Source organism: Dermacentor variabilis, chromosome 5, assembly GCF_050947875.1.
Source record: "Dermacentor variabilis isolate Ectoservices chromosome 5, ASM5094787v1, whole genome shotgun sequence".
Classification (NCBI taxonomy): domain Eukaryota; kingdom Metazoa; phylum Arthropoda; class Arachnida; order Ixodida; family Ixodidae; genus Dermacentor; species Dermacentor variabilis.
The window spans coordinates 127392184-127454133 of NC_134572.1; the positions used below are offsets into that span (position 1 = coordinate 127392184).

Here is a 61950-nt window from a genome sequence, read left to right on the forward strand (position 1 = left end):
TAAGCTAGAATACTGTGCAGTAACCACAGATATTGGAAACTTTATTCTTGAGGGTAGGAGGCACAGTAATTTGCCGCATGCTAAAATTTATCTTCAAGCAATGTCTTACGCACTGATGTCGGGTCTGCTTGCGTCCAGCCAGAGTGAACATAGTCCTAGCGTATTGAATAAGTTGACGAGCGACTAGGCACTAGATGCGTTTTAATATAGGCAAGCCGTTAGTGTAAAGGAATAAAAATCTAAAGCAGCATACTCGTGAACAGGGCGAAATAGGGCGTAATATGCCTGCAAGTTCGTATTTGAGGCAAGCTGCTTGACTTTTGTGCTCGCGATACATTGCTGCTGTGGTATACACGTCAGCATGTGCGTGTCCCTCAAAAATGTGTTTAAGACCGTGCCTTATTTTATTTCCATTGAATAAAGTTTTACTCTCTCTCTCTCACGAACAGAAGGGAATTTCTGCAAAGTGTGGTTCCCGAGCAAAGTAAATATAACGACGAGGGTTATTTTCGTTTCTACAGTAATTTAAACTTTATTGGCTAATTGATTTCCATCCTTCCGTTTTTACAATAGCATTGGGGCTTAGGAAAATGTTCGTTCAGCACTAATGAGGAAAGCACTCTTGATAAAACAACAATCTCGTCTAAAAATAGTTTTCCTAACATCATTATTTTCGACGAAACCTACTTATCTCTAAAATTAAGCTTTTTCAACACGTCGCTTTGAAATACTAAAGTTTTATGATTTTGGCAATTTTTAATGTTCTTAAAGGCTGTGAGCAAGGTACAGGCCCACTACGCTTGTATAAGGCTTGTACTATGCTTGTACTTTGAGGGCTGGTTTAAATAAAGAAAAACGTAATTTTAAATATTTATGAATTTCTCTGTTAGGTTTGTGTAGCTAGGCGAAGTTTAGTAGAAGTTTAAAAAGAATGGGTGGGTAAATTGAAGATATGAACGACCTTCTAGGGTATCTCTTCGTTCGCTTAAAATTGACCCCGCATAAAAAAAAAAAACACCGGCGACGATTTTCTATAGGAGACGACAAGCAAAAGAACTTTTATTTATGTTTATCTTTTCATAAAAATTAGACTTTGGACATTTTCAGCCAAATTTGTATAGCGTAGATCTGTATGCTTTTCAGTAGTTCGCCTCAAAAGTTACCGGCCTTTTATTAATTTTTTGCGCTTATGCGTATGTTTTGTGTCTTACTGTTTCCACATGCAAAGGGCCACATTGCTTGTAATGTGTAACCATTACGAATACCGCTCACAAGGACCGCTTAATTCCCGTCATTTTGACACCAGTACGCACCTCTGTGCCGAACACAGAGAAGGAGCTGGTGATGCTTGTCTGCTGCACGCTGTCCTTGCTGAAGGCTCCCACGATGATAAAGTCTTCGTACCACACGGGGCAGCTGGGTTCCGCCAACTCGTTCCGCTCGGCGGTTGGGCTATACAGCACGAAGGACACGTCGCACTCCTGGACAGTGCCGAGGGGGCAGTTAAAAGTTAATAAATTCGGCATCTTGGTGAACTAAAATTAAAGATGTGTGCTATAGTTGGTAAGGTATAATCTTTAATTCCCATTGACATAATGCAAGGGCAACGAAAGACGGAGAAGCATAACTAACACATATGCTAAGTTGGAAGTCAAGTTCATATGATGCCTTTTTCTTTGTTTTTATGGTTTGCGTGCAAATAGGAGAGAGATATTGAAATATCGGGGGGAGGGGGCTTAATGAGTGAGGATGAGGAGGACGTATAAAAGTAATACGGATCGATGTAAAAAAATAATTATGATCCATTCCACTCTGTGAAGGTGGATGACGAGCCAAGCTGTTTAGCACACGACTCAGAGGTGACACAGAATTTTGAGCAAACATACGAACTCATTTACCGTGATTTATACATGCATTCGCGTGGACGACAGCACCGCCGCCCCAAGGAGCCGGAGGAAACTAGACATACATGCCATTTCGACGGGACCGCCACCACCAGAAAGCGGAAGGAAGAGAAAGTAGACACGCAAGCGCTTAGAACACCGACAAAGAGAGGGCAGTGCGAACGTAGACATGACCTCCGCGCGTCAATGTGTAGTATCCGTTCTGATCAGCTTAATACCTGATTCGATTCTATTTTGACCCAAGCATTAAAGGTTTTTTTTTTGCAAGTTGGTGGAGTGCTAGAAGCCTCCTTCATCTCCGCCTCCACATGCATCGAAGCAGCCAGCAGGATCCTGGAGACACCGATGTCACCCAGGTACGCCCAGTTTTCAGTCATTTCGAGCAAGTTTTCCCATCACCACGTAGCCACCGAGCTAGGCCTAACGACTCGGGCTCCCCCGCCCCTGACTGCGAAGACGCCCGCCGGCCAACCTCTCAACATGGTGCTGCCTGAACAACGCGGCTACGACCCCAAGACTCTGTCGTGGTCATGTATCCCTGCAAGCCAGCTAGAGGACGGCCCACTCACCATTTCGGCAGAGCGAGCCCCCATTTTTCAAGTCGTCGAGAGCCGGCGTCGCCGTAGGCACAACGCACGAGGAGCGGCCACTACCAAGACTCCTCTTAACAATTCAGCCACGGGAGACGCTCGCGCTCCGTCTTCTAAAGCTCCACGGAGGACTTCTTCACCAGTCTCCAAGTGGACGCCAAAGCCAACGGTCAGTATGAATCCTGACTACGTGATCGTGCTCAGGCCGCGCACTAATGTTGCCCTCAAGACAGCCTTTCAGCGAAATGAACTCGGCGTTGCCATTTCCCAATTCATCGATGGGCAGTACATGAATGCCATCGCCATTTCTCCCAATTGGGAACAAAACATCAACGTCTGTGGCACGCAGAACCTTCAGATAGTTAAAACGCTGCTAACGAATTTTCAACTTAACACCAGCAAAGGACCACTCCCGCTACACGGACACGTTAAGCTCACCGGTGACGTGTGTCGCGGTGTGATTTCTCTGCATAACCTTAAAACAAGTGAATCCCTGAAACATACAGTGCCGTGATGCGTTGGTGAATAAGTCCACGTGCGCAAGCAGGGAAACTCAAACGTGGCTGTGCTGACTTTCGCGGGACGTAACGTTCCGCGTTACGTCCACTACAACGCAGAACCCACTCCCGTCAAGGAGTGCAAGAAGACAGTGCCAGCGTGCTACCGTCGCGGCACACTGGGACACCGGCGGACAACTGCGACAACCCGATTAACGCAAGAAGCGGCCTTTGTGGCCAAAACGTCGCCGGCGGCGTTGGGTGCGCTTTGACTTGGCTGGCTTAGGAAAAGGACCTGTTCTATCTTACACAGGAGCCGCTTGACCAAGTTAATCGCGTGCTGGCTTAGCTGGCTGGCGTTATGCTAACACACAGTTCAGGTCGAGTTTGCGTGTTCGCCCAAGGATTAATTTACCTACACAAATTGATAGAATTGCCTACTAAAGTGCAAGCATTGTTTGGCTCCGCTGTGGCTTCGTTTTTGTTTACTGGTGCTTACTTGCCTTCTCTAGCTTATGCACGTCTACCCGTGGCCTTCCCGGTGGGAAAGAATGCAGGCTTTATTAGGCAACTCTCACATTTTCTCGCCGCATCAGACTCCTTCAATGCAATTGTACCAATTAGGCGGGAACGCCGGTCACAAGCGGGCGCCTAGGCGGAATGGAGCGGTCGAACGGAAACACCCGCTGCCGCAGTCGTGCGTCAGGTGTTGCGTGAGTGGAGACCCAAATAGGTGGCTTTGGGAGAGCGCATCGCAGCGATGCCATGTCACCCTCGCTGTCGCTCTTGCAAGCATGTGTTATGCATGCGTTCCTAATCCACGCAAGTTCTCGCTTGCATTCTGACTGCGCCTGGATAAGGCCCAACGGAAACGCGCCAAGCGGCTCAAAGCGCTTGCTTGCCCATAACTTGGAGGACACTCAGCAGCGGTTAATTGGACATTAGGCCACACCCAAACTTCACTTGATCCACCCCAAATTTTAATTTGGCTCACCCCCTAAGTTAACTATGCCCACCCACCAACTTCAAGTTGACCTACCAGAAAATTTCAGTCGGCCTACCCCCAGATTAACTTAGCCCATTCCCGAGTTTAAGTTGGCCCACCCAGAAATTTAAGTTGGCCCACCCCAAAATTTTCTTTCCACTGCTCGCGTGTTCGTCGTCGTCTTGTTCCACAGCTGGCTGGCTCTATCTCGAAAGCGATCGTCTTACGCGAAGGACGAAAAGACGGACAGTTTTCTCGTTGGGTAGCCATAGAATTGCTTATACATTTAAAATATTCAGATCCAATGCACATTTCAGAATCTTTGTGATGCGAAGCTTCAGTGAAGCGGTTGATGGTAAGCTATAAATTTTTCCATTAGGCTCCTGGGTTTTAACGTTAAGAAAACTGGCTAGGGCGCATGAGATCTCGCGTACACGTGCTACGCATTCGGATAACTCATATTGCCTGCGTTTCTTCAAATGTACCACTCACTTCTTGGTCAATCTCCCGTTGTCAGTATGTACCATATTACGGAAATTACGAAGAACTCGGAGATTTTGCACGGTAGAAGTATATACGCGCGATGATGGTTTAATCCTCTGATGCTGGTGCCAAAGGAGGCAAGGATCAGCTGCCAATACATTTTATTTTTCAGACTTCCACAGCTTTATACTGTGTAAACATTGTGTATGCGTTCCCGTATTGTGTTAACAAGTGAGTCCTGTTTCGTTATCTGTCGTTCAATAAAGACAAGTGATTGTGGTCTAACGGTGGCAGCATCGGGCTGCTGTGCTTTTAACCGATGTTCGAACTTGGCATAGGGCACGTAATTTCTTTAAGGCGGAGATACAGTCCTCCGTTTCCAGCGTTCCAGGCAGCGGCAGGCAAAGTCAGGTACGCCACGTCGTTGGCACGAGGATTGACGTAAATGCGCTCCCTGTACAGGCCCTTATAGTGATTGCAGAGTTCCCAGAAGAGTTCTGGTCAAGCCCTATGAAGGAACACAAGTTACAATAGCCTGTAGATTTATAGAACTCTCATGCTGGCACCAGTCATGCTGCACAGTTGGAGTGTTTCTACAAGTCAACTTTATTGTGAATTCTACAAAAGAAATCCATAACATGAACTTGACGAGTGGCGCACATTTATCTGAACATATGAACAACACGTGCCCACAGTATACTATGCAACGAAATACCTTTTTCTTTGCTAACAAAATGCAGGACAGGAAATTGTCTGGGGTCTTCAACACACTGCTGTCACACAGTGGAGGGAATGGTATATAGTTCGGCACGCTGAACGTGATTTGCAGCAGAGTGGAGAGCAGCTGTTGCCGCAGTGCATGCACAAAAGTGCGTGGCCAACGGGAGCTTTTTGATTAGTGAAGGCACAAACTGTCAACGCTGCTTTTATTGCACACGAACTGTAGACCAGCATGATTCGGGCCATCCAGCCTAAAAGTCGCGAGTCCAAGCCCCGGCTAGTCAGCCACTGTTACGGTTGGCGTCTAGCAACCCGTGCAAAAAGGACTCTCGTCCACCATGCCTCATAGAAACGAAGTTTGACTTCCTAATTCGCCATGGTTATCTCTAGTGTATGTCGGTCTGGCGGAAGCCCCGCAGTGTTTACAGGCCCCTTTTGTGTGTGTGCGAATTTAGAGGGACAATTTCTTCCAACTATCAAGCTCTACAGGAGAACTTACACGAACCAGCAACGCGCAAAAGAGAAGGGTAAGCGTCTACGTCTAGCTCGTCGCATATCGCAGAAGCGGTTGATGGTCAGGGCTCTCGTGGATTTGTTGTATCAGAATCACGCAAAAAGTAAGTAATGACCAGACAAGGTGGCGTCCAGCCCACTCGCTACCGACCGGATGGGTAACTATTTCTGATCCATTCGTCCTGTTTCACGGTAAGCTAATGCTGCAGTAGAATTTCGCTTCTCTTCATCTCACTTCGGGAGCAATGTGAGGGCGTTATTTTTGTGTTATTTTCGTGATTGGTTCTCCAAATCCAGGGGTGTAGCTGTGACGGCTAACATGGTATAGTAATGTTTTGCTTATATCTCGCGGCTCGTACTCATAGTTCGAATGGACCTAAAATCCGGTAAGCAGAGCGAACAGACGCTAAAAGTGAACTTCACTACCACGTTTCTGCAGTTCTTCGAACGCTATTGCATCAGTTCTGGACATGTACCAAGTAAGCCAAACCTGAGTACTAGTGCTGAAACTTACTACAATATACACAAAAATCATGGCGAATTCTGTCCATTTGAATTCTCTTTTGGTCTTACAAGCTTAACCTAATACGACTGAAAAGCTCGTCGAATTTAGTTAACGAACGATTCCGTCAAAGCACTTCCATGAATATTGCTCAACGCTAAACATGCCTTTGGTCATCTCGGCCATGACCACGATGGCGAAGGGGGTTGGGGTAGACCCGGTAGAGAAATTTTAAAAAGCCTAAGCTCCCATGCCTAATTTCGAAGCAGCTGGAAGCGGTGTTAGCGGAAACGCTACAAGCACCGGTTGCAGAAAAACGCTCCATCGAAGTCAGATAACTCAAGTGACAGAGTTCGATAGCACCACCGCAGGAAGTGACAGGCGGGGGGCTTTCAAAATGAGTAAGGAATGCTACGCCCACGTTAGGTGTTCATATTGACGCCATCACTGACCACGTGCTAGTTTCACCCCTCTTTGGGTATAAATTCCTATTTCCTACAGAACTCACCAACCGGTTGCCTTGTTTGGTTCGGGAATCAAGTATCTCTAGTTTTTTAGCCTTAGCGTAGTCAATAGAAAGGGGTACTTACGTTTCTGTGAAGTTCTCCGAGAAAGCCTGTCCAGGAACCATTTGGCAGCCTGACTCCCCACATGTTCATAGGGCGGACGCTTGTCTTGTAGCTGCGCCACGAATCACGCAGTTGCGAAAGTGTAATAGTTTATTAACGTACATCAAAGGCACTAAATCAAAACACTGTCTTAGGAAGGTTACAGAGACACGAACTTCGTGTTAATGCGTTGTAACCGTAACGAAATAGGGACAAAATAAAATCGCTAAGAATGTGATGGGTAGGTGCAAAATGCAAGACGCTGAAAGTATTGTCGTTAAACAAACAAAAAGAATAAAGCAATGTTAATTACGACATGGTAACATGTTATGCAGGGGAGAAAAACAGAACGCCTGAAAGAAAAGAAAATCTGCAGAACAAACCGTGACACCACGCCAGCGCTCGTCAAGAGATCGTATAGTATGGTACAATGAAAAAATTCGGAGCTACCACTAGGGGTTAGATGAGTCCTTCAGCCCCCATAATTAGCACAAGAAGGCGAAACGAACGGATAAAGTGCAGGGCAGCGGAAGACGAGATAGATATATCTACTTTCCAAAGTTTGTGGTTAATTTGTAGCGAATCGGCGCCTTAGTCCCCATTTCTGGCGGCCTTACCTCGGCGACACTCTTCAGAGCCAAATGAATTCAGGTGCCCGAGTGGCTGGCTACAAGTGGTTGAGCTCTGCCAGCGTAGATGGAGCTTGCGAAGAAGCTGAGGGCTGAAGAGGATGTTGTTGGTGGCACGCTTAAAGCGAAAGCTGCGTAGCGGAGCCGTTCAGCGATGACGGAGGAGGAGAAGGTAATGGTGCAAGCGATATCTCTGATATCTGTCGTGCAGCTGTTATTTCATAGAAGTCCAAAAGACGATGGATTCTCCCATGAAATGCTTATAGGTATTATAAAAGGTGCCACTTTCTTCTTCGATTCCGTAACGAACCAACCATTGCGTATTTAACGGCATATTATCGTGGGATATATTCTAGCCGACACGAAATCTGCAGAGAGTACCCCTAACGCAAACGCTGCTGTAAATGAGGAACTCGCCGAATATTTAATAGCCTTGACTTCCCGTTTGTAGATTGAGTTACAACTTACAAAGAACCTTGCTTCTCTGAGGCTACTTGTCTTATATTTTGGCCCGACGGGAACAAGTGCAACAGTAAACATAGATCGTTGTAGCTTAAAATACTTAAAGCTACCGCATCTAAGAATGTTTCTGTAAGTTTCTGCAGTAGCGATACTGCCGACAACTAACATGTTCTTGCAGCGGAAACAGCACAACTCCCAATATGTATTCATGAGCAAATTTCCAGCATGCTGTTTCAAAAATCCTGACCTCAATGGTCGGAAATACGGCGCTGTAAACGCAAAAAAAAAGTCTATTTTTAAACAGTTGTTCTATAGGTCTCGCTTGACTACAAGGAGCAAAGATAAGAAAATCTCACCTCATATTGTACTTCCGAGCCGTGTCCCAAAGGACATCGATGAGCGACGTCAGGAACAAGTACGTTCGCACAGTTCCATTTGGGAAATAGTCTGCATGCGGTAGATGCTGTTCCCGCCCGTAATAACGAAGAAAGTAAATATTGCATCACTGAATGCCGCCAAGCAAACACTCGGACAGACATGACCGATTGGTATGATACCTGAGAGTACTACGTTATGTGACACTATGTACTTCTGTAATATAATCTTAGTCACGGTGATATATTTACGTGCGCTTGAAGTTCTCTCTAGCCATTTCTGTTCGTCAAGCATGTCTTTCGAGAATGAACTTAGGTTCCACAGAGACGCGCTCACTCCTATTCTGCCTCTCTGTAATTCAATAAAGTGTGTGTGTGTGTTTGTCGGAGGGGGGGGGGGGGTGGAAGTACTGACCATAGAAACCCCAATCTAAGACTAATATGATTAGCATGGTAACAAAGTAATTACGAGTCCAATGTGATTCTGTTTCGTAGATCTTAAGTAAATATAGAAACATTTTCTTGCTACGGAGTTTTCCGCATATACGGCCAACCTGAAACAACAAGAAACATTAAAGACAGTTTGCGCACCACACTTCCTTGCTTTTAAAAGGCGAATAATTCGCTACAATATAATATAACTGCATAGAACACCTACTGCGTTTTCGCACAAGGAAGGACAGAAACTAAACCAGATAAATGTTCCGTATGCGGAATGTAGCATAGAGCGAGCGATCATCTTTATGAAGCCGCTGTCTTCCTGGAATCACCCGAACTCTACAGTGACATGGAGGCAGTCACGTCGATTTCAGTCATTTCCTCGGCGGGGCATGGCTACTTTTTGGTATCTAACTTTATTTTTCAAGTTGGCTGGAATTTACCACAACACTCAAATTAGCAGCATCACTTTTCGCACATATTGAAGTAGTCATGACTTAAAAGGATAGTGTTTTGGGCTAGTGATGTCATGATTATTGGAGAGAGCGGTAGCGGGACTACGATTTCGCACTAGTTATCTAGATCACTTTTTTTTTCATATTTGCCACATGAAACCTCAATTAGTAGTAGCTCTTGTACTTGTTTTTCTTACTGTCGAGTTGTTCTACTGCTTCGCGCTAGAGCTGTCCACAGTATTCATAAATTCTTGGCATGACAGGCTTCATGTACTGCATTAGGATAGATCTTGTACCTATTTATGCTGAAAAAATCTGTTAGAATAATTTTTAGTGACTTTTATAATAACTTTAGTTACGTTGTACAGTTCTTTTAGGTATGCGGTACTTTTGCATTTTAAGCAAGCAATATAGCAAGAGAAATACCCCGTATCATTTCGGAGAAAGGTGCATCTCAAGTTTTCCGTACACATTTCCATATTTATAAGTTTACTAGCCTAAACTAAAAGATGTACATGTCACTGCTTTCTTTCTTATGAAATCAAAAGGTGAATCTGAATACGAGGAACTCACCTGCATGGTTGTTATGCGCAAAAGTGGCAGGCTGTAATTCGACATACCTGTGCACGCTGTGACGTAGCAATGCACACTAACTCGACTACTAAATCGAGGCTAATACCTCCCGCAATTAAATGACACTCCGAGCTGCGGCGTCGTACGTCAACGTGTCTGTAGCGCCTGCCCCTCCACCTGCCCTTCGTCTTATTGGCCCTTCAACTGCACGCGGTATAACAGGGGTCTTTATTGGTAGCTCTTGCATTGTCGTCATGACACTGGTTCCAATCAGAAGCTGGGCACTGCCCTCTTGAGGGCCATGTCCCTCCATCCATGACTGCGCAAGTACGGCTGTCGAGGAATAATGTCGGCAAACATTTGCGGTGTATGTATACGCCATTATTTGATTATTAACAAATCTATCGGCTGTATGAGCTGTCGAAGACAAAGCGCCGCTGCGCAAACGGATAATTCATAACAGGCACCACATCATTTGCGCTGCTGTCAGTAGAACCTGTCATGCGGTTTTCCTTTTTCTCTCACAGATCTCACCCGCCGTGGTTGCTCAGTGGCTATGGTGTTGGGCTGCTGAGCACGACGTCGCGGGGTCGAATCCCGGCCACGGCGGCCGCATTTCGATGGGGACGAAATGCGAAAACGCCCGTGTACTTAGATTTAGGTGCACGTTAAAGAACACCAGGTGGTCGAAAATTCCGGAGTCCTCCACTACAGCCTGCCGCATAATCAGAAAGTGGTTTTGGCACGTAAAACCCCACAATTTGTTTTTTCTCACACATCTAGATTCGTAAGCTGCCGTAACAATCTACTAAAGAAAATGCGCGAGGTATGCAGCAATAAAAGAAATTCTACGTATACGAAGGAATTTTTAATTTTTAGACAAACAAGTGTAGCAGAACTACACGCCCTTCCCTTCGCACACAGAATTGTAGGCTTCAATTATTTTAAAGTGAAATTTATTAGAAATGTGGGCAACAAATACTGCTTCTCGATCTCAATGTCGATCTGGAAGACGCGGTGTCTGACCGCGTCTTCACGTTTTGAGCGAAACACAAATCCGGTACAATATTCAGAAAGAGTGAACAGAGTAAATATCTGGTCCTAACACTGCGTCTACGCCACATGCCCATAAAGCAAAACGCACGAGGAAACGAAAAAGTGAAGCCATATTTGTCCTTGAGCATTAAATAGCATCAATCTCTGGGCCTCTCCCTCATGTGGAACAGCACCCAGCTCTTGAGGCTCGAGAGAAAGGTTGTAGTTCAGTGTTCTTTTGCTAAGTGTTTTCTAGATTTTCTGGATTCTGCATAATGCCCGCAATTGAACGCATGTTTAAAAAACAGCTGGCGTTGGTTTTCAGAATTATATCATCTAGCCGCTTAACAATCTGCGAAAAAGTTTTCATCTTGCGATGAGAAATAGTGGCCATCGTCGGCCCTCTGTAAAGGAGTGGCATTCTAAGTTTATAACAGGATAGCGTTCTGATAAGAGTGTTTCCGGTGTATCTACAGACAGATTTGTCTCTCCATCGAATGTTATATGCAGAGGTGTGTTCACTGAAACAGAGAAAAAGTTCTTTAGGCGGTATTCGATACACATAAGGAACCAAGAAGGTTTTAGGAATCTACGAACAGCACCCCGCCATGTCACTACGCTATATTTACGTAATCTCAGTCTTTGCGTGTATAATTAGCTGTGTGTACGCGGAGGGGAAGAGGCTTTGTTGCATTTTGTTGTTACATTCTGACAACGATAAAGTAGTTTACCGGCTTTTGCCATGTCGGTATGGGATCAGTGAATATTGATGGTAACAAATATTTTTCGTGTATGTTAAGACGTGCGTGTTATGCATGTTGTGAATGAATCAGCAGCTAAAACCTCTGTAATTCTCGGTTGCGTTCTGAGTACCATAAATCGTTTGTCACTGTTATTAAAGGCCGCTGCTAAAATAAACCGTCATCATTCCGCATAGCGGACACAATATCCAAATTTTGATGTAGTGCTTCTCTGAATTCCAGGCTATCTTTCATTATCAGATACAGATTGAATAAGTAAATACGTATATTCATAATGACTTGCAATAATGTGTGTCGTGGCAGCGAGGAAACAGGTAATCTACTCTTGCATACAATTCTTTTCAGCCACACAAAGGGATCAATCTTGATTGCTTCATCGGTGGCAGAAACCATTAGATTTCTACCTTTCAAACCTATATATTGCCGGCACTTTCTTCAAACGACTTCCCATAATTTGGTGCTATGGGCTATTTGCACAGCAGGTCATTTCTTAGCGTGTCAACATCAAAAATAAGTAATCGGTCATCGATAATTAGGATAAGAAAAACAGGTTTCTGAAGCTGCTTGCAGCGCGTGGCCGCCATTGACGTAACGATCCACTAAGAATACATGTTGAGGGAAACATCATGTCGCATGACAAAGCTGCAATTATCGGTCCCCCGAGGAGAAAGTACTAGTACGGGTTTCATTTTTTCAGTATTTTTGCTGTTCTTATAATAACAAGAAACACAGCGGATGCAATCGATCACTGTGAAGGAGCATAGTTTGTTGCTCCGTGTGCTTTTTTATTGAATCTTATCTCGGGGCGAAAAAGAACTTCACAAAGCAATGCGTAATCCTCCCAGTGCCTACAGCGATAGCAAGAAAGAAAGAAAGAATGGAAGAAAGGGGTGGCGCCAGATACTGCAGAATTCAGAGAATGTGTTGTAACACAATTTTTTAATGCTATTGCGTTCCGCTCTTAACGGCGAAGCTTAAGCGTCCTCTAAATTTTCGAGCCGCGTTCGCCGGCTCCCCGTGGCACGCGTGCACTCGCACCAACAGCATATGGCATGCTGCGATAATTTTATCACCCTTGGACTTTACAAGGAACGTCACGGCGACGCCGACGCCGACGGCAGAAATGCGCCTGGAGTGCCCATATAATTGCCATCGCAATTAAAGAAACAACAGGCAAAAAAATAGAGCACGATTGCTCGCGGCTCAGAGCCAGTAGGCTCCGACGGCGACGGTTCATCACGCGTCTTCCCCTCTAGTGCGCCAATCGCTGTGCATGGCCCCCGCACAGCTGAGCGCTCCATGCCACCAACGCCTCCCATCTTGGAGGCAATGTGCGGTGTGTGCAAAGATAAATTGTGAGCCGAGATGGCTGGTGACTTCGTGCGTGCTGTGTTTCCGCACACCTTGCATTTTATGTCAGGTAACCTCAAGGTTTCGAGAGAAAGGAAGCGTTTGCTCTCCGCTTCCGGTGCACTTCACCAGACACGCTTTCTGAAACAGCGAGACATCGAGTGTTCGTAGTCTTCAAGTGATATCCGTTCATGTTCGCCTGTGCGTGCAAGGCACAGTGCCTGTTTATTTATTTTTTAGGTGAATGATTACATTAAGTTATACGACCCTATAAAACTGTCATCCATACTTCGTGTAGTGGTCTAACACCTTTGTATTGTTATCAATGGCTCGTCTTCTCGTCGAGACGGCGACGTTTCAAGTCCGTCCGCTGAGACCCTGAATACGATAAATAGGTTCTGCAAAAGCGCTCAATTCTCCCTTTCATGAACGTTCGTCATGGCTTTCGCAGAAGTGATTTGTCGTATTATTCAACGCTTTTCATCATTTAGCTGCGTAAAGATAAACTTGCGACTGAGGTTGTGGTTGCAACCTGAGTCGCAACCGCTGAGGTTTCGATTCGCTGGGGTCGCAACCGCTGGGGTTTCGATTCGCTGCAAGCTGAATCGAAACCCCAGCAGTCATCGAGACATTACGGAATCAGGGTGCAGACGAGCCGTATGTAAAAATACTAAAAGATATCTATAGCGGCTACACAGCCACCGTTGTCCTCCATAAAGAAAGCAACAAGATCCCAATAAAGAAAGGCGTCAGGCAGGGAGATACGATCTCTCCAATTCTATTCACAACGTGTTTACAGGAGGTATTCGGAGACCTGGATTGGGAAGAATTGGGGATAAGAGTTAATGGAGAATACCTTAGCAACTTGCGATTCGCTGATGATATTTCCTTGCTTAGTAACTCAGGGGGCCAATTGCAATGCATGCTCACTGACCTGGAGAGGCAAAGCAGAAGGGTGGGTCTCAAAATTAATCTGCAGAAAACTAAACTAAGGTTTAATAGTCTCGGAAGAGAACAGCAGTTTACGATATGTAGCGAGGCACTGGAAGTAGTAAGGGAATACATCTACTTAGGGAAGGTAGTGACCGTGGATCCGGATCATGAGACTGAAATAATCAGAATAATGAGAATGGGCTGGGGTGCGTTTGGCAGGCATTCTCAGATCATGAACAGCAGGTTGCCATTATCCCTCATGATTAAAGTGTATAACAGCTGTGTCCCACCAGTACTCACGTACAGGGCAGAAACCTGGAGGCTTACGAAAAGGGATCCACTTAAATTGAGGGCGACGCAACGAGCTTTGGAAAGAAGAATAATGGGTGTACCGTTAAGGGATAACAAAAGAGCAGATTGGGTAAGGGAACAAACGCGAGTTAATGACATCTTAGTTGAAATCGAGAAAAATAAATGGGCGTGGGCAGGACATGTAATGAGGAGGGAAGATAACCGATGGTCATTAAGGGTTGCGGACTGGATTCCAAGCGAAGGGAAGCGTAGCAGAGGGCGGCAGAAAGTTAGGTGGGCGGATGAGGATAAGAAGTTTGCAAGGACAACATGGCCACAAGCAGTACATGACCGGGGTAGTTGAAAAAGTATGGGAGAAACCTTTGCCCTGCAGTGGGCATAACCAGGTTGATGATGATCACACGTTGCAAAGGTAAGCACGATGACGCCCATCTATTTCATATATTCGTCTCTCAAATCATTTACTTCATATTCAACCCAACGTGCACGTTTGACTTGCGTAACTTTATGCAGTTCAAACAAGAAATCGACCTCCCTATTATAGAATTCTTTTAGTGGCATTAAGAGGCGCACTTAGAAAAATGCATTCCTTCTAAATTTATAAAGTACGTACATTTATAAGTACGTACATAAAGTGCGTACATTCGAGAAATATTTTTGCAACAACTGCGTGTGTACCTTGTGCTACCGTTAGGGTTCTTAACGTTGCTAGGAAAACATTCGTACACCGACCCACGAAAAGTGATGAATTGTGAATTCCGAATACAAAAAATATCCCTGCCGAACGATACGTCTGTCGCGTAAGATGAATCGCCGTGACAAAACTATTGTATAAAAAAATATGCGGAACCCACGCACTATGGGAATCAATGAAACGCGAAACTTTATATGCTGTTTGCTTTAATTGACAATAAGGAGCGGTGATGTTGGTGCCGAATGTGTAACTTCTTCGGCGTGTATCCCTCTGCAAGAGTGTTGAGTTGATGTTAAAGGGACTGACAATCAATTTTTATAGTACCCACTTTTCTTAGTGCAATGGAAAGCTTACCGGCCAGAGCGTCCAATCTTGAAGTAGTAACGCGGAAAACACCGTGGAACATTTTTTTATCTGAATTTTGCAATCTGCAGTGAGGATGAAGTCGTTCACTGCAAGCATGCTGAAAACTGTGACAGGTCAGCGCGATAGCGATTATAGGCCGGCAATTGTGGGAGGCAGACGACAAATGCGGCCGTAGCTGTGAGAAAATATCTTTTTGTTTAACAAGTCGATGTCCCTGCTATTCATGTTCTCCAAAGTGTTAAAGTATTTCTGCGATAATAGCTACGTGTTTTTGTGGTTGCCTGTAAGCGTGTTTTGCGGTTGCCTTTGGTATTTGACTAGTCAAACCGAAACCAAGGGCATCGAAAACGAAACGACGCTTTTACACGTGATACTTGCTTCGTGTTGCTGTAGCCAAGCGTGCGCTTCTGATTTCCGATGTCTCTCGAAGACCTGAGTGAGCTGGAACAAAGGGTTTTAGCTTGCATGCGCGCTCCGAATTTAGATCCTTACGAAGTAGCACCCGAACGTTATGCTTCGATGGACGAAAGCGGCAGCGAAAGCGACAAATCCGACTTGCGCGTTAGACATCCGTCCACGACCCTGGCCGCGCCTGGAGAAGTCCGATTCGTAAATGGTCACTGACACTAAGCCTACCCGACACCGATTTGGGTCTGCCGACCATCTCCGACAGCATTTTTTCCTTCGTGTCGCTGCCTCTGTTGCACTGTATCGACGCCGGCAATCTGCCGACGGTCAGCGGAGAGCTCGGCGTTGGTACAGTGGGACAAAGGCGCCGGTACGAAGGTAAAAAACGCGCCCATTTACGGCACAACTCGTCGTTGGCAACTTGTATCACAGGGAGATCATAGAACTCTGGGTACTTGCGAACTTGTGCAAAACTCGCATACGTACAGCATGTGCGCCGCCGTGCATGTGGGACGACGCGAGCGCTGCTCGTTAGCGTGGACTTTCTTTACTTCATAATACGCATAGAATAAAGCGCAAGTGCCTAATATTATACTAACTGCAATTTTAAGTAATAATTGTACTGTACTTAATGACCTCGACTTACGCACTGTAATCGCTTGACTACATTTTCAAGTACAAAGATTTCACCGCCAGTCCTCGCCACTTACTGGCTTTTCTGACTTTCTGTGCCAGTTTAAAATTATATTTCCTACTTAAATCCCGAATAGCGTGCTGGATTCTATCACTATGAATCATGGTCATTTCATATCCATCAACGTCTCACAACACATTCTGGCCACTTGTCAGTCCCTTAATTGCGCCGCCGTGCGGAAGCCGTATCTCGAAAGCGGTTTGCGATGTTTGCACTATGTTAAGAACGTCCTGCTGAGGTGCCCACGTGCAAAGTTTTGCCAGCCAGGTGCGACAGCGGCGTCGACATTTCCTGGGAAGCCACCGTCATCCTCTAGCCAAACGGCGCCACTAAGTCTACTGTGTGCGGAGGACATACGCCGCGTCCGCGACTCTTCGTCGCGGGTTTGTCGAGATGAGCTCGACGAACCAGGCTTTGCGACTGAACACACCACCGCCGACCTGGTCTGCCGTGAGTGGGGGAGTTCACGAGGGAATGTATCTGGCGGCAACGTCCCACGCGTCTTTCAGGACGCATGACAATGGAGAACCGACGGCCACGCTGCTGGGGTCAGCTTGGGGAATAAAAGGCGACTGCTTTGGCAAAGACGTAAGCCCCGACTTCTGCGAAGTTCGTCTCACCTCGGTGGGGGCAGTGAAACCAGTGCGTACGTGTGTGTGTAAGCCCTCCCGCTCAAAGTCGGCTCGGCTACGATGACTGGTCGAACGTTTCTCTTACCTAGGGATCGAGGGAGAACGGAGTGTTTATACGCAGCTGTTTGCCGCTGCTAGAGTGTGCTCGTCATCATGCTTTGTGCTCGTTCTCGTGAGCAGTGTGCTCGTGCTCGACAAGCAGTGTGTTCGGAGCTTCGTGCTCGCATGGTCTATGCTTCGTCTTGCGTGCTCCATTTGGGAGCCGCGCTAGACTGTCGAAAGTATCTCTTGTTCTAATGTCAATATGTAAATAAATCCTGCTCGCCTAGTCCTTTCCCTCCAACTTCCTCCCTATGACACGACCTACAACCCTTACAACTGGTGGCAGCGGCGAGATCGTCCAACTCCTACAACTGGTGGCAGCGGCGAGAACGTCCTACAACTCCTACAACAGTGTGCGTAGTGCCCGTACCTTCGTATGCGCTGCGCTTTTGACATTTCGTTCGCGTTGAAGCGAGAGATGCACGAAGGTCTATTCGCCCACTGCGGCTGCCGTGATTGCTCACTCCAGCGCTCTGACAGGGAGTTTCCGCGATCATAGAGTGAAATGTGTTCCTGTTTACCTGTGTGCGCGTGACATCGTGCTTGTTAATTTAGTCTTTAAGCTAATGTTTACAAGTTTATATAGCCCATAAAACTAGCATCCTTACTTCGTATAGCTACCTACTAATTTGCTATTGCAATCAGTGCTTCGCCTTTCGGATGAAACTGCGACTTTTTTCTTACTTCTGCTTTTTTTATTGCGTTAAATGCTCTATGTTGACACCGTGTTTTCGTAGAGCTTGTTTTCGCACCAGTACCATGCGCCTTCCAGTATCCTGTGCCCGTCAAGTTCTCAAGCACGCAGCCCGCGACATTGGGCACATAATTCAATATGGCACTGGACAGTGGGTACGGGGTTTTGAAATAGGGAAGGCTTGGATCGAGTCTAATAAGGTTGATAACAACCGATAAGGGGTAATGAAGGCAGATGTAGTCCAATAGGGCTGATAACAATCGATAGGGGTTAATAAAGGTTTATACTTGTCGGATCAAGTTTCATAACATTGATAATGATACCGGGCTGCCTGACGACGAGCAAGTCGCACAACGTTTACGCATAATTAGAGAACTCCCAGTGGAATTTCTGCGTGAATTTCCGTCCCCAACCTATACTTAGTAGTCGCGGCGCACTCCTACCTTCTTCGTTTTCTTTAATGCGAAATCATTACACGCCCCATTAGGCGAAAATCTGTCGGCGTTGGTCAAAGATGGTACCAAAAATGACCGACGGCGCAAAGAGTAAAAGCACGTCAAAAAATTACCCGATCGAGTGACGTCAAACTTCCGAGGGAATTTTCTATAAATAAATCAATGGCTTTAATAAGAAAATTTCGTACATATTGGTCTGAATGGTAATCGAACCCGGCCGGTCTCAGGGGTGCGACACACGCACTCTTCCCCTACGCCACGGCGGCTGCACGGTTCTGGCTGACTAAAGCTATGGCCTAGTGCGTGCGTCATTGGGCGCGTGGCAGTGCAGCCAATGCTTAGGATGTGGTGCCACGTCATGACTATATAATATGAGCGCGTTCGTGACGTTCCGAGATCTACAAAGAGCCTAAAGGTTTCGCATTCCAACAAGTAAGCAGTCTTGAATATATCTGCACCGAATTTTTCTTTTGTTGGTGCGCTCGAAGATGCTCTCATGTTGGCACGTGATCTATGACATTTCTATTTAGTTTTATGACAGTGCACGCCAAAAACTTGCATAAACCTTGAGTATATAAGTTGCCTATGGTTTTATTTTAACTTGTACAGTTTATTTCAATTGAATTGTGTGTCGCCCTAATTATTGATAATTTTTTATTAAACACTCGAAGGCCTATTATGTAGTATAACAAAAGAGGGAGAGGGAGAGCTATACGTATTCAGAGTGATCCTAGGAGCTGCGCGTCCTTAGCGAAATCCAGAAACGAGTCCATGGATATACATACAGCCGCAAGATTTAGGACATGGTGGCGGGCTCTTAATAGCCTTATCTCGCTTCAAGAATGCGAATGGCATTATGCACTGTCGTTGCCCTTCACTCGTACGCAATATAAATGGTGTTTTCCCAAGCGTCAGTCAATAAAAACTGCTTACTATTATGTTGAAATATAAGGTGAGCTTCTCGAGTACTGCGATAATATCAGCCCCCCCTCTGGCGGCTGAGGCCAAGATTATAGGAAAAACAAAAAGGAACACACAAGCAGACTGAACTCCAGTTGACATCCACGTAAAGCGAAGCATTCTTAGCGTGACTCCCTCATGAAGCGCGTGTGTGCGCAAACTAAGTGTGGTTTTCGAGGTATAAACACTAGTATTTTTGCGCAGTATGCCATACGAAGAAATGGTTGTGTTCGAAGTGAATTATAGACAGCCTGGATACTATATAGATTTACTTACATAGAGTACATCATGCATATATTATTTGTAAAAAAATTCAGCTGCGATTTATATCACCCTGTCTCACTAGTGGTGTTTCCGATGCGTCACCCTCCTCTAGTGCAACAGCAGATCGAAACGAGCGAACCGTACCAACGCGCTGGTATGCCCGCGAGAAAGGGTGTTCTATGCCGCTTGTCGAGGCATGCATTGTTCGCCTCCTGGTCTTGCTCCAGAGCTCTAGAGGAGATGTGTAAAAAAGGTTAAATGAAAAAGAGCATGTATGGCAGACCTGAATAGCAAACAGGCAATGTGACTATTTGCCACCGACCCGTTTCAAAGGGGACGTCTTTAAATAATCATCGTCATTGTATATATATATATATATATATATATATATATATATATATATATATATATATATATGCCCCACCCAGCAGTCGGTTAAGGCCTCCTCTGGCCTGCTTGGAGCCCTTGCGTTCCGCGATAGCAGGGGAAAAGTAAACAGCACCACTATGGAAATTAGAGCATAGCATCCGTCCATCCTACCACCCATCGAAGCTTGCGGCCGCTGCTGGGTTTATTGCAGCCCCATCAGATGGCGCTCGCCTTTGCACAAGTTGTTTAACTTAGGTAGGACAATATAGGCAGTATAATAGCAAGAGCTTCGTGGCGCAACCCACCGCCCCGTTCCAAACGGGGCGCTCATAACATCCATCCATCCATCCGGCGCCCGCCTGGGCCCCCGTTGCCTCGACGCAGTGTGGCACAACAATACCCAGGCCGGAAAGAAGCATCGTGCAGAACGGGAGCGTCTTCGCTGCGCAGCGAAACGTGCTGCAGACCGCGAATGTGTGTATACAGTGAGCACATGGAATTATAGTACATTTTCAAATCACATACAGCCCTATAACGAAGTTTAAGTTGAACATTTCTGCCACGTTGCGATGTGACATGTGAGGTCGTGATTGTGCTCAGCTCTCTCAGAGATTATCAACAATGATGCACAACAACGCCTCGAGCAAACACCTCTCACTGTGTGTTCTGTGGACTACGGAGACGAACAGCAGCGTTGCGCACAAGGTAACGTTTAACATTAACGCACTACTCTTGCATTGGATTAAACACTGAAGAAATTGCACATTGGCCGTCAACATCACCGCTAATTATCTTTAATCAAAGCAAATAGCATTCAAAGCTTCGCTTACATCAATTTACACAATGCATGGGATCCGCGTTTTTTTCGAACCCCCTTGGGCCGGATACGTATGAAAATGTGGATGGAATTTGGCAAAAAAGCTTCGCTTTATATAGTTGCCTACTTTCCTGTTACCAACGGCGGAAGACAGTGCGGTCTGTCAGGGTTGCCTTTCGCCATTTTGCTGTCCGCATCAAATAAACTTGTCGCTAAGTTTCACCCCCCAAATTATCTGATGTGGCAAGTAGCTTTACAAAGGTTATCACCACCTTGAAACTATACTTGCATGTAGGCCTCTATAGTCATTACTGGTAGTGTAGGAAATATTGCCACCTTCGAGGCACTAAAACGCTATCGGTGCCACCGTTGTCGGGTGACCCGCTGAACGGTTTAGAGGACCTCTCCAGGGACACGGAGTGAGTTTGGCAGCAAAAAAAAAATGACAATGCAAATTCGACGCACCCTGAACGCTAAGCTAAATCGTCTCGAAGGTGAAGCCAGGCAGGCGTTCTACCTTCCACTGCTGGCATGAGAGTTTTGCACACGCCACTATAACCGCGCCATCGTTTCTGTTGAGCTGCTATGTTTATGCACTGCTCTGAGCGGAACAGGCGGTAATTCACCGTTCACACCGGAACATTTCCGATCTACGTCCGCGAAAAAAAAAAAAAAGACACCCTCGGTGGGCCGATTGGTCTGAGACCAGTTTTCTTCGATAGAAAAAAGCAAAGCTTGTGGCATGACAATGAGAAGGCGGGATTACGAGACAACGGAGACGATAGAGGCTGATGCTGCTCGCGTAGTAGATATCCGGTTGGCCATTTTTTCACATGGTTAACCGGATGTTCGTAAGCACGCAGTAAAATTAATTGTTCTGCATATAAGAACGCGGTTTGTCGTTTGCTGCGTCATTGTCGTATGCATTGCGTTTAAAAAAGGACGGGCTACTACGGGAAAATAACCAGGTGCATATTGTTTACAGTCGAGTAGAGTAGTCACCAGTAATCACTTTCGCTGATGTCACTCAATTTATTAATTCATTGATATTAGCTATACTTTAATAACTGCGCTGAATGCCGTGCTGTCAAATATATTGAAGAAAATTGAAAGGAGCTTAAAGCTAGCATGTTATCAGCCAGATAATTTTTGCCATCATGTTTCTTATTTCTAATTGATAAAGTAAGCCCGCGATGAAGGAAAACCATCACGTGATTAACCGTTCGCCCGCATCAAAAGGAGGCGCCCACAAGCAAGCGGTTACTTAGGCAAGCTTTAGATCTTAAAAAGCTATAAAGATCCCACAGACATGTTGGAAACTTTAGAAAAGCGGTGGACATTAAATCGTGGACGCCAAACGATGATGCATACAATTATTACTTGCATTCCATGCAACGTGTAATCTCCTTCAGTGATTACATAAAGGTCATTGTCCGGAAAGGTCCCGACTTTCACCTCAGGCACTTTTTATGTTTATGGACTATACCGCTCACACGCAATGGCAAAATGACATTATCCAGGATGTGGTGCACCATGCGCTTAAGCAGCGATGACGTTAGAACCAACGTGTGTGCTTTAGCTGTGGGAACGGAGCCGATGACAGGTGCATGCATAAATAAGCAAGACCCATATCTAGCTACACTCTAAAAAACTTTACACCCTTAAGGGTGTTTTGAGGGTGTTTTTGTCGCGCGGTAGCACCCTTACCGTCAAAGCCCTAAAAGAATTATAGAAGACAACAGCGGAGCTTTGACGAGACGTGCGATGACAAAAGACGTAGTTGAAAACTATGTAATCATTCTTTCAGGCTTGGGCGCACAGAAATATCCGACAAGAGAATTTCATACGAAGAGATAGGAAACTCTCCTGTCGGATATTTATATGGGCCCAAGGCTGTCAGAATGATTACATGGTTTCCAACTGCGTCTTTTGTTATCACACGTCTCGTTAGAGCTCCGCTGTCGTCCTCTATAATTGTTTGTAAGGCCCTAACGATAAGGGTGTTACAGCGCGACAATAAAACACCCTTAAGGGTGTTAAAATGTTTAGAGTGTACGTTTGGCACCCCTTGTGTCTCAATTACAGATAGATATACGGGGTAATCGTTTTAACTTTTAAGTTCAGGTCAACAATGCACACACAACCAGTGGCACATAGCTAATGGCTAAGTCAAAGAAAACAAGGTAAATTAAGTAATCCGGCAAATATAATCTACTTTTCAATCAACAGATCAGTGTGCTTCAGATATAGTCATGGGTTGAAATTATACAATGTGCTTGTTTTCGTTGCGCCAAATTTTTAAAAATTGCCTGTGGCAGATAGCACAGTTCTAGCCCTTGCTCTGTAGCAACTGATGAGGTGATTTGTACGAGAAATATAAAAAAATTATTGAATAGATAACATATAACTACGTAATTCGATGTTTTGATAATTACTTTACGGCGCATCTTTCAATCTACAAATTGTAGCTCGTAAGTGTGCAAGACATGCCAACTTGGAACAAATTTTTAATACTGCGCTCGTTTCGAGATACTGACTTTCAAAGTGTCCGGCGAATTGCATTGGAGTTCCAGTTACTTTCGCGCTTCAATGAATGAAACAACATTTCGTTAAAAAAGGAAGTGGAACAAGAGTGCACTTTTACGGCAAGTTTGACGGCGCATATCTCGAAACTGGGGCCACTCTCACAATTCGTTTTAAGTCTATATGCATTGCGTACTCACTAGCTGCTATTCATAGACTGGAATGTCTGCTGTAAAGTAATTGCTTACAATATTAATTAGCATTATCTTGTTAGTAACTCAATTAAGCATTTTTATTTCTCGTAGGAGCAATGCTTGCCTCAGCCAGTAATTTACATCGAGGGTGCGAATTATGCTATTGGCCTCAAGCATTTTTAAAAATTTTTTGTGCACATCAAGAAATACCGTGTTCGGATCTTCCGTAGTAAATTCATTTTTTTAAGTAGAAAAGAGGTACACTTACTATTTTGCCGTTAAGAACATATGTATTATAAAAGGCTTTTCGCAGGTACTAACGAGAAGAAAGGGGGCTAACCGAGGGGCCCGATTTTTATTAATCATATCACGAGAACCCCCCGCCCCCCCCCCATCATACGAAGACACCAAGGAAAACATAGAGCCCCTCTTGCGCTCTTATCACTATGTCACTTATCGCATATCAATGTGCATAAATCTTTATCGTCTACTTCAGTTCACCCGCAGACGCTCACACTTTGACTTTCGCTTGCAACTCACAGCTGGCTAAATGTACTCCCTCAAAACTTGATAAATAAATTTTGCGGCGTTTATGGTGGAAGCTGATTACAATTCTATCCAAACATATTATTTCCATGAAGCCTTCAGTATCTCCTCCCCACAGCCTGTTCATACAGTAAGTACTAAATGAGCGATCAGGGATACCTAGAATTTTGCTAGAGTTTGCACACGTATATCGTGACACAATGATTATTTGAAAAACACTGTCGATGGTTAACATGAAGAAATAGCAGGTAAAAGAAAGAGGAAACGGTACCATAAAAGCGCTATGATAGGAAACGAAACCTTCAGCTACATTCCGTTTCGCAGCGATGTCTGTTAGGAACACAGCAGCAAGTCCTGGGAACATTCGTGCTTCACTCACTGAAAAACGAAGTTAAAGTTTTTCGTTTATTTAGAAATACTTTCATTGTCATTAGAAAACAATATAGTTTACAGCTTCGCAAATCTGCCATCGAACGAGCTTAAAAACTTGAACTCAATACATGCGCCTCGAGAAATACCCCTTCAGTTCAACAACACAGAAAAACCAAGGCACACCAAATGAACACTCAAACCACGACTGAAACGATGCAGCGTACCACGACAATTGCGTAGCAGGACAACAGCTCGGGACGAGTAGGTATCAAATGAAAGCAATCGATTTTAGCTCGAAACACTTGTCAAACAATAGAGCAACGCACACTTCGTTATTTCAAACAGACTGAGGCGCGGCTTCGTTCTTTTCTCTTGACTCCTTCTACGCGACCTTTCTTGGTCGCTTATGAGTTGCTTCTCAAGCTGGCTGGTTAAAATCAAATTTCGGCGGTACGTGGCCCGCTGTACTTGTGCTAGCAACCTACAGAAGAAGAGAAGGATGTGAGACACACAAGCGAATTGCTGTTTGGATACAGTGAGCAGTGGTAGCGGAGAGCACGGCAACCTCCTGCCCGCGATGAGGGAAAGTGGGTTCGCGGCAAAGTAAACGGCATCGATCAACTGCAGTGGCGAGTGCCAGAGTCGACTGTCCTAAGGGAACCTTGCCAGGTAGCGTTCTAGATCCACAAAAGAATTCAGGGGTACACGCACCCTACTCGTGGAAGCTGTTCACGATAACCAATAACATCATGAAAATCTGCAACAACGACTTTTATTCTTCAATGTCAAATACTTCGTTTAGCGCCAACTAGCCCGCCAACACATTGTGTTCAATGTCAAAACCACAACTGTTCACGGCTGCGCCTCTTGGCGTGTTGCTTCTTGTGCATGTTGATAATGCACCCGTGCCTCACTAAGCTGTTGCCGTACTCGGAACTTCTGTTTTATAGCTCCTAATTCAACGCTCCCTTGTATACTATACATGGCCTAAAGGATTTTAAGAGAAGCAGCATTCCGGCTCTCTCATATGTATGTGGCACTTATTAAAACGTAGGACCTGCTGCGAGTTGGCCAGCTGTGTATTGTATACTTACTGCACATCAATTGAGTCCAGGTCGGGCCAGATTTCCAGGCTCTAGCAGGGAGAGTGAACAGATTCGCCATCCACAGAAAGGGCACGAAACATCAAAGTTCATTCATGGAGAGGAAGAGACGAGCGGTTTTTTTATTGCAATATCTACACAAATGAAATGTGTTTTGTTACTTCGGCCATATAGTACACGTAGTACTGCACTACAAGCAAGTATGAAGTTGTACGTGAAGCGAGACTTTCTTGTCCTTCAGAGGAAGTTGTGTTGACATTCTAAACACTGAATTTGGTCTGCAAGCTGTTTAGCACCTATGAATAATTTTTATACCTCAGTGTGCTACTCCACCTGTCAGCCCCATTCTTAATCTACGAATAATTAAGGAAGTTATTGGAAGCAAGTTTTAAGAGTGCAAACTACACTATATTTCATACGAGGCGAGAGTGTTGAAGCGAGAGAGAAAAAGAAACACGAAAGAAACAAATCTCAGCCCGACAAGTGACTAGCTGGCTACCTTATTCTAGGGAAATATAATAGAAAATGAAACAGGGAGAAATGTTACCTTTTATATATGCGCCGTTGGTTTGTTAGCTCTTCAGAATAGAAGACAGCACACAGCACTGTAATGCAGCAACTCAACAAGTAATTTATTTCACTTTTTACATTATGTATTGCAGCTAACATGTATGCCAGGATTGTTTCTTCGATAAGACGGCGCTTTACCGAAATGCCGTTGTCTGCTGTATAGCTTTATAGAAGGTCTTACTCTCACTCTTGCGACTTTGAGACCTCCTGTATTTGTATGTCATACGCAAAGTGTTAAGGAAGCGACGAAGTTTGACACTCTGCGGATGGATACCGAATGAATGTTATCCCATGCCGGACTAGCGAACCGCGTATGAGCGATACCGGTACTGCTACCCTAAGCCATATGGGATACCTTCCGCAGGGTAGTCCTGCGAAATCCGACGGGGGGGGCGCGGGGTCTGGCCGCGCGGGCGTCTCACGAAAAATAACCACTTTGCTTCCGTGCTCCGGCTATCCTTGCCGTTAGTGGCTCAGGCGGCGGAGTGCTAGTGTTCTCTCTTGCCAGGCTCGTACCGTCGCGTGAGTGTCATGCGGAGTCCCAAACTCCAGAGTACGACCGAGAGCCGAAGCATTCAAAATAACAAAAATATATTTCTTTTGTCTTTACCTGCTCAACATGAAAAGCTGTGTGGGCTACGCGGACCACAAAGTAATGTCTGCTTTCGCTCACCGAGAATATGCTGTCATGAGCTGTGATTAATAGCCAAATCTTTGTTTTTATACCGGTATTATTAAGCACGTAAGATTTTTCTGAACACAACGTCACTTCCTTTCCGTTGAAAACAGATGCATAGTAAAGCTACAGCAGCCTCTGTATACAAACTTCATTAATATAGATCCTCAGATTTCTTACTATTTTACTTCGTGAGCCTTCTGAGGCCGGTCAGCAAGAAATGAAATATTTAAGAGTGCTTCATTAGGGACATCAGTTAGATTGGGAACAGGGTATTATGAAGGACCAAAAGCACGCCAACAAGTGATTGTTCTGTAAAAGACTGGATAATTGTACGTCTGCATTTTGTAAAAAGAAAATGAAACACAAAGAAACACTAATTTTGTGCTCTACTGACCACTGTCAAAAAGAAGTTTAGCAACACCTGCATACTATATTACCAACCGCATTGTTTATTAGCTATATTCAAAGAGATGTTGGCGCCTTGTAAACGGGGCTGGCTACTACCACTGTCTTAATCCGTAAATGTGCTCAAAAAGAGTATTGAAACGAGAGTAGAAAAGGCTCTCGCGACAGCCTTATTGGTTCTGAGACCATTTTTCTTTGGGCTGTCTAGCTGTCTCTCCAATAACTGTGGCTGATCTCAAAAGGCAGCTTATTCTAATATGTGGGCGCTCACGTGGGTAGCTTCCATTAGGTATGTTTCACTCTTCAGTGAGCCTCTCTGACGGCAACTTGCGTATGTTCCACTCGGGACGTAGCCCAGGAGCCACTATCCATGTGCCATTTTATATGCGCGTACTTCGCGGCGACATGCACAGTAGGCGCAGCGTGTCCAGAGGGAAGAGCAAGAGAGTAACCCGGATGCAGCTCACGCCTCATATACGACGTGTTTCGGCTATTCGTGTACTTGGATAGTCACTGTAGACGAGCGGACGTAGGAATTATTATAAGGCAAAGATAGGACGTTGAACGCTAGTAGAGCAAGGTAAAAAGGGGAATTGTGCAAGTGTGCTCGGGAGCATTCTTACGACCTATGCCATCGTCATAAGGCCTTTCCTTTTCATGCGTGCGGCCCGTCGACGCGCTCGAAGATCGCTGCCATTGCAGGACCTGACGATGCTTTTGGACAGTAGCATCTCTGCCCCAAGCACAGCGCAGGCTATGCCGTTGCCTGCCAATATCATCAGAAAGACGGAGCGGTGGTGCTCGAAGTTCAGTGTCTCCGCTTCTTCTTGCTGAACCTTTGGGCAGCGTGAGAAGTCTGCTCCCAGCGATACCGTGTCGTGGTGCCACTTGCTGACTACACCAGCCTCGTTCAGCCACTTCACCCTGCATCGATATTATCATTGAAAGAAATGTAAGTTCTCACTAGGAGCAGATGGTATACTCCTGACATGGTTACAGGGGCATCCTGAGTGGGAATAAAAAAGCGTTAGCGTCACGTGGGCCTCTTTCACAGTGTTGTCAGAAACAAAAATCTGATTATGAGGCAAGCTGTAGTGGGGAAAGCCGTTTAATATTGGCCACCTCTGGTTCTTTAACGTGCCTCTAAATATCTAAACGCGCGTGCTTTTTCGAAATTCATCGAAGAGTGGCCGCGGTGTCCGGAATCAAACTCGCGCCCTCGAGCTCAGCAACCCAACTTCAAAACCACTCAGCCACCGCCACAGGTGTCCCGCCAGCAGCAGCTTTAATCACCTGCCCTATGTCAAGAATTAATGTTTATGTATTGAGCGCATGTTTGCTCTTAGCTTAATGGCGCACTAAAGGAAAATAATGTTACGGGAATGTTAGCAGTATAGAAAGACTGTATTTACAATATATATACAAGATGAGTCAGAGTAGTTAAGATGGCTGAGCACCAACGACACGCAGCAGCCAGCGTCTCCCAATCTTCTTCCTCCTCTCTCTTCTTTCATCCTTCTGTAACAGGACCCTTCTATCCTTGTGTAACAGGACCCCCGGGTGGTGAACAGCCGTCTCGGGACATTGTAGGCGAAGAAGTGCGAGCGAAGCATGGCTTCAGCCGCGAAACATGCACGACGTCAACAGGCGTCTGACTTGAGGATGCATCAAATTCTAGCGGCGAAATCTCGTAATTTACGTCGTTAATCTGGCGTAGGACTTCATAAGGCCCTGTGTAGCGAGAGAGAAGCTTCTGAGAGAGGCCAACCGCACGACATGGTGACCAGAGGGGCACCCAAGCACCTAGCGCGAACGTAACGTCGCCATTGCACCGGCCATAACGCTCTTTATGTATATGTTGCGAGGCTAATAAACGAGATTGGGCGACTTGACCTGCCATGTGAGCGCAATCGATGACTTCACGAGCGTACTCGATTGCAACACGTGGCACAGAGGGAGGATGGTGTCAAACGGCAGTGTGGGGTCGCGACCATACAAACGATAAAAGGGTGAACTCGTCCTGACCTGACACCGCAGGATTGCGGTGTCAGGTCAGGACGAGTTATACGCGAACGTCACTTAGGCCAGCGTGGCGTCCCAGGTGCGGTGATCGTTGGAGACGTGCATTGACATCATTTCTGTGATTTTTCACTTGACACGCTCCGTAAGACCGCTCGTTTGTGGGTAGTAGGCAGTGGACAGCTTGTGCTCAGTGGCACAAGAGCGGATAAGGTCGTCGACAACTCAACACAAGAACGAGGGGCCGCGGTTTGTAACTATCGAGGTGTAGCGTTGTGGAGAATGACGTCGTGGAGGAGAAAATTGGCGACGTTTGTTGCTCAACTAGTCGGCAACGCCTTTGATTTCGCGTAGCGTCTCGCCTAATCGTTAACCAAGCCGATCCACTTATTCCCTTTAGTCGTCGTCAGAACAGGGCCAAACAGGTCAAGGCTACGCAAAAGAAAGGTTCAGAGAGGTCTTAAACTCGATGGAGTCTTCCGACAGGTGGCAGGGGAGGTTTCTTCCGGCACAGACCCAATCCGCAAGTTGCGAAATAACGACGCTCAAAGCGGTAGAGACTCGGCCAGAAGAACAGGCGTTGTACGTGTTCGTATTTATGCAAAATTCCAATGTGTCTCGCCGTCGGTGCATCGTGAAGTTGTTCGAGAACGACAGATCGCAGATGGCGAGGAAGGACAAGGAGCAACTCAGGGCCGCCAGCGTTGACATTAGGGCGGTAAAGGATGCCGTCGTGCAACACGAACATGCGGCACTTTTCATCAGTGCTGCCAGATTGCACAACTCCAATGATGGACTGTAAGGATTCGTCGTGCTGTTCAGACCGCATGTCGGTCATGTCAGTAAGAGATATCACGCAGGTCATCGGATCATGCACAGCAGAATCAGGGCGTCCACGGTGTGAGGCAGTCAGAGAGAGGCAGTCAGCGTCCTTGTGGAGGCGTCCAGTCTTGTATTTGACAGTAAAGGAAAATTCCTGGACCCGCAAAGCCCAGCGACCAAGCCGTCCTGTCGGGTCCCGAAGGGAAGACAGCCAGCAGAGCGCGTGGCGCGTGGTGGTATGTAACGACCGAAGACGTGTGGCCGTACAAATATGGCTGCAACTTGGAGACAGCCCAAACTAAAGCCAAGTACACCCGCTCGGCGATGGAGTAATTTCTCTCGGCAGGTGAGAGCAGGCGGCTGGCGTAAGCTTTCACGCACTCGATTACATTGTGTTGTTGGGCGAGGACAGCGTCAATGCCATGGCCGCTTGCGCCAGTGTGAAGTTCGGTCCGTGCATATGGATCAAAGTGGGCAAGTACGGGAGGGGTGGTCAGAAACCCGATGAGAGGGGCGAACACGTGAGCCTGCTCCGGGCACCATGAGAATGGCGTGTTCTTCTTTAAAAAATCTGTCAAAGGCCGAGCAACGTCGGCGAAGTTTTTGAAGATACGGCGAAAGTGAGAACACAGGCTGACTAAGCAGCACACGTCGGAAGCAGACCATGGAACAGGGAAACTGCCTATGGCGTCAACACTTTCCGTATCTGGTTGCCCACCGGATGGGTCAACGAGGTGTCCCAACATGGTATTCTGACGGCACTCGAATTGACGCTTCGTGAAGTTCAGTTGGAGGCCGGCTTCTCGGAAGACCACAAGAATGGCAGCGAGTCGGGTAAGGTGGCTGCTTAACGTGGGAGAAAAACAATAACGTCGTCAAGGTAACAAAAACAGGTGGTCCATTTGTAACCTCGCAGAACAGAGTCCATCATACGTTCAAATGTCGCAGAAGCATTGCATAGTCCAAAGGGCATGACTTTCATCTGATATAAGTCACCCGGCGAGGTGAAGGCTGTCTGCTCGCGGTACATTTCATCAACTGAACTCTGCTAATAGCCGGATCAAAGATCAATGGACGAGAAGTATTTAGTTCCGTGCAAGTAGTCCAAGGCGTCATGAATGCGTGGTAGAGGGTAGAAGTGTTTTTCGTGATCTTGTTGAGGTCGCGATTAGCGACGCAAGAATGCCAAGTACCATCTTTCTTTTTCACAAGGACGACAGGTGAAGACGAAGGGCTGGCTGAGGGCTCGGTGACCCCTTTGCGGAGCATTTCGTTCATTTCTGATCGAATGACTCGACGTTCAGCGTGCGATACACAATAGGGACACCGAATAATAGGATTCGTGTCTCCAGTGTTTATAGGGTTGTGAACAATAGTTTGGCCTAAAGGCCTGTCGCCGAAATCAAAGATGTCACTGTACGAACCAAGCAAGCTACGTATGTTCGTGGCCTGTGCGGAGGTGAGGTCAGGCGTAATCATTTTCACGAAGCCATCCGTAATGGAACCAGAGCTGTGAGCTGCAGTTGGCGCTAATACACCACTGTCGGCATTCAGATTATCAGTGTCAAATTCGGAACCACTAGAAACGCTGACCAAGAACATGCCGGCCGGAATCACTTGAGGGCACAGGCTAAGAGTGAGAAGCGGTAGAACGACGTCGTTATTGGTAACCGTGACCAGCGTATGCGGAACAGGAACGTTCCGGTTCAAAAACACGTCGATGATGGCGCGAAGCACATATTCACCGTCAGGAACCCGTGGCTGGGCGGCCAAAGGGACGTACGTAACTGCCTCCGATGACAGATACACATCGTACGCGAGCACAAGTGCGGTGGTGAGGGGCTCGGATCATCGGTGATTATAGGCAGGTCCAACTGAAGAACGCCGGTCGCGCAGCCGACGAGAGCAGGATGAGTAGATAAAGAGTCCAATCCAAGGATAACGTCGTGAGGGCAGTTGTCGATCACAGCAAAGAGAAGTAGGGCGGCAGGCTATACTTAAACGGGCAGTACACATTCCAAGAACAACCAGCACGCCGCAGTCGGCCACACGAAGCACTCGGGCAGCTGCTGGGGTGAGGACCTTCTTTAAACGTCTACGTAGGCTAGCACTCATCAAAGATACGTGGGCTCCAGTGTCGACGAGTGCTTGGAGAGCTCCGCCGTCTATTTTGACGTCAATTACACTTCTCCTTGTGGGCACAGACAGAGGATTTGCTGCAGCAGTAGGAAATGCAGCACCACTCTGAGGGCTGCACTTCTTCGTTTCCTGAAAGGGTGCGGCCAAAAGCCACAGGGGACAAAAGGCGACACCGCTGCGGCGAACGGGCAGATGGGCGACGTGTTTGCGGTGATTAGACTGGTGTCCGCTCAGCGACGGTGAGCGACTGTACCACGTGTTCCTGGAAGAATTGCCGGCGCTGCTAGACTCGGCAGTGGGCGAAACATTGCGGGCATTTCCATCAAAACGGCTCTGCTTGCACATATCGGCTGGTCAACTGCCGTTCTCAACTCGGTCGTGGCGCGATACGCGGAGAGAAGCGTCGGGGCGGAGCGAAAATAGTAGAAAGGCGTTCGTTTTCTCTGGGTTCGGCGAGAGCACAGACAGAATGTAAACCAATGTTTTCAAGTTCCTGACGAACTATGGCTTGTACGAGAGCAACTAAAAAAGTGGTAGCATCAGGGCTACGCAAACAGAAAACTGCGGGCGCTATCGCATCCAGTTCCCATCGACCGATTCGAACCACCTCCTCTGATGGCTACGCATGCTGCTTTGCGGGCTGATCTTCACACGTAGACGCTGCGGTAGTATTGGGAAGTCTGGCGAATGGTTGCAAGGCGCGTCGGCTTCTGGTTTGCGCGAATCGTCGGCACTGTTTAATGACGGCATCAACTGTAGAGCAGGTTTTGTACATGAGCAGATTAAAGGCGTCGTCAGCAATGCCCTTAAGCACGTGTCCGACCTTCTCAGCTTCTGTAATGCCATGATCGGCTTTACGACAAAGTGCCAGCACGTCCTGGATGTACAGGACATTGGAGTCCGTGGGTAATTGGGCACGGGAAGCCAGTTCCTGCTTTGCGACAATTTTACGGCCGGCTGGTTTGCCAAACAACTATGTCAACTTCTATTTACATTGGTTCCAGCTCGTTAACGCCTCTTCGTGGTTTTCGCACTACACCTTTGCCGTGCCTCTTAGGTAGAACAACAGGTTAGCTAGCTTAAGCGTTGGGTCCCATCTGTTGATTCCACTCACGCGCTCACACATAGCCACCCACTCTTCATTGTCGGCGCCATCGGTCCCGCAGAAGGTTCCAGTGCCCTTGGACTGCACAATGACAACTGAAGGAGACTGCGACGTAGCTGGCGACGATGATGTTGGAGGCGGCAACCATGTTGATCCCGCGTGCTCACCGTCATTCATGGTGCGGACGGGGATGCGACGTCCACTGCGGAGCTCGGTTTCCAGCTGTGGTACCCCGCACCTCCACCAATATTTGTTGGGAGTATAGTAGGACTGTATTTACAATATATGTACAAGATGAGTTAGAATATAGTTAAGATGGCTGACCACCAACAACACGCAGCAGCCAGCGTCTCGTGATCTTCGTCCTCTCTCTTCTGTCATCCTTCTCTTCTTTCGACCTTTTCCGCTTTTGTACCACTGAGCACAAGCTGTCCACCAGCTACCACCCACAAACGAACGGTCTTACGGAACGCTTCAACCGAACAATCAGAGATGCTGTCGATGTACGTTTCCAACAATCACCGCGGCTGGGACGCCAGGCTGCCTTGCGTGACGTTCGCGTATAACTCGTCCCGACATGACACCGCAGGATATTCACCCTTTTATCTTTTGCATGGTCGCGACCACACATTGCCGTTTGACACCATCCTCCCTTCTGTGCCGCATGTTGCCACAGAGTACGCTCGTGAAGTCATCGATCGCGCTCACATGGCACGTCAAGTCGCCCGATCTCGTTTATTAGCCTAGCAGCATATACAAAAACAGTGCTATGACAGGTGCCATCGCGATGTGAACTTCGTGCCGGTGCCTGGGTGCTGCTCTGGTCACCATGTCGTCGGGTTGGCCTCTCCCAGAAGCTTCTCTCTCGCTACACAGGGCCTTATGAAGTCCTACGCCAAATTAACGACGTAAATTACGAGATTTCGCCGCTAGAATTTGATGCATCCTCAAGTCAGACGCCTGTTGACGTCGTGCACGTTTCGCGCCTGAAGCCATACTTCGCTCGCAATTCTTCGCCTACTATGCGCCGAGACGGCGCTTCGCCACCCGGGGGTCCTGTTACGGAAGGAGAAAAGGAGAGAGAGGAAGAAGATCCGAGACGCTGGCTGCTGCGTGTTGTTGGTGGTTAGCCATCTTAACATATATAACAAAATATATATAACAACAACATAAAAACACGTAGTTTATGTACAGATATCACATGATCTAGCTGGTTTAGGTCCCACACTTCACGTACACGTTATTCCGCACTGAAGCTCGCAATGATAACGTATTGAAGAAACTGGTATTTTCACCCGAAGTGAGCAATATTGACCACAAGGTCAAGGTATAGCGCTGCGTTTGGACTCTTAGAACGGCGCTTAATATGTACGCGAGTGCAACGTATTCGAGCGACGCAACGCGCAAGAAAACTCCTGCAGGGTAAAGAGAACAGCCCGCTCGCAGCCTCCAGGCGTCTCCCTACGAAATCGTGATGAGCGTCGCTAGTGTCGTTGCAGGCTTCGCAACTGGATGGTGCGCGAGGCGAGCCTCACCAGAAACCATCGGCAGTATTCAGCCGCCAGTGGAAATGTTAGATAACATTAGTTTGACTTTTACTGGCCGTTGTGCTCAGGGTAGGGCATATGCGCAGCTAGCGTAGTCATAGTCACGTGCGCACGATGCGCTCGCCACCAGCGAAAAGCACAACGCTGCCCTGGCCCATCACAGGGCGATTTAACGTAACGTTGACGGCAGGTCAACTTCGCTTCGTATTTCTCGCCGCGACTGGCACTCCTACCCTCCGGAGGTCTTCTAAGCCCTTTGAGCGGGACAGCACGACATCGGCGGCGCCGACAGCGCTCTCGGCTTTCCTATAATCGCTATCGCCGTAATACAACTTCGTATTCTTCATAGGCTGCCAGTAATGGCAATGCTCTGTTCATCTCAAAGGAAAAAAACAGCGAAATATCATAATGTTGTTAAAAAATACTTATCATTATGGGAGGGGACGCATACGTAGCCGTGAGGTTTTGTTTTCCCTTGCACACCATATCTTTAAGAAACCTAATGGGTTCTCGAGGTATCCATGCGGCCTTTGTAAATATATTGTTGCAGGAAGAAAGCAGGCCCACGAGTGTAGAATAAATTATATTTGCAAGCAATATGCAGGGTGTTCGACATAACTTAAGCCAAACATTAAAAACATGCGAATGCCACGTAGCCGTACACAACCAAGGTGATGCTTTTTTGCTGTCCCTTGGACATAGCCTGAACTTTTTCCATTCCACCCTATTCGATGATTAGTTCTAATTAGTCAACCGAAATATTATGCTTAGATGGAAAATGGCAATGAAAAAATTGCCCAGCAACATGAAGAACTTTCCACAACATGAAGAACTTCTGTTGCTCAATACGTGCTCCATAAAAGTGTTTTTCAAGCGTGGAAGAAGCCCGTGAATACACGCAAAATGCCTGGAGCGGCCAGTCGTGCGGCAATTTTCATTCTATCAACAATCATTCTGTGAAGCTCTCACATCCGGCAATTTGGTTTCCGCGTCTTCGTTTCTGCATCACCAGTACGGTCTTTTTTTCTTTCCTTATATCTACCACCATGGCTGAGGATGAGCACACCGCCACTTTGCGCTTACCCTATAGTTCACCTTGATTGACTGGTTGCAGCAAGCCTTCCCAAATACGGGGTAGCGTCTCCGAAGAGTAGATCGCCTTCAAGACAATTATGCTTTGATCGCAACTTCGAAATGATCATCCTCGCTGCAGGAATTCAAGCTAATGCGGTTTCTTAGATCGCAGGCTGTCCTGCTGGTCCTGTCGTGCGTGCTCCATCTTGAGTCCCGGTGTTCTGCGCCTTGCCTTGCCCTTACTAATTCAAGCACGAACCAACTAGCCCAAGCAAGAGTTTTACTACCTCTTTGTTGGCTATTTACGTTGAAAACTGCTGTGTAGGTTACAACTCGTAAAGTTTCTCTTCCACTTTAATTATGGTTTGGTGGCGTTTTTTATGCAATTGCCCTGTCGATTTCGCTCTCTCTCTGTTGCACATTCCCTTCTATAATGTTTATCAAAACAACGATGCATCGGACATCAAAGAACCTCTTATTCCCCCATGAGGTGGAGCGATTTCCTTAGCGTGTGTGGTTGTGCACAATAGCTTCTTTCTGCGTTTTCTTTTTTTCACGTCCATATTGTAAAAAAAAAATTACACAATTATAACTTGTTAACAAAACTTCTATGTTTACACAGACCTCATAGTGGTGGTCTCACAATAATTCAATTTAAACAGCTATCTTCGTTATATGACGAAGGACTGCGTCTAGTATCGCACGAGACTTCGAAGCACAAGTGTACGACGTGTGGAAATGCAGTGCAGCATGCTTAGAAATGCGACACGAAAATCCTATCGTTCTTATAAAAGAGCCCTTGGTGACATCAATACCGCAGCTGCTTCTCCTCTTCGCCATTAACGCGCTCAGCGATCACGTGAGCAGGCGGACACCTTCGACGCTTCGCGTAAGTGCAACTGACGCATTTTTCACGAAGTTGCTCACCTTTTCTCCCATTTCTTCATTAGATGCATCACTGTGCTCCGCTCCCGACTGTAGTAGACGACCAACAGATTAAAGAAGAATCGCTCGCGGGAAATGTAGAACTCGTGGTCCGGGTAGCGCTTGCACAAGGCGGCCAGCTTGTACATGGCCGTCGTACGATCGCTGAGAAGCACCGCCTTTCCCGCTGATACTTCGTCTAGCACAGCCGCTGAGAAGAGCTGGCGATAACTCAGGAAAGAGGAGGGCTTCAGCATGCGGTACACCTTGCGGTCGTAGTCACGCGGCGATATCTGCGCAGAGTCCGCGAGGGTTTACTGGGTGGTTATATGTTGGAAGATAGTTCAGCACAGTGCGTTGGCGGGCTAGTTGGCGCGAATCCATGAACACTTTGTTAAGCGCAAAATCACAGGCGCAAGAAAGACGACAGGACATGGCACTGAGTGACAAAGAGGCCGGTTTTGTGATAGCTCCGTCTGCTGTCTTCAACAAAAAGCCATTGAGGCTGTCAACAAGAACTTCATTCTGGCAAATGAGAAAGCTCAGAAGGTAAAACACAAAGCCATTTCTTTGTTGGAAAGTATAGGCCTCACCAAGATTGTGAAAGATGTAAAACAATGTAAGGTGCTCGCTCTAGGGGTTTTTTTCACTGCAATAACGCACAAACCGGATGTGCCTTTCCGTACAATAGTCAGTGAAAACAACTGTTGTCAGGTTTTGGTTAGCCGCTTTTTGCAAAAACAGTTGAAGCATTTAACTATTGACGATCCTTATGGCATAAAGGATTTTTTCGATGTTGTTTCCTTTCTGGAAGACAACCATTCAGTAGCCGACATTTTTTCTGTTGACGTCTGAGATCTTTACTATTCAATACCGCATGATGAGCTATTTCGCTGTGTGATGACGTGCATCGAAGAAAGTGGCGAGGTAGATTTTCGCAATGCGACCGGGTTGTCTTCGGAAAGTTTCATGTCCCTTCTTGAATTTTATTTAAGTGCAACTTTTATCCTTCAAAAATAACCTTTTTATCCAGAAAAATGGTGTAGGTATTGGTTCATGTGTGGCGCCTGCTCTTTGTAATATTTTTTTATCGTTTGTCGACAGTGCTCTTAAGAGTGCCTTAAACAATGACTCAGTTCAAATTTTTAGATATGTTTACGATTTTCTTGTTGTGATAAAACAGACTAACAACGAATGCTCAGTTACGGTAGCTGACATTTTAACTCTGTTCAATGACAATGGCAAGGGGTTAACTTTCACACATGAGCTATCTAGGGACGGTGAACTCCAGTTTTTAGATTTGCAGCTATCCTTACAGACAGGCAAAGCCTGTTGGATGTACTCGCCACGTGCACGTAAGGAACTTTTACCTTACGCGTCTGCGCACTCAAAGACTGTGAAACGCGCCATTGCTTTGATGTGCCTAGAATCTTCGTTAATGAAATCTTGTCATCACTCTGCGAACCAGAGTTTCATTGCACAGCTAAATAGGCTGCAGGCTGCTGGTTATCCAAGTGTGGTGGTGACGTCAGTCTCGGAGGTATTGCTTCAGAAACTGAAAGGGAAGCGGCACAAAAGTAACTGCATTACACAAAAGAAGAGGCCTGAAGTTGTGCCGTATTGCCACAGAGTGGCTCACAATCTAAAGAATGTCGCCACTAGATACCAAATTCCGGTAGTGTTTTCCGCTCCTCAGAAACTGTCAATGTTCTGCAGCCGCATTTCTAAAACAAGTAAAAAACCTGATTGCGAAGACAACCACGTGATGTTTGTAGATTGCAGCGTCGGTGTGGTTTATAAGATTCCCTTGTCATGTGGCAAAGTTTATGTAGGGCAGTCAGGCCGCTGTGTTATCGAGCGCCTTAGAGAACATGAGCGATCCATACCAACAGGCACAGGTTCCCATTTGGCTCAGCATTGTAAAACATGCAAGTGCAAACCCATGTTTCGTGATACCATAATTTTAAAAAGGAGCCGTGACACCACCGCCCGAGAGTCATCAGAAGCATTTTTCATTCAGTCATTGGGGTCACAGTGCATTAGTGTGCCTTCCTTAACCTTGTACAGCGCTGAATTTGGTTTTTTGGATTCTGTCGCATAAGTGCGCTCTTGGGATCGGATGTTGGTGGCTCCACCGCATGGTGCTCACTGCGCATGTTCCTCTGGTTTGAGCGGTCTATAAAGGAGTGACGCAATAAAATGTCAGTTGAGAGTAGCGCCTTGTCCTGGTGGGGGTCGTCTTTCTTGTGCCTGTCGTTTTGCGCTAAACAAAGTATTCATATATGTTGGAAATACGAGATTGCGTTCTGACCTCATAAAAAGTAAGCAGGTCGTCAGAGTTCAGAGCAGTTTAAGTAAGTTAGTGATTTGTTTAGAGAACACGAGAAGACCAGGAAGGAATTACATTTAAGTGAGGGATACAGTCCATACATTGTTCTTACGCCATGTTTTATTAAAGGCAATACTATTAAACAACCAAAGAGAGCAAGAAAGTTGTTACTCATAAAAAAAAAAACTGAACGAAATGCTGTCCCATAACGTAAAACATTTAAGGGCAGCTAGCAAACTAATACAACCTTTGACTTCTTTCCCGGCTAGGTGCTGTTGTATACAACAAGCGATGAAAAAGATTCGTGGTGCCGCAAGATTCATATGGAGAGGAATTGCAGCGAAGCTGTTTAGGCTGCATGCATCAGCAGCGTACAATATAAAATCCTACATTCTTTTCATATTGCACCACACTACACCGACACAAGGGCCTCCACGGTCGCCGCACGTACTTTTTTTTTTGTACGTGGGCCGCTGTGCCTGGGCCGCTGTGTCATGAAAGCCATCTGTGACGAGTATAGAATCCACCGCACCTCCGTGTTTTCGCTTAGTTTGCGTTGATACCATCGGCAGCACGAATGTCAATTCCCTCGCTGCTGTTGCCGGGCTTACAAGCTACAGCGTTTTGACACCAGTGTTTCCCCGATCGAATCAGATGTTTTCATGTTTGCTTGTGCGCGCGTGACACCATGTTTGTTAATTAGGTTAGTATGCCTATGTTTACAATTTTATTCGGCCGATAAAACTACTATCTCTACTTACTATACCTCTCCACTAATTTGCTATTGTAATAAAGGCTTCGACTTTCGGGCGAAACTGCGACTTCTTTTTCTCGTACGACACCACACTACGCCGACACAAGCGCCGCCGCGGTCGCCGCAGCTCCCGTGCATCCGCCCCAACCGCTGCCGCGACGCAAGTGGCGTTAAGAGGAAGCTTTAGCCCGAGTGCTCTTAATGCATGCAAAAGGAGAATTCGTTTTTTTCTCGACAACCACGGCACCAAACTTGACGAGATTTGTTACATTTAAAAGAAAAACATGAAATCTAGTAACTGTTCGCTTCGAATTCTTTATTTAGGTCGTCATTTTATTTATTAAATATTGGCAAAAATAGCCGATCAACCTTCCTATTTCTGGAACCTATACGGCACACTTGTAAGCTTATTACTCCTGATGAGCACGAGTTTGAGATAAATTATGCCTACTATGTCTGAGTGACGTCTCTCAATGGCCACTACTCCCGCTCTCGTCCACAAAGGTACTGCTGCTCAGCTACGCCGAGCTGAACGCCAACCAAAATGCTAAATTTAGCTCCATTTCCATCATTCCTTGCAGGACAACGGCGCGCTCTCTGTGCACGCAACATATGCATGATCATGTAATGACTTCTTTCCTCTACGCAATAGTATGGCGCATGGGCGATGGGGTGACATATTGACACGGTACTTATCTTTATCGGGCGACAACTTTTCGCCGCCTAACAAATATCGCACAGCGCGGGACGCGCCTGCATGTATCCGAAGTTTCTGGAAAGTTATCGATGCTTCTATCCGCTGTCTGTTGTCGCCGAACATTGTGTTACCTGATTTCATCGCGTGACGCGAATGGTGTAGAACTTTGTGGAAGGCACGCGGGTCCCAACGATTAGTCTGGAACATTCGACGACTGCTGTATGAGAGCCGACGCGCTTGACCCGCTGATCAGATTTTCGACGATCGCCGGCCGTGTTCGCCGCTATCGTTGTGCTATAAGTGTAGCCTGTTTTTGTGGGCACAGGTTCACCCAATAAAAGTTAGTTTTGTCTTACACAGTATTGCTACTGTGTTCTTGAACGTCACCATCACGTGACAATATATATAAGCAATAGTAGCGTTACGTTATACGCAATTTTACCAAGCGACTCCGTAATCTGACAAAAATTAGAGGTTTCACGTCCAAGTAAACGATGATCGTCGGCGGGTTGCAATGGTGAGGAAAAGTTTGTTTAATATACGACAAGGAAAATATTGAAGCAACAATCCTAGAACAAAGGAGATGCAGAATTCGTGCTGAAATGAGACAATAAAGGTCAGAACAAATGGCATGTAATAATCTGCTTCAACCGTGTAACGTTGTTAGTACGAATTCCTTCTGCCGTATCGCCTTTGTACGCTGTGTGCAGAATGATATCGTGGCTTTGGCAGGTAAAACCCCCCAAGTTAATTATTTACGCCAAAGTCGTGCAGGAAACCGACAAAACATTGCGGCAAGAAGGATTTTGAAAATGTTGAACAAACTTGCTGAAGCACTTCTGACTGACCCTGTTCTGCAAGCGGCAATAATATGTATACGGTGTCTTAGTAAAAAGAGTTGGAAGGTTCTTGTTCTCAGAATCAGTATGTCCTCACGAAAAGGCTCACTGATTTCGTTGCTTTTAGTGTTTTTAGTGCTTTACATTCGGTATATATTTCAGGTAGATGGATGCTAGACTATACTAACAAGAAATTGTCGATGTCCTTATGTATCGCGTTCCTGCATAGAGTTAACTCTCGCATGGAGGCAACGTTCTGTACACTTCTCATAATTCACTGAAAAAGTACAAATGCTCAGTCTGTTGTAAAGCTGTACACTTTTCATGATTCCGAAAATGCAAGAAAACGAGGTTATATCAATTTTAAAAGGGCAAAGTTATGTGGTACCTGAGAGGTCTAGTATATAGAGAAAACTCACCGATAGCAGCTTTGGGTAAGCGGTTCCTCCCATCATGTACACATTCATATCGTGGCGCTCAGCCAGCTGTGCTGGAGAATCCACACGCTGGCCTGTCGGTTGACGCACTGTTAGGGCCGCCTTCATTTTGGCAGTGAAGAGGTTGGTAACAACCAGCATGGCTAGGCACCAGAAGGCGATCACAATGCGCGAGGATGATTGCCGAGCCTTTACTGGAGCGGCTGTGTGAAAAATGAAAGCAACGTATTTAGCAGCAGATGACTTACCATGCTCAAGGCTACCCTATTGGCAGAACGGAATCTTTGGAGTTTCTGTCTACCTGACGCACAAAAATCATGCTAAAGCGAACTTCTGACTGTAAACCAGAGTACGGCTTAAAGAGACACTGAAGACGAGTAATAAGTCGACGTGGACTCTTTAAATATCATTCCAGAAACCTCGCAATGCTTGTTTCGTGCCAAGAAAGGACTTAGTTTACGAGAAAATAGCATCTGAGGGGGGCGAATATCATTTTTCGAAATTCAAATCTCCCGCCACCCAACCGGGGAGTGGTGACGTTACATACGCCATCACCACCCTTCGCTGCCTTCGGCGAGTAAAACAACGCCCGACAGACGATGGCACCGAGCCAAAACAGAGTGGTGGATTCGGCGCTGCAGCTGCTTTTTGGTCAAGTGGCGTAGACCGTTCGGGCATCCCGCGACATAACATGGAAGTGAAATTCTGTGCCACTTGCAGTGTGTGCAAATTTCACGAGCGAGCAAAACCAGCGCAGCACTACGCGATAACGAAATTGCTGAAACGCGAAAGCGTGGGGGGCGCAGAGTCGAGCGAAGACGATACATTTCGCCCGCCCACGTCGTTGTCAAGGGTCATTTCAATTAGTTCTTTTTTTCTAAAATGAAAAAGAACTGGATAAGCATCATTTTATTTCGTCTTATAATACAGCACAATAATGATTTTTTTTGCAAGGAGTGGTTGAGTCCTAGTGACATAATTTAACTGAGGGAGTGCTTTCGGCATTGAACAAGTGCTTGAATGTCCCAGGGTTGGTCTCTAATCATGTCCTACATTTACCTCTGTTTCTCACTTATTAAGGCCCTGTTCGCAATAATATTGACGGCTTAGAGATTCTCAAGCACCAGTCTATCACTTTAGCTTGATTAAATATTTGCGCAACAATCATTTTCAGATCTGTGTTTTCAAACTTGAACTTGTCTATCCAAAAACTAACGCTACTTGGACAGTGACCCTCACACAAACCCATGATTATCGAATCCCTGTGGCACAGAATAGTAGGATTGAGATCTTTGGCACCCAGCGTGCTACTTCTTTACGTAAGGGGAGATATACGGACTCATAACAAAGTACCACTTCAACACATGGCCAGGCCAATGGGTGACAAATAAGTCATGTGGAGACACCTTCAATTAAGCTGTTGCCTACGGTGCTTTGCCTCTAAAGACAAGACAACAATATTAACATAACAGCTGCAAGATAAACCTGACACTAATACGTGAAAAGAAGGGCGCTTCTTTCAATCTGTAAGATACCCCGTCATTGAGAAACAATACTGTTCAATAAACTGTAAGAGTGACGTCACGCTAAGCGCATATCACATAGAGGTCTGTCTCTGTGGACGTCCGACCCATCCAGCAGGCAAGCGATTTGTCTTCGTTTTTTTTTAAACCGATGAAGTAAAAGTGCAGAAACTTCTCGGCAAGCGCAAGAGGCGAATATGTATTTTTCAGCATATGCTGCGGGTGGGTAGGTGGGTGAGTAGTCTCAAAAAAACCCAAAGTAGGCAAACAATGCTCATCGCATTAAAACCGATGTGTGTGCAATTGGGAAAGACCAAGAAGAATAATCTGATCGTGCTTGAAACACGGAGCTGGTTAAGCGCCTTCGCTTCATGTGTCAACTTGTCGTAGGCGGTGGGACGATGCCTAAGTTTTTGTCCGTTTATTTCATATATATATATATATATATATATATATATATATATATATAACAAGTAATTGACCATCGTGGTTTAGACACCATGGAGTACATTTTCCAATCCCATGCATGCTTTCTCTGGGAACACCCACTCTCACAGTCATAATTTGCTGAGTCGTGCAGAAAATTTGCTTAATTTAAGGTAATTAATGCAATTTCTCTGAGAGATTCTTCGTTTATTGTGTTATTTTTTATTCCTTTCCATTCTTCTTTCAAATTTCTGCTTGTTTTAGTAATGAATCAACATCTTTATTACCATCCGTCTCTTGACGAATTCCCGACAGTGGGTATGCCTTGCCATCAGCAAACGATGGCCAAACCAAAGCCTACATGCTTGTATCCTGTTCAGGTCAGTCTTGCTGTGTCACAACTGTCCCTAAAGTGAAATTCCAGCTCTTTTATTTTACATCTTATTGCACAAGAAAATTTGGCTGTTCACTATCTGTTAGAAGTAATAACAAGTTACAATCGAACCTAGCAGCAATGACCATGCGCAGCACTATTATGTGAAGTGTACTTGGAGGGTAGCAAATTTGTCCTGTCGGTTTCTTATGTTCCTAGGTGCTAAGATCTTTACGTGTGATTTCACAATTGTCGAGCCACCATAATTGGTCATAGCGCAACTGCTGGGATCCCCGCCTTATATTTAATTGGCCGCACCCTGGATAAGTGCTGCGAGGTTCAGGTTTCTACGATTGTAATTGTGACGCTTAGTCACTTGCCCGTTGTTAGAGCACCTGAGTTCGCCTTAAGGTACATGCAAGCGTTTTCAAATAAGGCTTCCTTTGCTACTTGAACATGCTTTACTAAATCTCTTGCTGAAAAACAAGCTTATGTACGGATTCTGCCTTACCGAAAACTCTTATATGAGCCCAGCTTACTATTTTGGGATTCGGAAGGTTTCATAACTTTTCCGTCATGCTGACTTTTTCTTTTTTGGAATATTCTAAGTAACAATACTGTAAGCAAGAAAAATAGCCATGTTAAACTGCTGAACCAAGCAGTAAAAATATTAAGGCAGATACAGGGCGTGTGGTTCGGCTAACAAAATCATACAATAAACGGGAAAATCTAGAATTGCACCTGCCTTCAAGAAACACGCTCGCCAGCAGCTGAAATATGTTGTCTTTTAACCGGAAAAGAAATGTTAAGCGAGAGCCCGGAACAAGAGACAAGATGACTGCAAATACGACGAGCGATCCAAGGAGGGACCCCCAGACCTGCAATTATAAAGAATAGCGATGAACAAAACAGGATCAGAAGTGCACCATATAAAGCGCACACTTGCATCACAAGATGAAGTATGTGTTAGGTGTTAGTTTACGACTTTATTCAAAGATCAAAGCGCGAAAAGGAATGTTGTTCCAATTCAGGTGTCCTGAAATGCAGATGAAACGATTCAGACTATCGGTAACAGGCTGGTAACTGGTACTAAATAAAATAGTCAGAAAACCTATCTCCTAGTATGCTGTCAAGTGACTTTTTTCTTTATCTATTCAGATGTTCCGCTCTCGAACACGACTTAAGAAACCATTCTACGAAATCAAAGCGCGGTTTACGCTTCGTGACACAGATGTTGCCTTGTGAAATAAAAACTTTTGCTGTGTGTAAGGAGTAACATTATCGTGCTAATTTCAGACCTCGCCCGCACAAGAAACAGTGAAAGTGACTGTACTGAAATACTTCTATTGGTTTTACGATGACCAAATTTACAAAGGTTGCATGTCTAACATCAGCTTTATTGCTATCACTGAAGGAATGCTCTATTGACAAGTGCAGCACACCTGCAATATCAGAAAGCATTGTGATACAACTTCCACGTTCTTTTTACACCACACTTCACTATTGCTTATATTATTAGTGAACCTCCTTTATTATAAGTGAGATATATTTTAAATGTTGCAATGTTTAATAATTCCGGTCTGCATTACCGAAGAACAGCATACTCGTGCCGCAAAAAATACGCTGAAGCTGTGGAGAAAATCTCGGCAATTGCGTTCGCAGAAAGTCGGTAAGTTTCTGTGGACGAAATCAAATCTCATTCGAAGCTCCCCTATCTACCCAACGGTATGAATTGTAAACAACTTTCAGCGCCAAAGCCCCTTGTTTTTCTACGAAATTTACTCCGCGGATAATCCCAGAATTTTAGTAAAATCTTTGGCAATAACGATCTCGAACAAAGATATCATTCGCAGGAACGGAAAATCAGATCAAGTCAGCTATACCGACCATACCTACACTCAAGAAACAACGGCATGCTCGAATTATTTTAAACAATGATTTCCGTACTTTCTGTTCCCACAGCTTGGGAGATGGCTGCTGAGTGCTGTCTGCAATGATTTCTAAGTGTCGAACACACTGCAAACAAGCACCAGACGTGTTGCCTTTCGACATATACTGTCACCGTGATAACGTCATCCTCGTTCCAGCATCTTAATTCCAGCTTCGCCCTGCCGTTGTCAACGTACAGGCGTCATCATTCCATTATTATACCGTTCCTTCGCCGTCACTCCGAGAATTGTGATCACGTTATCATCATGCCGTCTTAATAACGTCGTATTCACACATTGGAGCGTTCTTGCGCCACCAGTCTATGTTCGGTGAGGCATTTTCTTGTCGAAATGCACCCAAATTTGTCTCTTGATATGTATTTGCAAATGGACGCTAATCTAGAACATGGTTTCTCGCAAACACGAATGAAAACTTTATGCAAAACGTATGTCACAGCAGATTGAATCCGCTTAGCTTTATAGTCTGGTTACCACTCGTAAAATGGAACCATGGTCGTCTGACATGAAACACTATTCTCGACACTTGAGAAGTGGTGGGTGTGAAATCTGGCGGTAAATTTGATGCCTGGAGGGTGCATGAAGTTAGCGCACTCATCGGGCCACTGAAAAAGTTTGGATCTGCAAGCCGATACGATGACGGTGTGCTTCCGCGGCTGCATATGTTGTTGAAATCTTAGTTCCTGTTTCTGACCAGACGTGCTCGGCAAAATGTAAGCGTGATTCGGCTGCAGCCTTGCCCGGCTGGTCGACTGCCAGTTCAGTGTCCACCATGGTGAGGCGATGGATTCTAGGTGATTTACAACTGACAATCTCGCTTGACGCTCTTGCTCCAGAGTTGAAAAAAAAAAGAAGATCGCAGATTTCCACTACCTTCAGCGAAGCTATTTCTTTCGAGCAGTTGTGATAAGAAACTCAGTTTCGTGTATTTATACCACATGTTTCAAAACCTTGTCTGCATATAGTACTTTTGAGTAGGTGTTTGAAGAGCTCTTTGCCGAATATTTTGTTTGATTCACACGCATTTAACTTACCATGCAGATTTGATCTAGTGCTCGCCCAATTTTCGCTCAATTTGATCCTGGTGGCATTTACACTTATTCAGTATACTGGGCATTTACACTCGCTTCTTAGTTACGAAAGATTAAAACATCGCTTTCCAAGTTATTTCGAGTTTGGAGTCACGAGCTATGTAAGTCTTGAAATCGAATAAAATAAATCAAATGGCCAGGTTATGGATGTGTTATGATTTGAATAAGTCGGTGCCGTAATAGGTGTCGCAGTCCACAAAATCGGTTCGCAGCCGTGGCGGCTGCACTTCGATGAGAGTGAAATGCAAACAAACAGTCGTGTACTTGTATTGAGACGAACGTTAGCGAACCCCAGGAGGTCAAAATTATTCCGCAGCATTTCCCTCATCGCGCAAAGGGAAATGCTATGCGTCACAACGCAGGGTCGGCTCATTCTTACCAAACTCGGCTCTGCACTCCGCCCCCAGTTTAATTCAGGAGAGACAGTGCAGATGACTCGGGAAGTCGCGCAGCACATTGTGGTTTCCCCAGTTCCAAAAAAATATGAGTTCGAGACACATATGCGAGGCACCGAAAGGCCCGAGCGAGGGCCTTGCACCGCAAATTTAGAAACCAACCAGACGTATGCTACAGGGAAGCGAGTCAGGCGGGCAGTGAGAAGTATACGGTGGTAGCCACGAACCAAAATAGTGTGATAGTGCCATCGGTCAGTGCAAAGTCTGTCAGCACGGCGGAAGCCACAGCGATTGGACTTGGCAATTAGGCATGTGGAGAATATGGAGATATCTGCGGCCATACTCACGGACTCACAAACCGCCTGTCGCCTGTACCTATCCGGGATGGTCCGGCACTTAGTGCGACATCTTTGAACACCAAAGAGAGGCCCCGAGGGATTATGGACACCCGTGCCCCAAGTTAAACATTCAACATGCGAGGAGTTGCCGACTTCAAACACACGCCTGCCCAAACCTTAGCCGGATTCACCACAACCCTGACGCCCGTGGTGCGGGGACACGCCAACGTTACCGCGCATCACATGGATGTGTCAAAACAGACCGAAACATATAAATTTCGCACAACTAAAAACACAAGATTTCAACAGGCAGTGGGAGGCCCGGCTTGCTGACAAAAATCAGGATGGCTAACTGGCTCTCCTTGACCAAGCCCAGCGAGCCGCTCGCTCCAGTAGAGCCCTGGACTAGGGGCCCCTACTACGGGACCTCAAATTTTGTTTTATTCTACAAATTTTCTCTCTCGCCCTTCACTCTCTTCCATCGTCCCATCGTTTATTTGGTACCTTCAACTTCCTCACTCGATTCACAGCAACATACCCAATGAGTGTTCTAGAGGGAGCAACACACCTGCAACTTTACATGAGAAACACCGCTTTATATTTCTCCTCAAAATTAGTAAGTTTTTAACTGCTGAGGTAGAAACGTTGTCAATGCATGTGTCTCTTTGGAGTATTCTTTGCCTTGAGACATACTTATGCGAAGTGACGTCGTGATTATTGTGATTATCCTGCGAAGGAAACCAAATGATAAGCATGCTTTGTTTTTACTGAAATTGAAGCAGTTTGGTGCTTGATTTTGGCGCTCTTCAATTTTTGCAACTTTCCGAATGCTTAGAACGTTTTTAATTCAATATATGACAAGAACAACTCATCCGAAACATAGTAATAGCTTCATACATGCGTCAGGATGCATCACACTGCATCCGGTAAAACATTCATATTTAAAAACAAGACTTGTTACAGATGTCGGTTTGAGGTGCTCAGATTTTGTGAATCTCGGCAAGCAAAATTACGTCTAAAAGCTGTGAGCCTCATTGACGAATCTCTATACGCTTTAATTAGCGGTTAAAAATAGTAGTTGGCTTATAGGACAACCAAATATGCGGAACACTTCGGATAGTTTATTCATTACATTGCACGTTCTAGGCTTGAGTAGGTAGTATAATCTTAGTAGGACCTAATGAAAATAGCGCAGACGAAAAAGCTACACTTTTTTCCTCAGTTTGACTCTCCTCAAATATGTTTGCCCCAGAGAAGATTCCAGCGCAGACCACAAGAAAAGAACCAAGTTATTTTTATGCTCAAGTTTTCTTATAAAATTCGAATCTTTTCGTTCTGGCCGATTTTGCGTACTACAAACTCTTTACTTTTGGATGGTTCGCATCAAAATTTAACAGGCCTCTTTCTATTTTTCTGCTGATGCACATGCTTCCGGACATACTGTACCCACATAGCAAGTGTGACTTTGCGTTGTCCGTAATCTTTTCGGAGCTTCCCGTAACCACTGCCTCTTACAGACCTTGAAAACTAATTTGCAAAGACGAAATCTTATTTAACAAAACTTGTCGCTGGGCTAGTTGGTTTGTTACATAAAAACAAAAGTTACAACGCCCGTGCATGTCGTTTGTGTCTCACTTCTTCCCCGTCCGTTTAGCGCCATAACTTTTGTTGTGAACTCTTATTGTTCTGAAGGTACCACGCACCTCCGCGCCAAACACGAAGAACGAGTTGGCGATGCTGGTCTGCTGCACAGTGTCTTTGCTGAAGCCTCCCACGATGATCATGTCTTCGTACCACATGGGGTAGCTGGCTTCGGCCAACCTGTTCCTCTCGGCAGTTGGGCTGAACAGTGCAAAGGACACGTCGCATTCCTGGGCGATGCCGAATTCATAGTTTCAAGTCAAGATACAAAGTCGTCTGTTCAGTAAGTTATAAAAATATATAGTTTCTTTATTTTACATTTAAGAAACGCAAGTAACGAAGGATAGAGAAGGAGGAAAACAAACGCATTTGCTAAACTAAGATGTATTTCATATAAGAGCTAACTTTCAATGCACACAAGTCTCTGCCGCACTGGAGGACTGCTGTATATTTTTTTCCACTCGGAGTTCTTCCACGGGTACCTAAGTCAAGTTAATGAGAGTTTTGCAATCCGCACCCAAAGAAGCGTGACTGCTGCTGCCAACATTCAAACCGGCCAAGCCGCAGAAGCATCTAATTGGGTTAGGGTAATATGTTACTTCGGGAGAAAATGATATAAAGAATGGCCCTCTTCTCTGTGCCAGCAACATCGATACAGCTCCTATCAAGGCTTTCAAGACATGTGCCCCGGCCCGGATTTGAAGTCACTCGACCACAAGATTATAATGACGCTTAGTCATTCAGCCAGACGTATCGTCCCCTTTGGGGCACGCGAATGGCTACAAGTCAGGAAAGCAGGAGCCCGACACCACAAAAACGAAGTGCTCAGTCAAGGTTCTTGAAATATAAAGGAAGTATTGAGTCATTTGTCATTTTCACTGAAATAAAGTTCAAGATCTGCCGTCCATTCTTTGAAAATTGGCTTCCTATTATGCAGTAGAAACTTTTTCGCAGAGCAAATAATTGGGAAAGGGATTTGAAAATTATGTTTGAGAGCTGCGCAATACAGCGGCACGGATCTAAAGAGAGACGACGCCCAGTTCGCGAAAAAGATGTGTTCCCACGCTTACCAAATCACGTGATTCCAGACTATTCAGCGGAAATAAACAGTCGGGAAAACAAAGGCTGACAACACATCAATTTTCGTGAAGTCCACAAAATAAGCAAAGCCCAATGACAATTCCGAACTAAGTATACCTCTCCGATTGGCACAAGCGAAACATGTTGCCGTCATCGACCTCAGGCTGATGAAGCTATTGCACAGTCAAACACACAGCTTCAGCTTTTTTTTTCTTGTGTGGATGGCCTCCATGATCTCCAGCGGCAAGGTATCTTGATGCCTAAGGTAAACAATCCAGTGCTGACGAGTAAAACCGGCTCGCAGCCGCAACGGCGGCGAGGTGCCTGAAGGTGGGTATATGCAAAGTTCTTCATGTAATCATTGTAATCTCTGAATGGAATATCAACACAACCGCCTTAGCTGAAATAAAAGAAAGACCACAATAAAATTGTGTCCAGTAAATGTCGTTACGTTTACAAGACACATAATTAAATTGGTGTTTTATGCTTCATTACTACAGACTACGCCCTTTGAAAGCGCACGCTTCTGAACTGTAGAACGAATTGAGCTTAGCGTTTCTCTATTCTTTTATTGCCAGAAACACTACATTAGATGCAAACTCTAAAGACAGTTTTTAGTAGTCTGTGTTAAATGCGCGCGAATTATGGTTTCAGAGGCACATTCTCCCTTCACGAAATTATTCGGGTACTTACAATAGGTTATTTTTCATTTCTATGCAGACTAGTCACACGCAGATGAAGCGACTCTGTCTGAATACGCAGCTTCTGTCAAGCTGCCAATACGTCTAGTGTCTGTTCTAGCCACAGAAGTGTCTAAAATATACTGAATTTTCTGTCGGATCATTCGAAACTGGAAGAACATGGATCACCGCTTCGTCTATTTTGGCTGAAGTTGCAAACCATTGGCCTTATCTCATGCAACAACGTTGAGCCCTAGGGATCCGCCATAACAGTTGTAGCGAAGTCCTAACTTCGCTGACAAAACTGTTCTGAGAGACATATGCCGGCTTAGTGGATTGCAATTTCGATTAATCGCATGCTCATTAACAACTCAGCCTCCCTTAAAAGTGTACTTACGGGCTTCATGACTAGGGGAAGAAAATAGGTGTACAACGATGTCCATGCCCATATCTCCAAATTTATTCAAGAGCACCTATGACCAGATCTTATAGAAATCATCGTGGATACGTGATAGTTATGTATATGATAACAAAAAAGTTGCGGCTTCACTCGAAACGCGTTGCATCGATTGGGATAGGAAATCAGCGGACAGCTACACGAATTAAGTATAGTAGTTTTATCGGCCTTTATAGACTTGTGAACATAGGCAAACTAGCAAAAGTAACGAGCATCGCGTCGCGCGCCCAAAAGCAAACGCGAACATATCTCACTTGATGATCGCAGAAACTCTGTCAAAACGCTGTGTTGAGGACCCACGGCAGCAGCAGCGAACGAATTGACCTTAGTGCTGCCGCTCGCATCAACGCGAACTAACGCGCGAAAACGCAGCGCAGCGCCAAGCATTTACCTGTCGCAGACGGCTTTCAAGATGCAGCGCTCCGGGCGGGCGCGCACTGCCGCCCGGCCCACCAGGAAAAGAACACCTCACCGCCCCCCCCCCCCCTCGCCGCTCCCTAACCTCCCTCTGGACCCTTGAACGCGATGGAAGGCGACACAATTCTTCCTGGCTTTCTGCTTTTGCGTGCTTGAGATTCAGCCGTGATTGTCGGTTCACCCTGGCACGCCTTCCCTCGCACATGCAGCACACGACACGCGGCGATGCTTTTATCGCCCTTAGACATTATACGGAATCTCACGTTGATGCCGACGGCAGATATGCGCCTGGAGTCTCCGTTCAGTTGATATCGCAATAAAAACAAAGTCGCTCGCCTTCGAGGCTTCGAACCACGTACCTCACATCTGGAGACCAGCCTCAAAGAATAAATAGGCTCCTCTACCCTATTCCTTACCCACAATCCATGGTGGCGTGGCCGCGGCCACCGCACTCTAAGAACAAGCATATTTGGTAGCATATATAACTGTCATCAGGTACGCTTGTACAGGAGGCCTGGGCTGAGGCCACCTGTTTAATAGTAGCTTAGCAACATTAAGGGTTTTATCTCTCTCTTTCTACTTTCGCGATCGCACCCAGAAGCTAGACGCTAGTGTTCCAAGCACAGTGAAATGCTCAGTCACCAGCAGTGTGTGCTTAGTTACCAGAGCCATAATTAAAACCTCTCCACACCAACCTGACTGCACCTCTTCCGCAGGATCTTGCCCAAGCATACGCCCCTGTGGCGAATAACCGTACACATCGCAAATCATCCTGTCCTCCGGACCACCGAAACCGCCGTTTCCTGTCCCATAAAACTTTCTCCTAAACGCTGTGCCATGTGGCTTACTGAATGCACCAGCGCTATGAACCAACTATAGGATGTTGATACCCGCCTAGGTTGCTTAATGCCTATGGTGTTGGGCTGCTAGGCACGAGTTCGCGGGATCGAATCCTGGCCACGGCGGCCGCATCTCGATGGGGCGAAATGCAAAACGCCCGTGTACCTAAATTTGGGTGCACGTTAAAGAACCCCATGCGGTCCAAATTTCCCGAGTCCCTCACTACGGCGTACCTTATAATCAGATCTTGGTTTTGAAACGCAAAACCATGATGATGACCATATGATGACCACGATGAAACTGTATGTTGTTGGGCTTATCCGTGCTCCATTTCAATTTTCCTTTCTTGCATCCGCATGCCTCGAGAAGACTGAAGCACTTATTGACGTTCTGTAAACGCACGAACACGTCAGGTAGTTCTGTAAGTTTGCCTTCTAAACTCATTCTTGGTGATCTGTCCTCACTACATGGGTGCTGGAGATACCTTTAATACTTTGACCTTCACTTTATGATTTCTAAGCCACAGGGTGGCAACTGGTTTAGCCTTGTTTCAGGATGGTCTGGCCCAGACTGGTCGTAACAAAATACTGCATCGAAGGCAAAGAACCCAACGGACAGAGATAGCACCCAAGTAGCACCGTCAAAAGAAGCGTCAGGCGGACGGCTTCTGAAACGAGCAAGGAACGCTGTGACCACGCTAATTGCGCACTGCGGGGTCATTGCCGACTACGGGCAAGTTGCATATTTCCTTGTGACCGCATTCGTATTTCCTGTATCATTCACCAGCATCATCTTCTACTTTCACAAAGCTGTTTCGAGAAATAAATAGCCCTAAATTATTGTGCCTGATACTCGTCAGGAGAAAGATGACTTACGTTTCTTTGAAGTTCTCCGAGAAAGCCAGTCCACGAACCGTTGGGCAGCTTCATTCCCCAATTGTTTATAGGCGGGACGCTGGTCTTGTAGCTGAGCCATGAGCCATGCAAGTGCGAATGCATATTTAGTTGTTCAGAAATATCAATTTTTTTAAAATAATAACAATGTGGGCAGAGGTTTACAAATACTCGGAACTTCTATTTAGTGCGCTGTTAACATAACCCGGTAGCGGGTAGAAAAGTCATGCCAAAATAGGTAGCTGTATATGCAAGAAAGAGGATGAACTGTTCGATTTCGATTAGCTTTAAAAAGATCGTAAAAAGCTTGAAGCACGTGTTAGTTCTTTCTCGTTTGGTTTCCCACGTGGCCAAACTTCAGTATGAGAGGGAAAAAAATAAATGAGATGGGAAGGGCGGGGAAGGTATTTCGAGGATAATTGTCCAGTTTGCTTCCCTGCCCTGGTAATAAGGTAAGGGGAATGGATGCAGCCGTATAATTAAAAGCACGCACTGAAAAACATATATAAACACAAACACTCCAACACTAAGGAACACAAGAGTGTAACAGTGGTTCAAATAGGTCGCTTGGCAGGAGGAACTTCAGTAGCGCCTTTGCGGTCTTCTCGTGTGAAGACCGTATCAGCCGGCACTCCAAGAAAGTTTGCTCAGTATGCGGCCGGTTTTGGAGGCGCACTAGTGCCGTGACAAGCACTGTCTCGGAAGGCTGTAGCGCGGAAAATAACAAAGGAGATGTTCCATGGTTTACTCTCAGCCGCAACTGCCACAGGTAGCACTTTCAGCTATTCCGATGTAGCAAGAAATGCATTCGCGAAGGATACTCCAAGCTACAGTCGGGCAAAGAACAGCATACCCGTTTCGTGCAGGTAATGCGATAGGGACTTATCGTTTGTTAGTTACAACATATTCCTCCTATGAATCAATAAGTTTTAGTAAGTTTTTGTTTCTAGGTTTTAGTCTCTTTGTTAGCGCTTCAATACCATGAATACATACCAACTAGCCCGGCTCTCCACTCTCCTGCTATTATTTAGGAGTTGGCGGCATCTTATGTGTGCGAGAATTATACAGTGGGTGAGAAACGAAAATTATTGACGCAAGTCTCCGTCACGCCTCGTCAGAGCTCATCTATAGGTCGTATGCTATGCTGCATTAAAGAATTCGGTGCCATCATTAAATTACAGAGGCTAAGTGAATCCTCCAGCATCCATAAATAAACATAGAAAACAAATAGAACGAGGAAAGTGGGGGGCCAGTTCAAAACGAGAAAGATGTCTCAGCCCTACAAAGTTAAGTTAGTTCATGGCAAAGTTTAATTAGTTCAGCGAATCAGCTCAAGAGTGCCTATTTTGGGCGGCATCATCTCGGCGACGCTTTTCATATTATCATTTAATCATGTAAGAAATGCCAACCATTTCTTCGCCTAGTAGGAGCCAAAGTCAGAGTGAGGTCAAACGCAACGACGCGATGACATTTTGATGACGCTTTGTCGCCGAAAAATATGGGCCAATACCGAAAATTATGCACTTTAAACATGTGGATACAGGGCGATATAAGGCGACCCAATCGGCTAGTATTGAAAGTATCGCAAGTGAACGCCAGATATACAGCGAATTAAGGCAGCCCGATTGCTGGTACCAGGCGTAGCGTCCACGAACACCGGATATAGAAGGAATTAAGGCGGCCCATGGCAGCAGGGGACGCACGTGAGCGCTGACCAACATACCGTCGTTGTCATGCTGTCATCGCCTTAGCAGTGCCTTCATGAAATCGTGATTATTCTTTTGTCATCACTCCTCTTCATCATGTTGTCCTCATACCTTTACCTCGATATCATCGTCATTGCGTCGACGTCATACTGTATTGCCAAGTACACTGCTTGGTCAACATCATATGTGCCACTAAATATATTTGCGCGAATAGAAAAATTGAGACTTTGGCTATAAGCAACTGGGAATGTATCGCTGGGTCTATGCTCAAGCAGACAAGTCGAACAAGAGGCAAGAGAAGAAGTCTGTTACAATGAAGCGCTGATAGTGTAAGATATGCTCAGGCAGAACAATTGCCAACAAAGCACGCCAGTATAACCCAACTTGTTGCAACACAGCAACCACCGCCACCTACAGAGAAGTAAAGAAGTCGACAACAGAAACATCCGAGTGGGGAGAAAGAAGCAAAGAAAATTAGTTCAAAGAGTGCATTGAGCGAGTGACGTTGGGCCTCATATAACTGTCCAAGTCGGCAAGAGAACACTGAAGAAACCGCCCTCGGATAAGTGAAAGAATGTGGACAAAGCATTGAAGTGAACAAATTGGACGAGAGAGCGAATTGAGAAAGGAGCGATGAGGCTTTAGATGGGGCTTTCAGGGCAATGGGGCTTTTGCTTTGACATTTACTCTTGCATCAAAGAAAGCTTCAGTAAGCGATGATTCACCCGGGGCGGTTGCTTAGTGGCTATGGTGTTCGGCTGCTAAGCACGTGGTCGCGGGATCTAATCCCGGCCGCGGTGGTCGCATTTTGATGGGGACGAAATGCGAAAACACCCATGTACTTAGATTTAGGTGCACGTTAACAAGCCCGGGTGGTACAAATTTTCGGCGTCCCCCCTAGAGCAGCGTGCCTCATAGCCAGACGTTGGTTTTGGCACGTAAAGCCCATCTTTTATTTTTTGAAGCGACGATTCCCGCATAAGCGTGCCGTCCGCCGAATTTTTTTAGTGCTGCTGTTGGTGGTCATGTTATAAGCGGTTTTAGCCTGGCAGACGAGGCTGGCGATCGCTTTTCCTGTTGTGCTTTTACGAGTCAATATACACTTTGTCACTACGCATCTGAAAGTCCACTGTCCCTATGAAAACGCAAGAAAGTGTTCTAGCTCTCTTTGCATGGTCTGGTAACCCTTTGCAAGCGCCAGACGTTGTTAAAGCGGTAGCTTCTTTGCCTTTTCAGTTGCTATCCATGCTCGTGTGTTGGTAATGACTGTTGAAAACCTAAGACGAGTTCAGTGGGGAGTTGGGCGTGGGTGAGTGTGTTTCTAAGAAAATGGACAACGGAAAAGTCGCCGGGCCGACGAATTAGCTTATATAGCTGCTTTTACGCACCCTACAAATGTACCAGTGGCCGACTATAATCTCTGCGAAATTACGCAATGAAACAACAACGGGTTCGCAAATATGCTCACTGTAACAAATTAAGGCCTTCAAGCGGATAATTCCTTTGCTGTAGTGGAGCTTTCTTTGCCTCCATTCCCGGCATTTCAAGCATCTGCTCGGTTGGTCTCTCGCATAGTCAAGTGGGCCGATGCCAGAGACTGTAAATTGCAAAGTAAGCCTACCGAGGTGTTGCCGGGAAAGTGCTTATTCGCTATGCTGCAAAACGCCTTGCCGAACACTAAAGATTAGGGTGAAGTTATGTCACACAAAACTTATGCGATGAAAGAAGAACGTGAACTTCAGTGTATAGTGAACGCGAACTGAGTGTATAGCTTCAGATCAAGTAAAATTTTGCATATCATGCGTCAATGCTTAGCATTCGTTTTAAACGTTTCAACAAACCTTGCTATTGCAGTCAGTGCTGCACCCTCTTGGTTGCACTGCGATAATTTTGTCTAGATTACTACAACATAAATATGAGCTCTTTTTGTGGAAGGCTCTGTTATGTTCACTATCTTTTCTTTCTCTCGACCGGAACAGGTGAAGAGGACGCGCGTTCTATACTGACGCAGGCCAAGGCATTGTTAGAACACGACGCGAAAGTTTCATTATACATACGTTGCGCTTCAGCTTCATCCTCCGCTGTTCTTGGTGGCAGTTCTGAGCTAGTCATATAATTTATTTCATTTAATTTATACGCACAAGTATGTAGGCGCTTCTACGATGTGGTTAAGGCCTGCTGTTTAACTTGTACCAAACAGTTACCTGGTTCGTCGTTAAAAGCGTTATAGTGCCTTCTCTTTGCGTAAAAATTAATGTCGCAATATTTTGTTCTATTGGTCGAAATATTTGCATGTCCTTGTATATCGTCTCCGCTGTCCTCTAGCAGCCCTATGTTATTTATGTACGTTAGCTCAGCGGCCTTCTTTTACACTGGCTGCCCGCTAAGGATGTAGGGCAATTAAAAGCCTAATCTAATAGTTTGAGTAGTCTTTCCATTCGAATAAAATAAAGCCCAAAGGACCATGAAGAGAGTGTATCCTTGCTTCAGTCTTTGATTAGCTTTAGCCTTCTTTGTGCGTCTTCGGTTTTCTTTGTGATTTGTGACAAGTAAAATAAATGAAAAGTTACAACTTTTCAAGTTCGGCACATTACTCCATGCAATGAAATTTGCGTAGAGACATACTGCCGAGAACTTAGATGTCCGCCCAAAGGGTAAGCGCCGACTGAAGGCGTTGAAATCTTATCTAAACTTTAGCATTGCCTTTCAGGAGTCATAACCTCATTGGTAACAAGTACAGTGCTGGTAAAACAAGGAAACGCTTTCAATATGAAAGAGTAAACTTTTACTAGATCCACTGTCATTGCGATAAGATGTAAGAAACAATTACCTCATATTGAGCTTCCGTGCCGAGTCCCAAAGAACGTCGATGAGCGACGTCAGGAACAAGTACGTTCGTATAGTTCCACTTGGGAAAAAATCTGCAAATGGTAGATGCTGTTTCCGAACACACAAAATGTAAAACCACGTGTCTGAAAGTTGGCAAGCGAACGCGCACAGATAAGGTAAACGATTTTTATGAAGTGCGAGAGTATACATATACATATACTCTCCTTACTTCTAATACACAATTCCAGTTGCAACGATACTCCTTATGGGAGCTCGGAATTCGAATTTTACGCACTCGAATTCTGCAGTAATATATTTAGACAATTATAGTGGCAAAGAATTCGTTTAAGACACTATCGTTGCTTTTCATCTCTTAGAGTCTATAAAATGAGTAGCAGTTAGCGAGTATTGATTATCACAAATTGAATCCTAATCAATCTGCCATTACTGAGGCGCTCATGACGAATACGAACTGAATTCGTTTGAGTATATCTTCCGCAATTATCAATAATTAATATCTTTTTCCACAGCACATTCGTAGATCTGCGCGGCAAGATCGTTTATCGGTGCGCGGAGAATTTGTGCACACTTTCTTCCCTTTAAGGAACACAATATATTCTAAATTAAAACATTGACACTGCAATCAAGAAAGAAGTCGGTTTTCCATCAGTTAAGGACCGAACCTAGACCAGCTAAGTAAGCTCCATACAAAATGTTGCCTAAAATGAGCGGGCATCTGTATAAGGCAGGGGTCCCACTGACTCTATTATCACCCGACGATGACATGGAAGTATTCACGTTGCTCTAGAGACTAAGCAAGAGTCGGAACGGTTGTACTCTTCGGCAATTTAGTTTGTTTCCTGCGTTCCAATTCCATACTCCACATAAATTAACAGTATTAGATTTTGTTCCTAATTCGAAAATTGGCATAAATGTTTCAGACTACCGGTTTCAGGTCGCGTAATCGAATTTAGTGTGTGGTTTTTTTCGGTAAAAATTAATTAGTTAAATTTGTATAGTTACGTTTCAAGTAAGCTTCTTAAATTATGCAATCGCACATCACACATGACCTTTACAATATACCCACACCTATTCTTTGCTCGCCGGGATCACTCTTATAAAGTCAAATTAATTATTTTTCGCGCATCCTCTTTCGGCCATTCATTCTTACTCCCAACCACAATTAACTGGCATAATCTACCAATACAGTACAATTGCATTCTACATTACTAAATTTTACGGAATACTGCGTAGTCGCGCTGTATATTACTCAAGTTTAAGCTGTGTAATATATGGAAATATCAGTAGTACATGCATGTGGATTTCTTCATGCTATTACATTGCTCACACCAATAACATCCATTGTATAATATACCTTGGTATGTCGCCGTGAACCTTACTGTGTCGCTGTAGCACTTGTGTTGTGTAATTATGTTGCCTCCTTTTCTTCTTTTAAGTTTCGTTCTAATTAACAATTATTTCACTAAGTTTCAGTGTAGCCAATGTTTCGCATTCTTCAAAATTTGTGCGCCTTTGTGAAGTGGAATTACGGCTAACTGGAGTCTAATAACAGTTTATGCACAGCGGACGTAGTATCAGGCAATTCTTTCTGCCTGGCCATTTATTATTTGGTGAAAAGTAGCTATATAAATATAAAACATATAAAATATGCAAATGTGCATAAGGTAAAGATAAGATATAAAGATATATAAACTCAATCGACAAACAGTATAAATGCCAACTGCGCTTTTACTAGACGGTCTTCGGCTTCTTAGCACGAACAAAGAAAATTTCAAGGGCTTTAAGTGAATTCCACTGTTCTGTGTGCAATTGCTTAAAAAAGTAGTATATATCCCTACTCGCTTTTTTTTACGTAATCGGCAGTATAATCTCAGTACGAAGCACTCACGTGCATGGTTGTTATGCGCAAAAATGACGCGCTGTCGTTGGACATATCTGTGCCGGTCTCGTTGAAGAAATGTAAAAATGCTCGACTACGAGTGCAAGTGAAAACCGTCGCGCAATTGAATGAGAGGTCGAGCTACAGCGTCACTGGCCAGTGCACCTGTAGCACCTTCCCGCCCTCGTCCGTTTCATCCTATTGGCTGTTTCACTGCGCAAGGACGAACAGTCGGCCCCATTGGTCGCGTTTGCATCAACGTCATTGCGTTGGCGCCAACCCCCAAGATGGCCACTGCGCTTTCGAGAGCTCTGGGATTCCGAACGTGTGCAAATACCGCTATCGAAGATTAATGTTAACAATTGTTTGTATTCCACGTACTCTCGGTGAGTCGGCGATAAACAAAGTCTGCAGTATTGGCAGTTGAATACGAAACAACTTCGCGTATCGTGATTATTCATAACAGCTATGGTATAACTTTCACAGCTGTCATTATAACTTCTCATTGGATACTTTTTCTCATTTTTGACTGACATATTGAAATCGATGACTTTGCGTAATGAGGAGCGGAATGAAATGAGCGAAACAGGCTGGTTCAAACAAAGTTAAGCAATGACAGTCAAAATTTTGAATTTTTAGGCAGACTAAGAGCGGTCACCGCTCCACTTTGCACAGACAATAATGAGCACGTTTTATTTATTTTATCGATGTAATTTGCCATTTCCGTATTGGCGTTCGACTCTAATGAAGAGACCGCATTTCGCGCTGCATTTTGTATAGAGTAAAATATTTTCACTGAATATTTCTATGTGTATCGCCGGAAACAATAAAACATCTTCGTTATCTTTCCTTGTTGCTCTATAAAACAAAACAAAAAAGACTCTTCCCTGTGCCGTTGGGAATGGCCGACGCAACATGCTGTGATGTTTCTTGACACCGTGTTTGCGTTACTTGTGTCTTTTATGGCACGCATGGTTTGGTAAAGAAAATTGGCTTCAGTAGTATTAGGCAGCAATATAGTACGACACTGTAAATTGTTAGTCACTGTTCTTGCCACTGCTAAACTAAACAAAACGAAATACGAAGTGTCGCCACGAAGACCGTGTCCTCGATTTCAGTGGCGCTTGGGGAGACGCTGTTTCAGAGTAAGCCTATTCATCGACATCTTGCACAATATAAAACTGTGCTGCAATATTCAAAAAGAGCACCCAGTGTATGTGATGTAATTCTTTGAGAACTATAAAACAGATAAAGAAACAATGGAGTGGTGTACGATGTGTCTATCACTAGTAGCTTCTGTTGATTTTTGTCTGACTCTGCATGTGTGTAACTGCATTTAACTCTAGACGCATATAAGTTCTTCACAGTTACTTAGTTACGAGTTCTTTACATGTAGTCTGAAGGGCTTAATGCTTGCCACAATTTGACCCATGTTAAAAAATAGGTGGCAGCGCTTTCAGGGTTAAGCTTACCGACCGCTTAACAAAGCCCAAAGCATGTGCCCCTTCTTTTCAGAATCTTTGGCCGTCTTCTGCAGCCTGGAAAGAGCCGCACTCTAAATTGGTAGTAGGCAATATTCTCGTGAGAGTGCTTCATATGGGGGGGGGGGGGGGGTGCTTCGAAACTGATGTGCTGCCTTTTACATAATTGTGTAATTAGTGCTGCCTGTGTGTTTTCTTACTTTTCTGTATGCTCGTGAGTGTGTGCTTTCTTCTGTATACTGGCGCACTGTATTTTTTGTCGCTGCTGTATGTTACT

General features: G+C 45.4%; 1 protein-coding gene across 1 annotated transcript; it reads right to left on the bottom strand.

Moving 5' to 3' along the window:
• Positions 1–27597: 27597 nt before the first annotated feature.
• Positions 27598–53793, bottom strand: LOC142583639 (glutamate receptor-like). The gene is made up of 6 exons (XM_075694132.1): positions 53740–53793; positions 49453–49620; positions 44725–44857; positions 41640–41860; positions 36605–36894; positions 27598–27895 (listed from the first exon to the last, which is right to left on the bottom strand). Exons 1-6 carry the CDS (start codon positions 53791–53793, stop codon positions 27598–27600), a joined length of 1164 nt encoding a protein of 387 aa, XP_075550247.1.
• Between the last annotated feature and the right edge of the window lie 8157 nt (positions 53794–61950).

Coding starts and splice junctions, on each gene's coding strand:
- LOC142583639 (XM_075694132.1), bottom strand. CDS start 53,793: ATGAAGCTGCCCAACGGTTCGTGGACTGGCTTTCTCGGAGAACTTCAA. Junction 41,861..44,724: donor GGCGAGCGTGTTTCTTGAAG/GCAGGTGCAATT, acceptor TTTTTCACACAG/CCGCTCCAGTAAAGGCTCGG. Junction 36,895..41,639: donor CTTACCCAAAGCTGCTATCG/GTGAGTTTTCTC, acceptor GACTCTGCGCAG/ATATCGCCGCGTGACTACGA.